Source organism: Gobio gobio, assembly GCF_949357685.1.
Source record: "Gobio gobio genome assembly, chromosome: 5".
Lineage (NCBI taxonomy): Eukaryota > Metazoa > Chordata > Actinopteri > Cypriniformes > Gobionidae > Gobio > Gobio gobio.
The window spans coordinates 50,769,334-50,841,422 of NC_137101.1; the positions used below are offsets into that span (position 1 = coordinate 50,769,334).

General features: G+C 39.8%; 1 protein-coding gene across 1 annotated transcript; it reads right to left on the reverse strand.

The window, feature by feature from the left end:
* Positions 1–11,406: 11,406 nt before the first annotated feature.
* LOC307126563 (protein NLRC3-like) lies at positions 11,407–46,059 on the reverse strand (the record flags this gene model as incomplete). Its single annotated transcript, XM_079817160.1, has 6 exons — positions 46,000–46,059; positions 45,053–45,492; positions 15,269–18,765; positions 15,098–15,160; positions 11,878–13,684; positions 11,407–11,584 (listed from the first exon to the last, which is right to left on the reverse strand). The coding sequence occupies exons 3-6, from the start codon at positions 15,525–15,527 to the stop codon at positions 11,407–11,409; spliced, it is 2,307 nt and encodes a 768-aa protein (XP_079673286.1). The 5' UTR covers positions 15,528–18,765; positions 45,053–45,492; positions 46,000–46,059.
* Positions 46,060–72,089: the final 26,030 nt, after the last annotated feature.

Below are 72,089 nucleotides of genomic sequence, written 5' to 3' on the forward strand. Positions count from 1 at the left end.
ATATGTAACCAACATGTATGTACATGCTTGTATTTTTGAGAGAATAATGTCTATGCATGATTTTTGAAAAAACAAAAACAATTGTTTTAAAATTAAGGCTTCAAAACACACAATAGATACGTGTTCACAAGCCCTTTGATTATTGGGTGTTTTTTGTTTAGAGTTTTTGCTTTAAACTGATGTGAGAATCATTGAGTCTACTCATTCACATAAAACTAAATATTCATTTACATTTTGTAAAACACTTTTTCTTTACTCAGGCCTTATGCGAGTAGGCGTGAACGAGCAATGAATAATAATGTGATCACTCCCGAGAAACAAAAGACCTGCATAATAATGAGCTGCATAATGAATGAGCTTCAGGTAGGCCTACTAGATTTTAGGTTTACTAGATAAGTACTAGCCTGGATGCCAGCCGAACTTAGCCCCGCCCACAACATTTTTACACGGGCAGTTCGGTCTGGACTTGATCGGTAGAGAAGTAATTATGCCCGAACAGAAACTGTTGTGAAATTAAATGAAATGGAATGAAATTGTCAGGGCGGGCTTTAGGCGATGATGGACAGATGATAAACAGTAACTTAATCATCCACGTCATCAAAGGCACTTGGGTTGAATTTGTTCTAATCCTAAATGGAGAACTTGTTCGTATATGCGTTCACCTTTACTATTTCTCTCAGAAATGATGATCGTGTTGGTAAGTACTCTGTGTATCCTTTTTTTTACAACACCGGCAAAGATCGTTTACACTCATCTTTTTCTTCTAACTTATTCCAGCGTGCGTGCAGACAGGGTTGCCAAGTCTTGACAACAAAACCCGCCCAATTGCTAACATTCCTCAAAACTAGCCAAACACAAGCCCAATAACTTTCCAGGGGGGTTCTCCGGGGAAAAAAGGCATTTGGAGGGTAAAATATGTGTTATTTTGGCAAGGCTGCCTGCTAAAATTCGCATTTCTGGGTCTGTATATCACATAATTGGGGTCGCTTCAAGCCGTGAACATGGCAACACAGTGCAGTTGAGTTCTGTTGACGTTTGACAACCAACGTAATGCGTCGCTCCGTTGCTCTGATTGGTTGTAGGTCTATCCAATTGAGGTCTTTCCTGGTTCGGTTGAAACACGCCCCATAATCACAGCCCAACGGAGCAGTATCAGACTCATATTCTGACTAGATAAGTACAGTAACAGTAAAAAATGTTTTCTGGGGGAAAAATCTAAATGTTTTTTACTTAAAGTTTTTACTTAACGCAAGCTAAATTATCTGCCAAAAAAGAAACAAGATTTCAATCAGAAATGTTTTTGAAAGAAGAGCTACAAAAAACGTAATATTGTGACACTGAACCCAATTCAATATTCAATAAATACAAATAACTGAAAAATTGGTAATGATGAATGTTATAAGTAAAATATTTGCGATTTAAAACAACATATTGCAATGCAATTATGATTTCAAATAGTATCTGGTGACTTTAGGTTGATTGGGACACTTTTTCCCAACTTTTTCTAATTTTCTCATTCATTTCCACTTTTTCTCATTTCAATGGCAAATATTTTCTGAATCATTTGTAAATGATCAAATACACACAATACTCAAATATCATTTCGAGCTTCAGTCAGAAACACATAAAATGCTTGAGCCAGCGCTAAGGCTATTGTCTGCTATATTGGTATCAAATATACTAATATATTTATTATACCAGTCTGTTAAATTATATCAAATATATTAAAACATTGATTAACCCTCTCGAGTCGGCCATCACGCCGGCGTGATTGGCTTGCTTTTTTTCTTATCAGTGTCAAAGAGACTCAAATAACTCTGTCGTTTTTTTATCATTCAGGCAAGTTTTATACATCATTATAATCTGTTAAGTTTCTATTTTTTTTGTACAGTCAAAATAAAAACAAAATGTTTTGCTTTTTGCTAAACAAAGAAAACACACATGATGTGCGATCTGCAGCCTCTCTGTCAAAGACATTCATTCAGATAGTCTTCAGAAAAGGACCTCTAGTTTAGTGAAAACTTGTCTCACAAACATGAGACATATGTCTAAAGAAACGCTGAAATGTCAGGTTTTAAACAATGTAAACCAAATCGAAAACAAATATTCTGTGTTCATGTAATCTGGTTGAAAAGCGATACATGTCGGTCACCCGCGATCCACTTCATTATCCGCTAATGCGGCCACGCCCACGAATCGCACGCTCTATTGAGATTCAAATACTGACGATCCCCGATCAACGCCCACATCAACACATACAAACACATGTGAAGCGCTGTAACGTTACTTCAGATACATCGTTTTGAGAAGCGTTTGAGCAGTAATCCTGGATTTATTCTCCTCATGCAAAGCGGTTATAATTATTTATTATTTATAATAATAATTTATAATTATTATATAATTATTTCAGTTTCGACACAGATTTCTTTCTTCAAATTAGTGGTACGGCAATGGGTTCGATCTTTGCTCTGAATTATGGCAGTTTATTTATGGGTTTTGTAGACCAGTGTTATGTATTTAATAGAGAGAGAAATCCTTTTTGTTCACACATCACTAAGTGGTATAGGTACATTGACGATATATTCTGTATCTTTTTAGGAGACCACAAGGAGGCTCGAGAATTTGTGTTGTCTTTAAACCACTTAGTTGATGATTTAGAATTTACTGGGGAAGTAAATATTTCCAAAGTTCATTTTCTAGATATGTGAGTACATAAAAATGAGGGAAAACTAATTACGACTTTGTTCACAAAAGAAACGGATCGCAACACTTTGTTGCTTGCTACTAGTTTCCATCCAACTTTTTAAAAAAAGGGGTTGCCCAAAAGTCAGTTCTACAGACTGAGGAGAATTTGCCATTCTGATCTTGATTTTACTGAAAAATCGAGAGTAATGAAAAAAGAGATTTTTAGATCGAGGTTATCCTTCGGAATGGATTGATGATGCCTTTTAACACATCTTTTCAAAAGACACGTTCGGAATTGTTAAAGAAGACAAAAAAAAGTAAAAAAAACATTCTTTCACTTTTATTACAACCCATTCACCCAAGTCTTATGTGATAAGATCGATTTTCAAAAAATATTGGCATTTGTTGACTTCTGATCCTGAATTGAGTGCTACTTTTCAGCATCCGCCGTTGATTGTGTACAAACGGGCTAAGAATTTGAAAGATGATTTAGTGAACATAAGAGTTCTATTAGAAGAAACGATGTTAATTATCCGGTTGCGGCTCATTTCTGTGCATTGAATCATGATGTGTCCTCTTTACGGTTTTGTGGTATTGAAAAAGTGAGTGTGCCACCTAGAGGAGGCGATACTGAATTGCTCTTACAGAGACGTGAGTTGTTTTGGATTTTTACCCTTCAGATTTATCACCTATGGGTATGAACGATGAAGCATTATTTAATGTGATGTTATAATATGTAATAAAAATGTTTCTTCATGTGTTTATGGAACCATTTATATGTGTATGTATATATTTAAAATGTGTAAAGTGTATTTATATATGTGTACTTGTGCATGTGATGTATGGGTATGTGGTAGCCTACTAATGATGCTGCTAATGACATATTTAGTCATTGAGTGTGATTTACTAATTAATGGTTCTCTTCAATGATTGGTCATGTTACCATTTTTAAATGTCATGGATTTGAGTAATATGTATATGCCTGATGAAGGTCAGTAGACCGAAATGTTGCTAATAAAAAAGTTTTGTTGCAAGTACTGATAGTGTGCGGGATTTCCCTTGTTTCGTTCAGTTAAATGAATTAAAAATATTTAACAAGCATCAGATCAGCGTCATGTTTGGCAATGGTGGCGATCTTAAAGTGACAGCAGCCTAATAAAACTGATACTGTCATTAATGTTAACCAAAGAACAACGGTAACGAGAACATTGTTGCTTTAATAAGGATCTGTAATTAATCTATATTTAATTTATAATGTATGCAGTTAAGACGGTTAAGTGTTTGATAAATGTATTCAATTTCTGTAAATTGATATGAAGGCCACAGGTAAATATGACACTTATTATAATGGGTTTATGTGAGGATTGTTTTAAGTTCACTTAAACTAAAAGCTGTTATATTTTAAAGACTCATAAATGAATAAATAAATTGATGGTTTACATTCATCTTGAGTGTCTATAATTAATGTTTTAAAAATCAGTTTCACAGAGACATCAGTATCAGTTTTAGTGTCCGTGATACTGGCCTTCATTGATTAAAAACATCTCATTACAACACATATTTAAATATACTGTCTTTAAGTTGTTTCTACATTAATAAAGTAGTTTATATATCAACTTTTTAATAATAGAATTATGTTTTTACTCTAATTTGTTGGTTAAATGTAAACATTTAAATGACTGTAATAACTTGTTTTCATGCCAGATTTATTCAAGCGCACATTAAATAATGAAGACAACACTAACAGGTTGAGTAAACATATAATGAATATGTAATATTTAGCAAAATGCCCCTCTCTATAGTTATTATTTTTCTAGGTAACTAACAAGAAACGAGATCTGGACATTGAGTGTGTTTCTGAAGTGAATAATGTCTGCTGACTCTAGCGACTGGTGTTGGCATAGTTTCATGATGACCACATGTTAACTCTAAAGTGAACGTATACAGTCGAGAGAAAACCGAATGTGTGTCTGTATCTCGATGCGTGCAGGTCTTAAAGTGATCGCAGCCCATAATAAACATGTTCACTCAATTCACCAAAAGAAGTTCTGTCATTACTCACTCTCATTTTGTCCCAATCCTGTATTCATTTCTTTCTTACACACTTTATTGTGTTATACATTGATTCTTATTAAAGCTTCTGTATTACAGCTCTCAGTCAAGAGCACTGAGAGATGTTCAGTGAAAGTGAGTCTGAGTGGGAAGAACACAGAGCCTCTGGAGCTCCAGTGCTGTGATGTCATCAATAGAATGCAGTCCATTATTGTTTTGATTTAAAACTGAAGTGACTGTTTCTATGGTTTCCACTAGAGCAGTGGTTCTCAAACTTTTTATACCAAGTCACAAAATATTTGGCTCTCCAAGTACCACCATAATGACCAACATTAAAATACAGTAGCGTAGTAGGCCTAACTATTCAGCTACAGCTCTGCACAGTTCAAAAACGAGGCAGTTTATTTTTTTATATTATTTATATTTTTTTTGTTGTCAGCCAATTTAACATTGTAAATACACAGATTGTACATTAACAGTGCACTGTGCTTACATACAGGTATGTAAACTAATTAAATAATGATTCAATTAAAATGTGTTGTATCTAAAAGTTAAATTAAAACTGTAGTGTACTTAAATGTAAAAAAACTTTACTCAAATAAAGATGAAATTAAAATGTATTGTTTCAACATTAATTTATATTTAAAGTCAAAATTAAATATTTGTTCTGAGTTTGTCACACCACATAAAAATGTGTAATTAAATGTGTGGCAAATTTAAATTATATATATATATATATATATATATATATATATATATATATATATATATATATATATATATATATATATATATATATATATATATATATATATATATATATATATATATATAAAAGCCAAGTAAAATCTTGAAAAAATAAGCAGCGTTCTCCGCCCTCAAACACTGTCTGCACTGAAACCACGGCCACTAGCGGGAAAGCAGCAGTAAGCACACAAGACAACTGGGCAGTGGCACGTACTGCAGCGATGGCACCAGATGTTGGCGGGACGGGCAGATGAAGTCCTGTGTCGGTCCAGCAGTGGCTTATCAGTGAATCCCAGCTGTGTCCGATGAACGTTTGTAAAACTATCCGGTGTAAAACGATCACTACAGAGGCAGGTGTTGGTGGTGTTCAAGGTAGCTGTTCACAAAATTAATCCACCTCTTCTTGATATCAGCAATTTTGTTTTATAATCTTTTTATACGTTTTACATTTAGGTAATATGCATTTACGTGAGGAAGGCATAACTAGCTAGCTAACTGTAGGCTGTAGTAACTAACGATAGTGACAGCAACGCACGATTGAACGGGCGAACTGATGTGAATGTAGGTTACTCTAATGTTAGTTGTTATAGTGTTAGGGGAGGGGCCAGGCTCAGTGGCTCCAGTGCGTCATCGAGCCACCGTTTAAGTACTACACAGTTCACAGTCTTTGTAACATGTTTCAGCAATACATTTCTAACATTTATAATGTGTTTAGAATAGAAACTAATTTTAGAATAATTTTTACATCGACTTTAATTTAGTGATTCCTCTGCGTACCACTAGAGAGAGCCTGAGTACCACTAGTGGTACACGTACCCCACTTTGAGAACCACTGCACTAGAAGTCCATGAGAGGGTTGTGGATTAGGACACTTGTAGTAATTGTCACGGTTCATGAATTCACCTGATGATCTTTTAACGCCCACACATCAACTCATACAAACACATCTAGTGAAGCGCTGTAACATTACTTTAGATACATTGTTTTGAGACGCGTTTGAGCAGTAATCCTGGATATATTCTCCTCATGCAAAGCTGTACTCCGCCGCTGATTGTAAGGTCAGTTCATTCTGTTAGCATCTGTGAATAATAAATGCAAAAAGACTGTTTAAATATTAATCCTGTTGCAACATTAAATGTCATACACGCAAGACTGTTTAGACAAGATTTATTTGGCTTTTTTTGGACAGATTATAATGTGTTTATTGTAAAAGAGCCTAGTGTCACATCAATAAAGCTTTTATTCTGCTCAGATGCTATAAATATAGTACAAGTCAAACGTATTTTGCTTCATATTGATGTTTAAATATTATAGCCTAATGGTATTTTTTTAATTTAATATCAAAGTTTGTCAGAAATGATTCTGGAGTTTTGTTTTGTAGAAAGTGATTTTTTAGTTCATGCAGTTATAGTTTTAGTTTTTAGTTTAGTTTAGTTTAATAATTGCTTTCTTTAAAGTGAATTTCGTTTTGTATAAATTGTATCTTAATTTTTATTTTTTATTTTTTTATTTTTTTAACATGAGACTACTTTTAAAAACATAACAAAATGTAGAAAAAATGCTCTTCTTAGTAATTTTTGTCTTGTTTCTAGTCTAAATATTTAATCATTCTTAAATCAAGATGCATTTACAAGTACAATTTTCAACTAAATAAGAAGAGCATTTTTTTTAAAGTGTAGTCATATCTTTTGATAATTTAAATTATAACAGGCCTTTGTTGACTACATTCTAAATAAATGATTCTGGAGTTTGGTTTTGTAGAAAGTGAATTGCTTTCTTTAAAGGGAATTTCGTTTTGTATAAATTGTATCTTAATTTTAATTATTATTATTTATTTTTTTAGTATGAGATTACTTTTAAAAACATAAAAAAGTACAAAAGTACACTGCTCTTTTCAGTCATTTTTGTCTTGTTTCTAGTCTAAATATTTAAACATTCTTAAATCAAGATGCATTTACTAGATAAGTACAGTTTTCAACTAAATAAGAAGAGCATTTTTTTGCTCTCTCAGTCGAACACACGAAGCTCATTCATTATGCAGCTCATTAAGCAGGGTCATTATGCGGTCTATTGTTCTCTCAGGTGTTATCTCATCATTATTCATTAGATATCACGCCTCCTCGCATTCTGGCTTTGTGAAGAAAAACTGTCTTACAAATTTTAAATCACTGTATTGTTTTATGTGAATGAGTAGGCTCAATGATTCTCACATCAGTTTGAAGCAAAAACTCAATGAAAATACACCATGGAGTCAAAAGTCTTGTGAACACATATCTATTGTGTGTTTTGATGCCTTAATTTTAAAACAAATTTTTTAGTTCTTTCAAAAATCATGCATACAAATTTTTCTCTCAAAAATTCAAGCATATACATACATGTTGCTTAGATATTATGGTAGCCCAGTTTGTGCTGAATACAGTGTAATTAACCTTTTGCCATTAATATGTTTATAAGCAACTGAAGAAAACACAAATGTAAGAGCATGTCAAAACTTCTAAAGGGCCCCAAAACGGCACAGACTCCAGAGGGTTAAAGACGCATAATCACATTTGAAGTTGCCTTGCCATGATATTCTGTATTAATCTTCATGGATAATGTTATTGTAACATACTGCTCTGAGACTCTGAGGATCCAAATGCAGCTTATTGCATTGATTATTAAAGGGTAATCCACAATCTTAATCAAAAACCGGCAAAAGGTCATACACAGGCAAGCAGTCCAAACAAGGCAGGGAGCACGGGCAAAGAGTAATCCAGAAACAGGCAAGAAATCCAAAACCCAAAAGACATGAAACCGGGAAGACCGCTTAAAATTGCAGTGTTACACTAGACAAGACTTTGCAGTGAATGACAGAGTTGACCAGGCTTTTATAGGGTGAGCTAACAAGGTAAATGAGACACAGGTGGATGTAATCAGGAATGATCAGTCCAGGCAGTATTATGGGAAATGTAGTTTGTGATGGAGTGACAGTCCGGGGTGGAGTGCCCTCTGGTGGTAATCACGGGCACTCACACTGGCGAGTTGTGACCGTTATATTCTGTAATCCAATACTGGATTTTTGCATGGCTCTATATGTTACTATTATTTTAGTAACTGAATGTCTCTTTTTTGATGTTATAAATTTTATATTGAAGTTTATAAACAAAATGTTTATGCTTGAAGTAACATGAAGTTTAAGTAAATTACCCCACAAGTAGTTCTGGGTTTGAATCCGTTTACCATTTCTAACCACTAGGTGGTGGCATAAGATTCTATTGTTGTTTGTATAGTTTAATTCTTTCATAAAATGTAACTTGAGAATTTCTTCAAAGATTATGTAAATTGTTAATGTAAATAATGTCCTTGGAAAATTATGGGAATGGTTTGTGATTTATATCCTGTTGTTTGTTATATTTATTTGTTCGGTCAATGTCTTTGTGAGTTTTGTTTCTTTTGCTGTTGTAAGCTGTCAGGACCTTTGAAATAACTGAAATCATTTTGCAAAGTGATATGGAACTCTAATGCAGTCAAGATCAGCCTGGCACTACTTTAGCTGTACGTTTCCCTGAAAACAACTGCACACCTTAGAACGTTCAACAACCAATCAGAATGAAGCATTTAACAGCCCTGTAGTATAACTACTGTACATTCTCAATGAGAACTTCTGTAAATGTATGAAAGTGTACTGGTTTGTAATAAGTGAAGATTTTAATTGTAAACTCTTCCTGCTTTACATACTTGAGTTTATCCAGTCTGTAGTTTGGATGGTTGAGTTTATCCGTGAGCAGCTTGACTCCTGAATCTCCGGGGTGATTGTAGCTCAGATCCAGCTCTCTCAGGTGTGAGGGGTTTGAACTCAGAGCTGAAGACACATAACCACAGCCTTCCTCAGTCACCATACAGCCAGACACTCTACAAAGATATATAGCAACAATCCACATGACATTAGTTTGGCAATCAGACACACTGACCTGTGCAGTTTGTATTTGGAAGTGTGGCAGAGTAAGAGTATTACTTTTCTAAATGTAGTTAAGTTGTCAGACACATTTATACTCATTCATACCTATTTCAGCCTTTCATTAGGTATTATTTATTTTTAAGGCGAGACACTACAGGTGAATAGGGATTTTTTTTTAATTACAAGATATCACTGTGAAACTTCTCCAGTTTATTACTAGCATAAACATAAGAAAAAAAATGTATTACACGTTTTGTGTAAATTAATGTTATAATATGCAAATGAGGCCTTATATACTTAAATATACGCTCATTTGCATACTTTTCCAAAAACAAAATCTGGAAATTGGAAAGGACCATGTTTAAAATTCTTGGTTCTATTTGTTGACATATTAGATGAGAGGGCTTTTACAGAGAGGATTCTGGATATCTTATTTTGTGCTTTAGTAAATTAGAGAATACTGACAATAGCCTTAAAAAATCAATTTTCGCCATGTTTTTTGGAGTTAAAGGACCTATAACTCAGGATAGGAATGATATATCAACAAATCCCTCTGTAAAAGCCTTCAGAATATAGTTCAGTATAAGGCTGCAAAAGTTGGTGCTTGTAGGTGCTACTGAAGTGGATATATCTGACTCTGAGTGTGAGAAAAAACTCATTTTGAGAAAACGGCCTTTAAAGTTTTATACTGTATAACTGCATACATTTCTATAAAACCCCCAACCTACAAACAAAATATATATTCAGTTAATTAATATCAGTAGTGTATAATATTTAAAACACGTGGAAATTGATAAATGAATAAATAATTAATAGCAATAGTTATTAGAGAACTACCTTAAGAGAACTACCTTAACAAACACCAGTCACAAAAACTGCAGATGAACTGTCCCTGTTTGTTGTATTGGTCCATCTATAACTATTTGAATCTAATTCTGACGGGGTTTCGTCATCTAATCTGTTGTTGTTAATTTTCTTTTTACTAGCTCTTGCCACTTGGTCTTTTCTGAGAGCGTTTATGAGCCGATTTCAGCATTGTCTGCACTTTCTCTGAGGTGGAGAATACACAAGCAATCGGCAGGGCGTGAGAAATTCACATCGACCAATCAGATGTGGTTTTTGGCTGCAAACTTTCGCGGTTGGTTCTACAAAGGAAAGTTCCATATTTGGATTAGACAGCGCTGTCTGTGAGACTGAGAGCTTTATAATGATACCAAGCATGACATGTTTCTGTGAATGGAGACTGCACGAGAGATCGCGCTAGAATAACGTTTGATGATTTCGGGTAGAAATCTAAAGGCGCACGGTGACAAAATATAATGAAATAACCACCTTAATGTGTAATGTTAACATTTTTTTTGAAAGCTTACATGTTAAGGGAGCAAACTGGCCCAAAATCTCAAAATTGACCACTGCATGAAAAAACGATGTTTTCACCTGCCGAGTCTCGCCTTAACGGTTTAAAAAAATGTACTGGCAGTAATTTGAAGTGATTACTGTACTTTTTTCAAATAAAATTTTTGGAATTGAAAAAAATAATTTACATTTAGACAAACATTAACACCGTCATACAAATGAGAGTGAATGTGTGGATTTTTTAAATAAATTGTTAATTGCAAGGATCTCAAATGCATTTGGCCTAAACCCAGAGTTTTATAAATATATATTGTCTGTGGAAGTAGGACCATAAAAATTTTCCTTCAATCATTGCACAGGCAAACAGCTGTTTACATGCGATTTTGTAGTACTGTTACTCTGTACTGTAAAGTTTTCTCACCGGAAAATGATGTTAACCAATTGTTGTCTCTGGTCGTCTTGTTTCTTGTGCCAGTCATGTGTTCATGAGGCATGACTTTGGATGGCGATTTTGCAACGAGGATGGGATTGTACGCTTTCAATGCTTGCCGGCTAAAGTTAGCATTTTCCAGATCACATATTGCACCTTTAAGTTCGCCTCTGATTATAGTTAATTATTTTAAAACCATTCACCTTATTATCTCCAGCTGACAGTTTGGACTCTTCAGTCCATCAGAAAGAAACTTCACTCCAGAATCCTGCAGGTCATTGTCACTCAGATCCAGCTCTCTCAGGAAGGAGTTTGAGGATTGTAAAACTGAAGACAAACGTTCACAGGACTGAGCAGTGAGATTACAGCACTGTAGCCTGTGTAGAGGACAAAACAAACAGTAACAGTAATGCTTATTATGTAACGTTTATAATCTGGAGAATTGATAACCTGGAAAAACCTTTGACTGTAGTGATGTAAGAAAAGCTAAAAACAATTTTCTCTTCATAAAACATCAAACCTGTATTTATATCATCACACACATTACATTTTTTCCCTTTTCTTCTCTTTTTTTCTGAACAGTCTAGACCAACAAGTCACCCATGTAAAATGACGGCCCATTTACAAAATACTAACAGTGCATGTAAATGAATGTAAAGTAGACTCTTACAGTGCTCTTCTGGTGTTTTTGATCACTGGCAGCAGTCTCATCACTGCTTCATCAGATCCTCTGTATTTCTGCAGTTCAAACATCTCTTGAGTCTCTTCTGACATGAGGAGCACAAACACCAGACCTGACCACTGAGCAGAGGAGAGATTCTGTGCTGAAAGATTTCCTGAGCTCAGATTCTTCTGGATTTCCTCCACAAAGTCATCTTTCAGTTCACTCAGACAGTGGAAGAGATTGATGGTCCTCTCTACTGATTTCTCCTTCTCGATTTTCTTTTTGATATAGTCAGCAGTGTTTTTCAAGTTCTCTGTTTTGAGTTCCAGTTCTGGCAGTAGTTCCTTCAGGTCACTCTGATTGGACTCCAGAGAGAGACCCAGGAAGAACCTGAGGAAAAGATCCAGGTGTCCATTCTCGCTTTGTAAAGCCTTGTTGACTGCAGCCTTGTGAAGCTGAAACAGGGGCTTTTTGGACAGTTTCCATGTCAGTTTTTCTCTCCAGGATTGAAGAAATAGGTCAGCTTTCTCATCTTTGCCCATCAAAAACACATAAAGAGCAGCAATGAATTCCTGGACGCTGAGATGTACAAAGCTGTAAACGTTTCTTGCCTTTTCCTCCTGAAACATTCGAGTGCATAACCCAGAGTACACCGACCCTTCGTTGACATCTAGTCCACATTCCTCAAGATCTTCTTTGTAGAAAATCAGGTTTCCTTTCTCTAGCTGTTGAAAGGCCAGTTTCCCAAGCTTCAGAATAATCTCATCAAAAGACCTTGCATTGCCTTTAGTTTCAGGGTCATCACAGTATTTTTCTTCCATCTGTTGCTGCTGAGAAATTAAGAAGTTTGTGTACATCCCTGTGAGAGTTGTGGGAGTTTTGTCATTTTGTTGAGCCAGTAGAGGCTGAAGAACAGTGAGAGAGATCCAGCAGAAGACAGGGATATGGCACATGATGTACAGGCTCCTGAATTTCCTAATGTGACGGATAATCTTTTCAGAAACCTCAGGACTGCTGTTATTTTTGAAGTATTGCTCTTTCTGCTCATCGCTGAATCCTCGCACCTCTGTCACCTGATCAATGTAGTTTCGGTCTATCGGTCCGGCTGCTGCTGGTCTGGACGTGATCCAGATGAGAGCGGAGGGAACCAGGTGGTTCTTGATCAGGTTTATTATTATCTTACTCACTGTTGTTTTTTCTTTTGCATTTGTAAATATGCCATCTTCTTTAAAGTTTAAAGGAAAGCGACATTCATCCAGGCCATCAAAGATGAACATGACTTTACCATCACCTTCAGGAAGAGAGGGCAATTCTTCAGTTCCACTAAATAAGTATTTGTTAAGCAGTCCCATGAGACTGTACTCTTCTTTAATCAGATTCAATCTACGGAATGGAAGTGGGAATATGAAGACTATATCCTGATTTTCTGTTCCTTCAGCCCAGTCAAAGATGAATTTATTGACAGAGACAGTTTTTCCCACTCCTGCGATCCCCATTGTCAGCACTTTTTTGTTTCGTCGACCCGTGTCACACTGGACTTTAAACATGTCATTACACTCAATTGGCTTCTCCTTGGCAGTCAATCGGTTGTGATCTGATTCGATCTGTATCACCTCATGGTCGTTCATTCTTCCTCCAGTCTCATTCTCCACCACATATAAATCAGTGTAGATATCATTCAGGTATTCCCGATGACCCCTCTGTGAATCACCAACCAATATCCGGTTGTAGTCCAGTTTTAATTTGTCCTTCAGTCTGCGGCTGATCTCTGTGTAATAGCGAAGAGTAGCTTGACTGTCGTCTGCAGTTGAGCCTTTAAGAAAGAGGGGCAGCAAAGACTAAGTGATTGTGTTTTTCAAAAATTCGTGCTTCTACTATATTTATATTAATCACACTCCTACTGCAATAGTGTTTACATGCACATCTTACACTGGTTATGCTGAAGTTGATAACATATAATGATGGAACTGCCTTTACTAACGCTGACTTGAATGCAATTGGTTTCAATATTAAAATTTCATAATAACTTTTTCTAATTCCTTCCAGAACATTTATTGGATTGTCACTATTGGACTTAAGCACTGCAAAAAATGCTCTTCTTATTTAGGGGGGGGGGGATCAAAATGAAGGGAGTTTTTGCTTAAAACAAGCAAAATTATCTGCCAAGGGGGTGAGAAAAATAATCTTATTTCTGTTTGGGACAGAAACAAGAAACAAGATTTCAATCAGAAACAAGATTTTCTCACCCCATTGGCAGATAATTGTACTTGTTTTAAGCAAAAACGCACTTCATTTTGATTTGATTTTCAAGAAAACAAGAAAAAATATCTTATGTTATTTTACTTATCTAGTAAATGCATCTTGATTTAATACATTTTTGATATTTAGACTAGAAACAAGACAAAATTACTAAGTAAGAAGAGCATTTTTTGCAGTGAGGCCATGTTGTCCAAAATTATTAAAAGATTTTTGATCAAACCATTGAAATCTAGCACACCAACCTGGCAAGTATCTTCATTCACCAACTTGCAACACAGACCGCCTTGCTAAAACACACATGTGGGAGATGCGGAATGGATAAAAATAACTCAAAAAAATAAAAGAGGATTTGAATGTACCCGTTAATGGCATGTTTGAGTCATGCTCTTAAGGAACTATGTTTTATTTCCTCTTTCCATATTGTGAATAATAAATGTGTATTTTAATTTGCTTGTTACACAATGGAACCAAACTTATTGTAATAATAATTTGACGTAGCCTACTTTTACACTCAGAATTATTCCTTGGCATCCTTAGTGTATAGCGATCCATTCCACAGACTCTTTTGAATGTCTTTCAGAAATTTTAAAATTAAAAGATCTCAATTCATCCCAAAAGAAAAAATTGCTGCAAAACATTCTCATACTGTTTTGAAGGCAAAATCACTAAATACAAATTTATTGTGAGTAACGGTTCGCACCGCCCACCCCAAGCAGTGCTCGAACCCAGGTCTTTCCGCATGGGAGTTGGATGCTCTATCAAGGAGGCTAAAAGCTACAACATCTAATGTCAGTCACTAGAGCATCTCATTACCTGCACAGCTATCACTAGTACCTACCACTGCTATACACTCGTATTAAATGTACTTGTATAAGATCTGCCACTGTTTTTCTTGGCCCTGTAATGGTTGCTTGCTGTTATATTTGCTCCCATTTCCATGTACAGGTAGGCAGTGATTGTTATTTACCCATTATTTCTTTTGAATGAGCTCCAACAGCAGCAGATGTCTTTATATTGCCTTCAGCCTGACCTGCGTGTGAGAAAGAGAGGATCACACACTGGGAAACATGAATCACACAAACATATCAGCAGAGCAAAAAAAAAAATCACATTACAGTCACAGTGAATTAAACGTTACCTTGCTTGTGATTGTTCTCCAGCTGCTCAGCCAGATTATTCTGGTTCATCTTTCTCAGGACCTCCACCGTGAGCTTCACAGCTTCTTCTGCTCCAAAACATGCTACCATCTTATCCACAGTTTTTAACCTATCTGCATTCTCCATATCAGACTTTGATATACACTCATGATCATTCTTTAATTGCCACTGAAACTTCTTCAGTTCAGCTTCTTCCAGTTCATTCAGTGATTTCTCAAGCAGCTCTTCGACAGACGCCATTGCCCTTCACAGATTCACAACTGCAGGACATAAAGAAAAAGATCTGAAGTAGTTTCACTCTTAACTAATGTTGTAGTCAAGACCCCCTAACCCGAGATCAAGACAAGACCAAGACTTTGAAAGACCGAGACCAAGTCAAGACCAAGACAGGCAGAGTCAAGACCAGTTCAAGTCCCCACACTGCATGACACACTTATGATAAAAAGTGGAATATGCATATGATTGGGTTACGTCATGATTGACAGCTGAGATGCTTCTCTGAGTGAAGTTGTCTCTGCCACAGGATTGGAGCTTTAATTTCTACATTTCCATAACTGTTTATTTCACACCAACATGATAAATTGTTCTGCAACTGCGAGTGTGGGCGGGCTTTTGAAATCGCGGCTCTACATCCTGCTCTCTACTGCGCAGACTCTGTCTCAAATCTGGGCAAGATGTCAGCACCATATTCGAACGTTGGCGGCTTCACTTTTCTTCAGTGGAAGGCATTCAAGACGACGCATCCATATTTTTACGGTCTATGGTGGACAGAAACACCCAACTGACACTGACAGAGGGCCTGTGCTTTCTGCTTGAGTGTTTGTTTTGTGAAAAACGCTTACGCCCATTTTGAAACTTTAAATAAGTTCTGTAAAAATGCTAATTTCGATGAGGTATTAATCTAGACAGAAAATTAAAATAATGTAATTTATTACTCACCCTCGTGCCGTTCCACATCAGTAAGACCTTCGTTCATATTCGGAACACAAATTAAGATATTTGTGTTGAAATCCGGCTCAGTGAGGCCTGCATAGCCAGCGATGACATTTCCTCTCTCAAGATCCATCAATGTACTAAAACATTTTTAAATCAGTTCATGTGAGTACTTAACATTTTTTAATTTGTGTTCCTAAGATGAACGGAAGTCTTACGGGTGTGGAACGGCTAGAGGGAGAGTAAAAAATTACATTATTTTCATTTTTGGGTGAACTAACCCTTTAAATGAATGTGAATAATAGGAGGTGGAATATGTATCATACAGATCCATGCATTAGTAGGCAAATTATTTTATATACGTATTTTTTCATTTACATTTTGGTAACGTTATTGTGCAGCTTTATTGTGCAACGGGGAAGGAAACCCTGCATTTGCATTTTATTTTGATTAACTACAGTTTGTTTGAACAAATATCTAACATGTAGTTTGACTCATGTTTTTGGTTCATATCGCCCAGTACTATGGGGATGGGTGAACATGAGTTTTGGTACAGCAAAATTTCTGAAGAGTAAAATTTTGGTGACGTACAGTAAGCCCGTGAGAGTCTGTTATATATTGCTACACAGAGCAAAACTGTGTATGTGTGTGTGCTCTCGATCACTGATCGCTCTGCATTCATGTACAGACACATTTCAGTACATTTGCGTTGTTTCCACACCCACTCAGGAAGGATAATGTTTGATTTGTCATGTGGACGTTGTTGTATTTAGTAATTGTAGGTTTATGCACTCAAAGCGGTTGATTTAGGAGTTTTTTAGCGTCTCCGTGTGGTCCTGTTCGGTATCGCAGCTTGACATCTAAAATGAAAACTCTTGGGCTGCGTTCGAAACCGCATACTTCCCTACTATATAGTATGTAAAAAGCAGTAGGCGAGCGAATAGTATGTCCGAATCCTCAGTATTCATAAAAGAGTAGGCGAGAATTTCCGGGCGGATTAACTAATTCTCGCGAGATTCGGACGCGCGTGTACTTAAATTGCGTCCGAATATGCCTACATACCTAATATATAGTAGGAGAAAACAGTACGTGAATGGAGTAGTATGTCCGAAACCTCAGTATTTATAAAACAGTATAGGCGAGAAATCCCCGGATGGCCTACTGTGTCCGCCCAGATTCTGAAGTGTGCATCCGATGGACACTTTAATATCCCATGAGGCCATGGGGAATCATCATTTTCGAACATGTCGGAGGACGTAGACGCAGCTGTTTTCAAGTGTAAGTACAACAAACTGAACCGCTGTTAATTGTATTTAAATTTCACATATTTAACAACTGACGAGGAAACTGTTGGTTTTAAGACATTAATATATATTAAATATTGATATATTAAAGGTATTAAATAGCTGTAAAACATTTCATTTTCATATAGTTAACGCACCAGGCGTGCTTCATTAAGCACACATACTTCTGAAGATTTGTTAATCATCGTTTTCTTGAAAGCATTACTTTAACTGTATACAAGAACCCGATAAACGTTTGTTTAAAGAAAAGGTGTGAATGCACTCTTAACCATATGCAATATAGACGTTTCCTAAATGTGCGTTTAACATTTGACGGGACATTTTCGATAAGTATTGCAGATGACATCACAGCATGAAATAGACATCTGATCAGAGTGATGTGTGTGTGCTATAATGTAGAGTTCCCTGTTGTCATCACTGCTTACTTTACATGAACGTCAGTAATGTTAATAAATCTACATAAAGTAACTAAACATAAGTTATCTTTTTTATTTGTCCATTAGTACTGTTGATGAATTGAGGAACATTAACACATCAGCAACTACCTCAACATTTAAATGTAGTATTGAGCACATAAACTTTTATGCTTTTATCAAGGTGTTGTTTAAGATCCAGGTAAGATGAATGTTGTCTGATGTTACAGGGGCAGAAGAGCTCATGTGTGTTTATCTGGTGGAGACTGGAGAGAGGCTGATGAAGGAAGGCTGTCATCAAAGGCTTTGAGTATACTACAGAAACGAATAAAACATCAATTTAAATCTTAAGTTGTATTTTATTTTAATTTCAAACAGAGTTATTTCAGCACTTTTCTGATTCTTGATGTCTGTGCATTTGCTGCAGAGCTCCTGTGGATGAGCCTTGCTCAAGGAAACCTTCTGCTTATCAGTTCAGTGTTTAGCCCACAACACCACAAAAGTCATAAAGCTACAATACAAATAGCATGTAATTGTAAAAATATTACATTAAATATGGCAAGAAATGGGATGCTGACAGCATGAATTGTAAAGCGTTTTAAGTAGTCATGCTGGTGGAGAGCAGACACACGGATGTTTGGAGCAGACATCAGCAGTCAGAGATTGTCCCACACATGTTCTCACTCTTGCTTCAGGGTTGTGGGGTTCAGGAGGACATGAGGGACGGCTGGGACAGGAGAAGGTGTTCACGGTGGTCAACTGCTTCATCAATATAAAGCCACAGAAGCACAGCTGTTTTGAGATGGCAGCAGATGTGGGCTTCACCGCCTGTAAATGTGATAGTTTGTTAGAACAATACGTTTGAATAAAGCTTTGTTTCATGTGTTGGTGACTTATTCATTTTTGATGTTTACTTTTATTCATTCTTTTACTCATTAATTCATGTTTCCTATTGTTGTCCGTAAATAAAATATTTTATTAACTCATGCATTTATTAATTGCTTGACTGAAAATTGGTATTCATTTGTCTAGTGTATATTCATGCATCGCTATGTCATATGACAAGTTGCATTTTGCTTGTTTTACTAAAACAATATAATTTTCAGTAAAAAAAATTAAGAAAAAGTAATATAATTAAGTATTGGTCAGCATTTGTCATTCAAGATTCAAGATTCAAGATTCAAGATTCAAGAGTTTTATTTGTCACATACACAGTTATATACACAATATACAACTGGCAGTGAAATGTAAACAGGTCCGCTCCATGGACAGTGCAAATAACAGTTACAAGAAATTAAATAGAAATAGAATAAAGTTAGAATAAAAAGTATTAACATAAGTAGAATTATAAATAAATCAAGTAAAAGATAAAAATAGGAAATAAGATAAAAATAAAAATATAAAAAATATGTGGATGATAAGTGAGATAAACTGTAGACTTAAAAATAAGTGGTTAACATAAAATATATAATATGTATATATAAAGAAGTATAATGTGCAAGGTTTATTACAGGTTGTTACGCAGTAACAATAGGGACGTAAAGTAAAGTGCAGTGCAATTGCAGTATGTGGATGTTAATGTTGAAAGACCGTATGTTTATGCGTGTGCGGGGGTGAAGTGAGTCACGTGACTGAGTTCAGGAGTCTGATGGCCTGGGGGAAGAAACTCCTCCTGAGTCTTTCAGTCTTTGCCATCAGGCTACGGAAGCGCTTACCAGATGGCAGCAGGGTGAAGTGAGAGTTTGCAGGGTGATTAATGTCTCTGATGATTTTAGTAGCTCTACCTCTGCAGCGTTTGGTGAAGATGTCCTGCAGAGACGGGAGAGCTGAGCCTGAGATGCGCTCGGATAAGCGCACCACTCTTTGCAGGGCTTTGCAGTCGTGACTGGTGCTGTTCCCGTACCACGCTGTGATGCACTGAGTCAGGACACTTTCTATCGCCCCTCGATAGAAAGTTTTCAGGATGGCTGGTGAAACCCTGAATTTCCTCAGCTGGCGCAGGTGGTACAGTCTTTGCCTGGCTTTTTTCACCTGTGTCTGGATGTGTGTAGTCCAGGTCAGATCCTCGGAGATGTTCACACCCAGGTATTTGAAGCTGCTCACTCTCTCTACCGGTGTCCCGCTGATCATGAGAGGGGAGTATGACCGATGCTGTCTCTTCCTGAAGTCCACAATCAGTTCTTTGGTCTTGTTAACATTCAGAGAGAGACAGTTGTCCTGGCACCATGATGTCAGTTGCTCCACTTCGTCCAAGTATGCCGTCTCATTGTTGTTGGAGATGAGACCCAGGACAACAGTATCATCAGCAAACTTGATGATCGAGGTGGAGCTGTGTGTGGACAAACAGTCATGGGTGTAGAGAGAGTAGAGCAGGGGACTCAGCACACAGCCCTGTGGAGCTCCAACACTCAGGGTGATGGAGGTGGAGGTGAACTGGCCTACTCTCACCGCCTGGGGTCTGCCAGTGAGGAAATCTTCAATCCAGAGGCAGAGAGAAGAATTCAGGCCTAGATCCAGGAGTTTGTGTGTTAGCTTAATGGGAACTATGGTGTTAAAGGCTGAGCTATAGTCAATAAATAGCAGCCTGACATAGTTCCCACTTTTGCTGTCGATGTGAGTGAGGCAGGAGTGAAGGACGTGAGAAATGGCATCTTCAGTCGATCTATTGGGACGATAGGCAAACTGAAGAGGGTCCAAAGTGTCAGGAATGGAGGAGCAAATGTTGTTTTTAATGAGTCTCTCAAAGACCTTCATGACTAAAGATGTGAGAGCCACTGGACGATAGTCATTTAGGCAAGAGGGTTTACTGATCTTAGGTACAGGGATGATGGAGGATCGTTTGAAGGAGGTGGGGACAACAGATGTAGCAAGGGACTCGTTGAATATGGATGTAAAGAGCCCTGCGAGCTGATCAGCACAGGACCGCAGAACACGACCTGAAATACCATCCGGCCCAGCAGCTTTCCTGACATCCACACGTTTGAGTGCCCTCCGAACCTCGTCCTCCGAGACAGAGATCACGTGACCGTTGCTGCTCTGAGGGACTCTCTCTGACGCGTCACTCGCCGGAGTCGCGCTGCCGCGATTACCATCAAAGCGAGCGTAGAAAGAGTTTAACTCGTTCACCAGTAACGGATCAGCTCTCACCTCTGCAGAGGATTTAGTTCCAAAAGCACAGATGGTTCTCAGTCCCTGCCACATCCGCCGGGAGTCGTTGAGTTGGAAATGAGATTATTGTATTTATTGTATTGTATTTTACATTATTATTGTAAGTGTTTTAGTGGGCTAGCAATGCAATTCATTCTGGGGTAATCTTAATTTTGAATAGTGAACTTACATTTTAAGAGTATAAAATCAACAGTGTTCTCCAAAGGTGAGATCTTCGAGCAGCTGAAAGAGTCTCTGTGCAGACACTGAGGGAAACCGCACAGGTCGGGCTGTGGAGTTACTGATGCTTTGAGCTGTTACTGCACCTGTCACTCATATCTTTTATTTTATAATTACATGGTTGTATCTTTAACAATCATAATGATAAAACAAAACAAATATCATGGGTTTGCATACATTATATACAAAGAAAAAAAACAATAATAAGGTTAGATATCTTTGAATAATTCATCATAATGCAATAAAAAAAAGGAAAATATAAACGAGATTTAGGCCAATTTTGCTTGTGGATGAAATTTTTTGCATATAAAATAAAGAAATGAACAACATATTCAAGAGATCACGGTTTTGGTAAGGATAAAACTGGGTCAGATGGGTTAATATCACAAAATAAATGGGCAGCTGTTTCTTCAACAAGACCACAAAATTAGCAAGTTTAATCAATATTAAGATATTTATAGATCGATTAATTAAACCTGTCACTCGTCTTTCAAGTCGTTGCGCTTGAGATAACGTTGTAGGTCACATGATAACGTCAACATGGCGCATAAAGTGCGGCTCGCATTCATACTTAACGAGATCAGGCAATATAGTACCTACTCTTTTAGAGCTCGTTAAGTAAGTACTTATTGAAAATGAGTACCTACTCAATGAGTATGCGGTTTCGAACGCAGCCCTGGTGTGCTTTTGGAGTCTCCAATGATCCTTGAAGCTTGCAGAAAATACAGTTTTGTGAGAATCACCCTTCAATCTGATTGTTTACTTTGCTTGATATAGCAAATTATGACAGAATTAATGTGTTTAAAAAGATAAATGATGTATGCTTAATTCCACAATAAGTGTGTGATTAATCACGATTAAAAATGTAATCTATTGACAGCCCAATAGCATATACATAATTTAACCCAAGAAAGAAGTTTTAAATAGTGTTTTAAAAAACAGGGCAACCAATTTGATTCAACTCTTTATATCCAGGCGCTAGATATGTTCTTCCTTGAATAGGCTACTTCATAGAAACTCATTAGACAGAAAGATCTCAGAGAGACTAAAAACTGTTGAAATATGACAATAGCATCTGGATATAGTAGCTTTAGCAGTGCTGCTCACGTTATCTAACTCCATTTAGAGTCTAACCATCTATTATACAACAATAAACATGTACTATAACGCGCTTCATAAAATACCACTTCAATCAATATTCCTGAGAGGTCGACTAATGCCATAAAATCTCAAAATATGCAGTAATTTCATCAATTTGCTAAGCTGCGATAATTCCTATCGACCAGCTCACTTAGCACAGCGTTTGTGGCTCGACTTGTCGAAACTGTTTTCCAAGATGACTCCTGTCTGTGTATGTGTAATGTTCTGTCTTTAAAAAGTAACTTCTTATTAAACTGTTTGTACACTTACAAAGTTCTCAATGCTTCGGTTTGCATGTAGGGACCCTCATTATGCTACCGTGTTAGTGTGAGGATATTTTGAGCCTTGTTAGTTGTATTAACTAGCGATTTAATTTTACTTACTCTATGCCCCATAGACTAGCATTATAAGATAATCTGTTTTTAGAGAAAAAACTCTTTACATTCGATTTTCATGAAAACGCATCCCAGAGAACGATCTACTCGGTAACCATGTGTTAATTACCCCTAGGTTCATTTTTCACCAGAGTTGTCCTTTAATTGTTTTGAATATGTGAACTGTTGCAGTTAAGGCTTAACATTGAAACTTCATTGTCTTTTCAAAATAATCCATGACACAAGTTGCGATTTGAGGAGGGTGCACTAATATTTTCAGTTCCATTTGTTTGCCACGCCCACAACAAGGGAAATATCATGAATACTCATGTGTACTCCACCCACTGGTACAGTTTTTCACAAGAACAGAATATTACACAACACCGGCCAAGAAGAGGAAGTAATCACATGAGAGAAACTGATCTTACTCTAAAAACACCCATTAACCTCATAACTGCAAACAACTACATACATTTGTATGTATATTAAATCATTTTAATCTTTGTGGCATTCATTATAAACAACACGTCAAGCCAAAATGAATTTATTTCAAGCAAAAATTAAACGGCATTGGGCTCATCTCTCTCATTCAGCAAGACTCCAGATCCACTCTCATATTCACCATAAACGCTTGGTTGCTAAACTATTGTTCATTATGTAAACAAGGCTTTGTACTTTACTACCACGGAAAACAGCATCTTTCACATGCGCAGAATGTATTGTGTGCCAATACAAGACACACTTGATCTTCTCTTCGATCATGAGATGAGGAAGTTTAAATAAAATCATCAGAATTAATTCACAACTGCATTAAAGTCCCCAATGACACATAATAATGCACACACACACATTAAAAAACAAAAGAAAGATGAAACACTCACCTCAGATTTGTAGAGCTTTACTTTTTCTCTTCTGAACTGTCGTGTTGAACTGAAATTTCGTTGACTTCTGTAAAGGAAGTGAAGCTGCTTTTCAGGAAGAGACATGAGAGACGTCAGCTCTCCTGTCACTGCATTTGCCGAAATTCTTATATATATATATATATATATATATATATATATATATATATATATATATATATATATATATATATATATATATATATATATATATATATATATATATATATATTTGCTATTTGATGCTCCTTATCAGCAGTGTGTTTTCAAACCAGACAGCATTTCCTCCACTTCCTTCACCTGATTTACTGCTGTAATCCACTGAAGGCAGGGCCGTGCACAGACCTTTTGAGGGGCATGTGCTGAAACTGAAACAGGGCATGTCTGTTCACCTACCCCTAACACTTTATCATTCAACACACATTAGACGATTTAGTTCCACTTTTTGAATATTTTCTTCATTTTTATTGAAAAGAAATGCCTTTCCGATGTGATATGTTATGGGAAAAGGGAGTAGAACGAGTTCGGCAAAAGGCGGATTCGAACCTCCGGTCGATTTGCGTCAAAACTTTAAACCATGTACTTTACCCCTATTCTATTGTCACTATAAGTAATTCAGTGTCTTCCGTAAACTTTAGTGAAAAAAGGCAGCTTATTTGCACTTAATGTGAAGACAAGCGGAGAGTATAGAATACAAGATTCAGAAATTAGCTAGCTAGCGAATACGTGCATATTAACAGCATAAACATGAATTAAACATGCGACCATAATATCATTAAATGTTAATAAATTAAGTGTATCGCAATAATAAATAAAATAAATTTCTTAAAAGTATATTTTACCTAGATGACGAGGATCACTCAGGGCACACCTGTGCTTATTTATGATTTTCCGATGGTAAAAACAAATTATATGTTGTTGTATTACTTATTAATTAGGGGTTCAAGCACGAAGTGCTGAACACCTATTGTATTTGTGCTGATTTTTATTAGGGGTTCAAGCACGAAGTGCTGAAACCCTATTGTAATTGTAAGGGTTTTTATTATTATTATTCTCCGCTAAAACGCATCGTGCAGCCCAAACCGTAAAGGCTGGAGCATTGAAACTTTGTCAGATGGTAGCCCAAAAATCGAGGAGAGGTTATCAAATTATGAGCCAAATTGGCCTATAGGTGGCGCTATAGCAATCAATTGCGCGAAACTGCTCATAACTCCTAAACCGTAAGTCATAGACTCAAGTGTCTTATATCATTGGAAAGCTGAATACCTGACGTAAATAATGTATATCTCCGATTTCATTTCCGGTAGGCAAATTTTTCCGTCATTTTGAATTTTGTTGAAAAACTACTTTTGCGAACTAGTCCCTGGATTTTAACCCGATCGGAACCAAACCAGTGCAGAAATGTTCTCTGGAGTCTGAATATCAATAATTATCGAAAAAAAGTTGAAATTTCGATTCACGGTTGCTAAGGTGCGGAAAACGAATGTTGTGGGAGGAGCCTATTTTACTAAAATGGCTATAACTCAAGAACAAAATGAGATATCTTTACCAAACTTGGTACACATGTGTATGGGCTGAGTCTTTGGTCACGATAAAACAATCGCGACGATTGAACACTTGGTGGCGCTATAACACAAAAAAAACATGAAAATGGCTATAACCACCCGACCGCTAGTCCAATTGACTTGAAAATTGGTATGCAGTGTCTTGGTCCAAGGTACCATATATGTCTATGAGGACATTGGCGTATCTCAAAAAACATGGCCGCTATCGGCTAATGAAGTTTGAGCACCTCTAAGACAAGGTTAACGGAGGCCGATCGGAATGAAACTCGGTGGGCATGTTTGACTCATGGCCCTAGAGGTCTGTAAGAATTTTGAAAGAAATCGGCCTCTAGTTGGCGCTAACGAGTTTTATGGCCCTGTAATCACGTGGTGTTGCACACATAAACCAAATATACATATCATATGATAGGTCTCCTCATGCTGAATAACTTTGCCTCTAGAAGCATTGCTGTCAATCAAAGCGTTCATTAAATATTTGCAATTATGTTTAAAACCTACTTTTGCGAACTAGTCCCTGGATTTTTGCCTGATCGGAACCAAACCAGTCTAGGACAATTCTCTGGACTCTCTAGATTAATAATTATTGAAAAAAAATTGAACTTTTGCATTTGGATGGCTATAACAGGGTCATTTAGAAGAGGGGCGTAGCAAAATACACTATACAGCTTATAAATCCTAAAGGAAAACTCAAAACTTCACGAAAATTGTTATGTATATGTGACATAACATGCTGAAGAAGCATGCAAAGTTTTATGGAGATCGGACCATAGGTTGCGCTATAACTGTTAAAAAGCTTTGAAAACCATGTATTCCCTATGGTGAATTGCCTGTATTGGCTGTAAATGGTATTTTCTATCTCTGTAATCAGGTGGGGTAAAAAACATCCACATAATGTGCAGAAATTATGATAGATCTCTTCATACTGAACAACTTTGCCTCAAGAACCAATACTGTCAATCAAATTGTTATTTATTTATTCACAATTATGTTAAAAACGTATTACCTAAAATTGCCACCAGATGGCAGCAGAAGACCACTCATTGGTTCATTCTGCTTACTAAGCATATTTAAACTTTATAAAATCATTATAATAAATGTTGCAAATGACATTTTGTCAATGTTTATCAATTAATTTGTTCATTTGATTAATGTTTTTACAATAATTATTAAATTACAATTAAAATAATGCCTGAAAATATGTTTTAAAGGGGAAAACCTGGAATAAGCTATTTGTTACCCATCATTTATTTCAAATATCTATATCTCCAACAAAATGTGCATGTGAGTTAAGCACGTCTGAAGACATTAACTTGGAAAATGTGCCAATTAAATGAAAAACAGACATTTAAAATGAAAATGAGCCAATGAGTGGTTCTCTGCTGCCACCTGCTGGGCTTAAATGGTCATTTTGTCATTCTATTTACTTATCATGTTCTATAATTCCTATTTAGACATTATAAAGTCACTATTACAATATTTACAATTACATTTTGTCAAATTAATTTATTTCAAATATATTATGGCGTATTACCTAAAATTGCCACCAGATGGCAGCAGAAGACCACTCATTGGCTTATCCTCTAAACTAATATTGTTCAATCATATTTAAACTGTGATCGTGCAGACCAAAGCGTAAATGCTAGAGACTTGAAACTTTATCAGATGGTAGTACAAAAATCGAGGCTAATGTTGTCAGAGTATGAACTTGATTGGCCAATAGGTGGCGCTACAGCAATCAAAAGGGCGAAATGGCTCATAACTCCTAAACCGTATGTCGTAGACTCAAGTGTCTTATATCATTGGAAAGGTGAGTCCATGACGAATAAAACGTATATCTCCGATTTCATTTCCGCCATGATAGATTTTCCGCCATTTTGCATTTTGTCAAACAACTACTTTTGCAAACTAGTCCTAGGTTTTTTGCCGGATCGGAACCAAACCAGTGTCAAAATGTTCTCTGGAGTCAGATTATCAATAATTATCAAAAAAAGTCGAAATTTATATTCACGGTTGTTAAGGAGCGTAAAAATAATCGTTCAGGGGGGAGCCTATTTACTAAAAGGGCTATAACTCAGGAACAAAATGAGATATCTTCACCAAACTTGGTACACATGTGTATAGGCTGAGTCTTTGGTCACGATAAAAAAATCGCGACGATTTAACACTTGGTGGCACAATAACGTGAAAAAACATCAAAATGGCTTTAACCACCTGACCGCTGGTCCGATTGACTTGAAAATTGGTATGCAGTGTCTTGGTCCAAGGTACCAAGTATGTCTATGAGGACATTGGCGTATCTTAAAAAACATGGCTGCCACAGCCAATTAAATTTGAGCACCTATTAGACAAGTCTCATGGCCCTAGAGGTCTGTAAGAATTTTGAAAGAAATCGGCCACTAGTTGGCGCTAACGAGTTTTACGGCTCTGTAATCACGTGGTGTTGCACACATCCACGAAATATGCATATCATTTGATAGATCTCCTCATACCAAACAACTTTTTCTCTAGAACTGTTGCTGTCAATTAATATGTTCATTAAATATTCCTGAGTATGTTCAAAACCTACTTTTGCGAACTAGTCCCTGGTTTTTTGCCCGATTGGAACCAAACTAGTCTAGGATAATTCTCTGGACTCTCTAGATCAATAATTATTGAAAAAAAGTTGAACTTTTGCATTTGAATGGCTATTACAGGGTCATTTAGAAAAGAGGTGTGGCAACATACACTCAAAAGCCTATAAATTCTAAGGGAAAACTCAAAACTTCACGAAAATTGTTTTTGCATATGTAAGATAACATCTTTAACAAGCATGCAAAGTTTTATGGAAATCGGACCATAGGTGACGCTATAACTGTTAAAAGCCTTTTAAAACCACGTATTTCCTATTGTAAATTGCCTGTATTGACTGTAAATGGTATTTTCCATCTATTATTTCAGTGTTTAAAATCTTGCTAAATAAAAATTAATGTCTTTTGATGTTTGTGTGCTTAAAGGCCTTAAAGGCTTGAACCCCGCTAAATGCTGCTTGCAGCTTTAATTATTATTATTATTATTATTATTATTATTATTATTCTGCCGTAAAACGCATCGTGCAGCCCAAACCGTAAGTGCTGGAGCTTTGAAACTTTGTCAGATGGTAGTACAAAAATCGAGGAGAGGTTATCAAATTATGAGCCAGATTGGCCTATAGGTGGCGCTATAGCAATCAATTGCGCGAAACTGCTCATAACTCCTAAACCGTATGTCGTAGACTCAAGTGTCTTATATCATTGGAAAGGTGAGTCCCTGACGAACAAAACGTATATCTCCGATTTCATTTCCGTCATAATAGATTTTCCGCCATTTTGAATTTTGTCAAAAAACTACTTTTGCGAACTAGTCCCTGGATTTTTGCCCGATCGGAACCAAACCAGTGCAGAAATGTTCTCTGGAGTCTGAATATCTATAATTATCGAAAAAAAGTATAAATTTCGCTTCAAGGTCGCAAAGGGGCGGAAAACGAATGTTGTGGGAGGAGCCTATTTTACTAAAATGGCTATAACTCAAGAACAAAATGAGATATCTTTACCAAGCTTGGTACACGTGTGTATGGGCTAAGTCTTTGGTCACGATAAAACAATCGCGACGATTGACCACTTGGTGGCGCTATAACACGAAAAAAACATGAAAATGGCTATAACCACCCGACCGCTAGTCCGATTGACTTGAAAATTGGTATGCAGTGTTTTGGTCCAAGGTACCATATATGTCTATGAGGACATTGGCGTATCTCAAAAAACATGGCTGCTATCGGCTAATGAAGTTTGAGCACCTCTAAGACAAGGTTAACGGAGGCCGATCGGAATGAAACTTGGTGGGCATCTTTGACTCATGGCCCTAGAGGTCTGTAAGAATTTTGAAAGAAATCGGCCACTAGTTGGCGCTAACGAGTTTTATGGCTCTGTAATCACGTGGTGTTGCACACATCAAACAAATATACACATCATATGATAGGTCTCCTCATGTTGAACAACTTTGCCTCTAGAAGCATTGCTGTCAATCCAACAGTTCATTAAATATCCGCAATTATGTTTAAAACCTACTTTTGCAAACTAGTCCCTGGATTTTTGCCCGATGGGAACCAAACCAGTCTAGAACAATTCTCTGGACTCTCTAGATCAATAATTATCAAAAAAAAGTTGAACTTTTGCATTTGTATGGCTATAACAGGGTCATTTATAAGAGGAGCTTAGCAAAATACACTCAAAAGGCTATAAATCCTAAAGGAAAACTCAAAACTTCACGAAAAATGTTATGTGTATGTATCATAACATGTTGAAGAATCCTGCAAAGTTTCATGGAGATCGGACCATAGGTGGCGCTATAACTGTTAAAAAGCTTGGAAAACCATGTATTCCCTATGGTGAATTGCCTGTATTGGCTGTAAATGGTATTTTCCATCTCTGTAATCAGGTGGGGTAAAAAACATCCACATAATATGCAGAAATTATGATAGATCTCCTCATACTGAACAACTTTGCCTCAAGAACCAATACTGTCAATCAAATTGTTATTTATTTATTCACAATTATGTTAAAAACTTATTACCTAAAATTGCCACCAGATAGCAGCAGAAGACCACTCATTGGTTCATTCTGCTTACTAAGCATATTTAAACTTTATAAAATCATTATAATAAATGTTGCAAATGACATTTTGTCAATGTTTATCAATTAATTTGTTCATTTGATTAATGTTTTTACAATAATTATTAAATTACAATTAAAATAATGCCTGAAAATATATTTTAAAGGGGAAAACCTGGAATAAGCTATTTGTTACCCATCATTTATTTCAAATATCTATATCTCCAACAAAATGTACATTTGAGCTAAGCATGTTTGAAGACATTAACTTGGAAATGTGCCCATTAAATGAAAAACAGACATTTAAAATGAAAATGAGCCAATGAGTGGTTCTCTGCTGCCACCTGCTGGGCTTAAATGGTCATTTTGTCATACTATTTACTTATCATGTTCTATAATTCCTATTTAGACATTATAAAGTCACTATTACAATATTTACAATTATATTTTGTCAAATTAATTTATTTCAAATATATTATGGCGTATTACCTAAAATTGCCACCAGATGGCAGCAGAAGACCACTCATTGGCTTATCCTCTAAACTAATATTGTTCAATCATATTTAAACTGTGATCGTGCAGACCAAAGCGTAAATGCTAGAGACTTGAAACTTTATCAGATGGTGGTACAAAAATCGAGGCTAATGTTGTCAGAGAATGAACCCGATTGGCCAATAGGTGGCGCTACAGCAATCAAAAGCGCGAAATGGCTCATAACTCCTAAACCCTATGTCGTAGACTCAAGTGTCTTATATCATTGGAAAGGTGAGTCTATGACGAACACAACGTATATCTCCGATTTCATTTCCGCCATGATAGATTTTCCGCCATTTTGAATTTTGTCAAAAAACTACTTTTTCAAACTAGTCCTAGGTTTTTTGATTGATCGGAACCAAACCAGTGCAGAAATGTTCTCTGGAGTCTGATTATCAATAATTATTGAAAAAAAGTTGAAATTTCTATTCACGGTCGCTAAGGGGCGGAAAACGATTGTTGTGGGAGGAGCCTATTTTACTAAAATGGCTATAACTCAAGAACAAAATGAGATATCATCATCAAACTTGGTACACATGTGTAAGACCTCAATTTGTGGTCATGATAAAAAAATCGCGACGATTGAACACTTGGTGGCGCTATAACACGAAAAAAACATGAAAATGGCTATAACCACCCGACCGCTAGTCCGATTGACTTGAAAATGGGTATGCAGTGTCTTGGTCCAAGGTACCATCTATGTCTATGAGGACATTGGCGTATCTCAAAAAACATGGCCGCCACAGCCAATTAAATATGAGCACCTATTAGACAAGGTTAACGGAGGCCGATCAGAACGAAACTCAATGGGTATGTTTGACTCATGGCCCTAGAGGTATGTAAGAATTTTGAAAGAAATCGGCCACTAGTTGGCGCTAACGAGTTTTATGGCTCTGTAATCACGTGGTGTTGCACACATCCACAAAATATGCATATCAATTGATAGATCTCCTCATATTGAACAACTTTGCCTCTAGAACCATTGCTGTCAATCAAATTGTTCATTAAATATTTGCAATAATGTTAAAAACCTACTTTTGCAAACTAGTCCCTGGTTTTTTGCCCGATCGGAACCAAACCAGTCTAGGACAATTCTCTGGACTCTCTAGATCAATAATTATCAAAAAAAAGTTCAACTTTTACATTTAGATGACTATAACAGGGTGATTTAGAAGAGGGACGTAGCAAAACACACTCAATAGCCTATAAATTCTAAGGGAAAACTCAAAACTTCCCGAAAATTGGTGGGCATGTGTGACATTAGATCCTTAACAAGCATACAAAGCTTTATAGAGATCGGACCATAGATGGCGCTATAATTGTTAAAAACCATATGTTTCCTATGGTAAATTGCCTATATTGCCTGTAATTTGAGTTTTCCATCTATTATTTCAGTGTTTAAAATCTTGCTAAATAAAACTTAATGTCTTTTGATGCTTGTGTGCTTAAAGGCCTTAAAGGCTTGAACCCCGCTAAATGCTGCTCGCAGCTTTAATATATTATTAACATTTTACAAAAGTAAGATTCAAATGCAGTTACGGGGGTTTCGGCCAGCGAATGTGTGAAAATTGTCATTTTGTCAGTCATTATTAAAACGGAGGTATCACATTAACCTTACGTTTTCATCAACAGTTACAAAGTTTGTTGTAGATTTATGGGCGCTCCGTTTTTCCTGTTGTAAAATACATTTGACCAAAATCTAATTTTTTAAAAGATGAAATGCTACTGTATACACAGGCTATTTATGTCAGGACTTCTGAAATGGAGGACCCAGATGCAGAGTGAACAAAAGATAGTTTATTGACAGGACAGTACAACAAGGCACAAGAGGGTAGTGGATGAGCGAGTCCAAACAGCAGGGCCAACGGGGAACAATGACTGGACAGATGAGGGTGACTGCTGGAACAAGCTCCAAGAAACAGCAGGTTGAAGAACCTCTGAGGACTGACCAGGACAGGTAGATGGTATCGGTGAAGACAGGGCAGGACACAATGAAGCAGAGATCCGTACTGGCTGCTCACGCACTCAGAGCCAGTCCAGCTACCAGGCAGAAGGAACCAGCAGGCAGGGAATCCAGGAAGGAGGCAGGAACTAACACAAGACAACACTCAAGACAACAAAAGAAAACCAAGCAAATATAACTTGAGCTAGTAAAAGGGGAAAAACAAAAGAGAAACCAAAATAAAGCCTGGAGAAAACTAGAGCAAAATAAAGATAGAAACTTGACTAAAAACTCAGGAACAAAGAAAAAAATGAAAATAAAATCAATTCAGAGCCAGAAATATAGGAGACAAAATCTAGAACTGACTTGGCAAGATGAGCAAGCTAACACTGAAAACATTCATACAACGAACCAGCAAAGACAAGAGGGAAAGGAGCTCAATATAAAGGGAACAGCACATGAGGATCAGGTGAGCACAATTAGTGAAACAAGGACTAGACAAGGACTAAACAAGGGGGTGTGGTAACAGGAAACAAGGAGGCGGAACAAGAGGAACACACGGCAGACACAAACAAAGACAGAGCCATGTGCTTAGACACAACACAAACATAGAAACATTAAACAAGGACATCACAGACAAGGCTGCCAGGGCAGAACCCTGACAGTACCCTCCCCCCAACGGACACCTCCTGGCGTCCAAACAGGGCAAAGGAAACAGAGGCGGCAACAAATGGGAGGGTGGGCAGTGAACAAAACTGGGAGTTCCAGGAGAGCCAGGAAACATGGGGGGTGGAAATGGGAGGGAGGAAAATCCAGAAGAGGAGTAGTTAGGGGCTGACCAGGGAGGTGCTGACTTTGGGAACCCACAAGGACCAGGTGACAGGGAGGGCGGGAATGGAGGGGTAGTGACCAAATTAGGGATCTTCCTGAGAACATGGATTTGCTCCAATGATGGGGGCTTGAAAATGGCCTTGGTGGTGTCAGGAATAGTCTTGGGGATGAATTTTTGATTGGGGAAGGACTTGGGAATGAACTCAGGGGACATGGCCATACTGGCAGGAAGGATGTGTGTCAGGGGAATGGGTTCGGGAGAGACATGGATAGTCTCAGGCACTGACTCAGAACCATGCTCCGTAGTTGCAGAGATAGACACTGGCCATAACTCTGGGGTGCCCTTGGGGGTTGCTGAGATGCCCTCAAAGGCTTCATGAACAGATATTGGGCTTGACTCTGGAGCACCCTCCTGGGCGGCACTGGCGTGCTCAGGGACTGACTCGGGAGCGCCCTCCTGGGCGGCACTGGCGTGCTCGGGGACTGACTCGGGAGCACCCTCCTGGGCGGCACTGGCGTGCTCGGGGACTGACTCGGGAGCGCCCTCCTGAGCGGCACTGGCGTGCTCGGGGACTGACTCGGGAGCGCCCTCCTGGGCGGCACTGGCGTGCTCGGGGACTGACTCGGGAGCGCCCTCCTGGGCGGCACTGGCGTGCTCGGGAGTGCCCTCCTGGGCTGCATTGGCGTGCTCGGGAGCTGTAGCGCCCTCCTGGGCTGCACTGGCAGGCTTGTGGGCTGGAGCCCGCACTGGACTGCGCTCAGGGGGCTGGAGCCTCTTGATTCAGGCTCTCCAGGACCAACGGCCTAGGGGCCTCTTGAAGGGCATCTGATTTGACAATATGAGCCCTCTTCTTCCTCAGTTTCCGAGGGCATGACAATTGGTGCTCGACCGGCTCTGGACTGGCAGGAGCGCACTCGACCGGCTCTGGGATGACTGCAGCGGGCTCTGGGATGACTGTAGTAGAGCACTCGGCGGGCTCTGGGATGACTGCAGTAGAGCACTCGACGTGCTCTGGGATGACTGCAGCGGGCTCTGGGATGACTGCAGTAGAGCACTCTGCGGGCTCTGGGATGACTGCAGTAGAGCACTCGACGGGCTCTGGGATGACTGCAGCGGGCTCTGGGATGACTGCAGCAGGCTCCGGGCCAAGGGCTGGAGCCGACACTGGACTTGGCACAGGGGCTGGAGCCGACACTGGACTTGGCACAGGGGCTGGAGCCGACACGGGACTTGGCACAGGGGCTGGAGCCGACACGGGACTTGGCACAGGGGCTGGAGCCGACACGGTACTTGGCACAGGGGCTGGAGCCGACACGGGATTTGGCACAGGGGCTGGAGCCGACACGGGACTTGGCACAGGGGCTGGAGCCGACACGGGACTTGGCACAGGGGCTGGAGCCGACACGGGACTTGGCACAGGGGCTGGAGCCGACACGGGACTTGGCACAGGGGCTGGAGCCGACACGGGACTGGTCTCTGGGGCTGGAGCCGACACGGGACTGGTCTCTGGGGCTGGAGCCGACACGGGACTGGTCTCTGGGGCTGGAACTGTTTTGGTGGAAACAGAGACTGATGCAGCAGTCCGAGCCGCCCTCCTCCTTCTCAACCTTCGTTTCTCAGTAGGATTTAACAGAGGTTCAATAGCTTTGTAAGAGTCGGTTTTGGTGCTAAGACAAAAGCTGAGATACATACCTCAGCAATTGAACAATAAAAGTCACTAATCTTGAGGAAAAGATCTCACAGAAACTGTGACAACACCCTGACAAACATTCCTCCCCCCTCCCCATTTTGCCCTCTCCTTGTCCTGGTTTCAAGTCACCAAATGCAGATATATCAGTGATGATGTTATTTGTAAATGTATTGTTTTATCCTTTTCATGTTTGATGTCTTTTTAAAGGTCTCAGTGCGAATGGTAAAATGGTCTCAGTTTCACTGCAGTCACTGGTAGTATTAGAAAGATTGGAAAACTAATGAGAATTCAGTTCTCCTTTGAGTAGTCTCTTCAAAGATATCTGATCCACTCCCCCAAAACCAGGTGGGGGTGTTGCAAGTATTTACAGCCCTTTTGTTCTAGTTGGAGTATTTAAGGTTGGATGTTCTAACTCTCTGGGGGAATATTCTGCAATCAGACCCCCCGTGCAAACTGCATGTAGATGTGCCAGACATGATGACTCTTTTAAATTATTTTCATATTGCTTTGCAATTGTGTTTTATGTTTTTACGCTGATCAGTTGTGTACCATGGATTCTTGTTTACGTATTTTCTTTTCCTGTCTGGCTAAAATAAATGTTAATCTTGATTTATTCTGTATCTTTCTGAAATCATTATTTTATTCATGTCCATGCGGGGTTTTGTAGGGGTTACCGCAGATCTCTCTGCCAGGGCAGGCCATACTGGGAACTCCATAGCGGGAGCATTGAGCCATGCATGAGGGAAAACCTGATTTCTGACCTGCCACTGTTATTATAAGTTGCAGTTTCCGTGACTATCACTAAAATTACATGTTTCACATGTGTGACTCACTTAGAGGTAAGATAGTTCACCCTGCAATCCTCTGTAATATCAGAACTGACTAATCTGTGACCGTTAGAGCAAGCGAAATCCGGACGCTTAGCCTATTTGAGATTCCGTGCCCCATGGAGGATATTAATATTTGAAAATAAGTGATACTACGAAAAATCATTGATCTAAATTAAATCGCAACTAATCTTCAAATCAGCTGATAAACTCTAAATGTAACACACTTTATGGAGTCAGATAGAATTGGAGTCAGATAAAATTATTAATGGAGTCAGATTTAAAATGAGATATCAATAAATTAAAAGAACTTCACCGAAAGGCTGAAAAGGCTTACACGCAGAATTCCTTTTGACCACGTCATTAGTTTTCGGTTTTTGGGCTAATGGATGGAAATTTACAGCTTGACTCGGTGAAGGAGGAGGAGTGAGCTCGTCACTACAGACAGGCTCTGATGGTGTCAGGATCTGCCAATCCCCACGGTGATGCAGGTAATTGGAGAAGTTCCGGAAGTCCAGGACCCAAAATTGTTCCATTTCCCACTGTGGTAGAGGGTCATCCAGAGAGATGTTAAAGCCTCCTTGAGGGCTGCATCATTGTACTCAAGGCCCTTAGCCATAGTCCAGAAGAACTGGGCGAAGGACCGCACCTCCCTGCCCTGTTGGCGAAGAGATGCCACTCCCCGCTGGAGCGCCACACTCTCCTGAGCAGTCGCTGGAGGAACAATACGGAAGCTCATTCTGCTGGGTCCAAACTTGGCTGGTTCGTTCTGTCAGGACTTCTGAAATGGAGGACCCAGATGCAGAGTGAACAAAAGATAGTTTCTGGGACAGTACAACAAGGCACAAGAGGGTAGTGGATGAGCGAGTCCAAACAGCAGGGCCAACGGGGAACAATGACTGGACAGATGAGGGTGACTGCTGGAACCAGCTCCAAGAAACAGCAGGTTGAAGAACCTCTGAGAACTGACCAGGACAGGTAGATGGTAGTGGTGAAGACAGGGCAGGACACAATGAAGCAGAGATCCGTACTGGCTGCTCACGCACTCAGAGCCAGTCTAGCTACCAGGCAGAAGGAACCAGCAGGCAGGGAATCCAGGAAGGAGGCAGGAATTAACACAAGACAACACTCAAGACAACAAAAGAAAACCAAGCAAATAAAAACTGGCGAAACTAGAACACCAGAAACAGCTAGAAAATCATGAATAATCATTTTTCTTGAGCTAGAAAAAGGGGAAAACAATAGAGAAACCAAAATAAAGCCTGGAGAAAACTAGAGCAAAATAAAGATAGAAACTTGACTAAAAACTCAGGAACAAAGAAAAAACTGAAAATAAAATCAATTCAAAGCCAGAAATATAGGAGACAAAATCTAGAACTGACTTGGCAAGATGAGCAAGCTAACACTGAAAACATTCATACAACGAACCAGCAAAGACAAGAGGGAAAGGAGCTCAATATAAAGGGAACAGCACATGAGGATCAGGTGAGCACAATTAGTGAAACAAGGACTAGACAAGGACTAAACAAGGGGGTGTGGTAACAGGAAACAAGGAGGCGGAACAAGAGGAACACACGGCAGACACAAACAAAGACAGCCATGTGCTTAGACACAACACATACATAGAAACATTAAACAAGGACAACACAGACAAGGCTGCCAGGGTAGAACCCTGACAATTTAAGTGTAGGCTATTGGCTATGACTAGATGGCAAATGCTAGCCCTCTCTCTCTGGTCCCACATGTCTCAGACCTCAAATACATAAAATATGAGCCTTTATAGATAAAAGCTGTGTCCCAAAGTGAAGGCAGCGCGCTTCGAAGGCCTACACGAAGGCTGAACCGAGGGACAGGGTTGCCAGGACTGCACAACAAAACCTCTACAATTGCTAATCAAAAGTAGCGGAATCACGGCCAAAACGCAGGGGGTGGGCGGTAGAAATATAGCTAAAGTAAATACAACTTAAACCTGTGGACTATAGGCTACAAACAACTCAGAGCAACGGTGTAAAAGTAGCCCATTTCCAGACTTGGCAACACTGAACCGAGCGTCGTTAAATGGCCTATAGCAGGTGTGTGACAACTTACAGCGCACGTTTGTGAGGGATTTAAAAAAAAAAAAGAAATGGAGCAGAAAAGTAGTCTTTTTATTGTGTTGCTTTTTATGAGTTTTTATTGGATTTTGACATGCTTCAAAGCCTGCGACGATGGGAGACCGGATCATAACAGGTAAAAATGTAGCCTATGGTTAAATATTTAATCGTTCGCAACTATTAGTTAACAGTTTATGTATTATGTTAAATGTAACCATTACAATATATTTTCACATTTATATATTTACGTCCAAGTCTTTATATAAGTACTTATTTTAATTCAACTCACATAATCTATGTATTGTAACTGTACACATTAACCCTAGGAGCTTTAAAACAAAGGATCCAATAGATAAAAAAATGGATAAGGAAAACAAAAAATATAGCCAAATTGGACAGAGAAGGAGAAGTGTATACTTCTTGATGAGTATGGGAAAAGAAAAGCAATTTTAAAAAGCAAACTTAATCCAGTTGTAACTGCTGCCAAAAAGAATAAACAGTGGGAGAAAATAGCGGAGAAAATGAACGCACGGAAATCTAGGTGTAAAGAGGACAGTTTCGGGAGTAATAAATTTGAAAAAAATATGAAAACGGAAAAAATGGAAATAAAAGATCTCCGTGTGTGCGGGGCGTCTGAATTCTGACATGTGTGCCATCAATTACACCACTTATTCGAGGAAACCCCGCTTTCCGAAAAAAAGAGGTTTGAATAACATTCAGTTCAACACGAGATGGAAACGTCACAGTTTGGCTTAAATTACAAAGAGCCAAATAATCTTAAATTAAGAGCCCCTGCAACCCGGTGAATAACTCTACTGACTGAGGACTTATGAACGTGGAAAACATCTCCCACTACAGACTCGAAACTCCCAGTTGCAAAGAACCGAAGTGCTATAAGCAGCTGTAAAACAGAGGGTAACGTTAGTGAGTGGTTGCGCTGGGTAACATGATCAAGGTCACCTTCCAGTTTGTTAGCGATCTCATATATCCCGCGGCGATTAAATCTATACTCTCGTGCACTCGCTTTATCGCGAACGACGACCCCACAGTAAGTGCGTTAAATGTTTGGGGTTTTCACACGCGCGCGAGGTGGTTCAGGGGTTTTCAAAATGCAAATTTTGTGATAATCTCCTTCTCACAACCCTTTGCTCGAGGTTTGCGGTTTTTGAGAGGGAGTCATCCGTTTTTCCCGTCGCACTCCCGAGGCCGCGCTGGCCTCTCTTGGATCCGCGACCTGGAGTTCGGATGTAGAGCTCGAGGATGTGGAGTGCGAGCAGACGGCCTTGCCCTTTCTCTCCCTCTCTCCGCCGAGCACGTGCGCGGGACTCCGCCCGTCGAGTTTTCGCACGACTACTTGTGTCCCAGCCTGGAGGCACGCGACGCGGTTTCCTTTGGACTGGATGATGTTGTGTTTACCGCAGCGTCCGACTCTGAGGATTTCGGGCTTGCCTTTAATGACGACGCTCTCCCGCCTAGCGGCCAGGAAGCGCGCCCTTCAGCGGCATACGCGGAGCTCGACGACGTGCTATCGCGCGCTACGGAGAAGCTCGCTATCGAGTGGCCGGACGAACCCCGCAAAGCTCAATCCTCTCGGCTCGACGAGAGGTTTCTGAATGGCCCTAATTCCAGGCCAACGCGGAGGAAGCTGCCGTTTTTCAGAGATCTGCACAGCGAGATATCCAGATCCTGAAAGCAGCCGTTCTCAGCCCGCCTAACTAACGCGGCAGCCGCTGACTTCACCAACCTTGTGGGTTCTGTGGAGCAGGGCTATTCAGCCATTCCTGCGGTTGAGGATACACTGGCCACTCATCTTGTTCCATCTTCAGCTCCCTCGTGGAAGTCCCGCCCCCTTCTTCCCACTAAACTGTGTAGGAATACTTCCGCCCTTATCGGAAAATCCTACACGGCGGCTGGTCAGGCTGGCATGGCCCTTCATACCATGGCCATCCTCCAAGCCTATCAGGCGGACGTGCTAAAGGAGATGGACGAGGGCGACGGTTTGACACCAGAAGCAGTTACGGAACTGCGCAAAGCCACGGATTTGGCTTTACGAGCCACGAAGCACACAGCTCGCGCCACCTGTGGCTTAACCTCACAGAAATCCATGATAAGGAAAAGGTTTTCCTACTGGACGCTCCGGTTTCACAGTCTGGGTTGTTTGGGGAGGCGGTCAACACGGTGATTGAGAAGTTTAGAGCTACTAAATCTCAGTCTGCCGCTTTTAAGCAGTTCATGCCTAGGAGAGCGAAGGATTCTCCTAGCCCCTCCCCCACTCAGTCCAGAGAACGCCCTTCTTATAGAAGGGAGTTTACCAGTAGGAGGAGCGACCAAAGCCATCCCCCACCCACCACGGTCCGGGGAGCTCGTGGTCGCCCGTTTCCCCGCCAACGTCCTCACAGACGCATCGACCCAAAGCGGCCCAGCAAACCTTCTGCTCCGGCCACTTCGAGTCGCTCCTGACCCTCCAGTCAGAAAAAGGAGAGCTTCAGCACACGTCCGAGGCTGGGTCAGACCGCGCAAGCGTTTCTGCCCGCCTCTCACCAGCTCTCCTTATTCAGCTCTGTTACTTTCGCCATCCAGCGCGCTTCGAAATACAGAACTGGCCCGACCCACGCCTTTTCCGGCACTGAAGGAAAGAGACGCCTTTTGCTTTCTCCCCTCACATCTGATTGGCTCACCATCCGCCGCTCGTTCAAACGGAGACATTCGGTCTTCTCCAGGAATCAGAGCGACCCAGTCTTCCCACTCTGGCTGTGACATCTCCCACTCCGCGCCAGGACGCCACGTGTTCTCCTTCGCGGATGGCCACGCCTTCCTTCGAGGTTCAGCTCGACACCCTATCTCAGGTATGGCCACCGCACCTCAACACCCCACTCCCTCTGTCACATTTCTCCCACGAGTGGAAGCTTCTGCCAGGGATATCATCCTGGGTCCTCCGCACAATTCAGTCCGGTTACACACTCCAGTTCTGTCGCAACCCCCCTCGCTTCGACGGGGGTCATTCAAACTGTAGTAAACAGCGCCTCAAAGGCTTCTGTTCTACAACAGGAACTTACTTCTCTCCTCCTCAATGAGGCGATAGCGGAGGTTCCGTTAGCAGAAGAGAAATGTGGCTTCTTCAGCCGCTATTTCCTGGTTCCGAAGAAGGACGGCAGATTGCGTCCCATTTTGGACCTTCGTTGTCTGAACTTCGCCCTCTACAGAGGGAAGTTCAAGATGCTAACACTATTTTGTCACAGATACGTGCGGAGGACTGGTTCGTTACGATAGACCTGAAAGATGCATACTTCCATATTCAGGTCGTCAGACGACACAGGAAGTTTCTCAGATTCGCCTTCAAGGGGAGGGCTTATCAATACAAAGTCCTTCCCTTCGGCCTCGCCCTGGCACAGAGGACGTTCACGAAGTGTATGGATGCTGCTCTGGCCCCGCTGAGGCTCCAGGGCATCCGTATTCTCAATTACCTGGACGATTGGCTCATTCTGGCCCACTCCAGGGAGTTGGTGACTCACCACAGAGATGTCGTTCTTCGGCACGTTCAGTCTCTTGGTTTGAGAGTGAACACCCCCAAGAGTGTTCTCACCCCAGCTCAGTCTTGAACCTCGCAGCGGACTACCTGTCGAGGCAGAAGCTCAGGTCAGGAGAATGGATGCTGAACCCTCAAACTGTATCTCAGATTTCGGAAGTGTTCGGCAAAGCGGAGGTGGACCCAGTTAACTGCCTGGTGGGTCCAGTTCTAGAGTTCATGAGGGAAAAGTTTGCCGCTGGAGCAGCGGCTACCACCCTTAGGGTTTATGTTGCCGTGATCGCTGCTCATAGGGAGTTGGATGAAGTTCCTCTAGGCAAGCATAGATTAGTTTCGTCTTTTATGCGAGGGGTTAGGCGCCTGAGGCCAGCACGCCCCCCTGGTATTCCTACTTGGGACCTCTCAGTTGTCCTTGAGGGTCTAATAAAAGCTCCCTTTGAGCCCTTGGAGTCAGCCCCAGAGCGGATTCTGACTCTCAAGGTTGCTCTTTTGCTAGCATTATCCTCCCTGAAGCGAGTGGGCGACCTACTCTCTGTTAATGGGACCTGTATGGATTTTGCTCCTGGCCTAGTCAAGGTTACCTTGAGACCTAGGCCAGGTTATGTGCCCAAGGTTTTGTCCACTTCCTTCCACTCTCAGGTTATCACCCTTCACTCTTTTCACCCCCCTCCTTTCGACTTGGAGGAGGACGAGAAGCTTAATTTGCCCTGTTCCAGCATTGAAGTGCTATGTAGGTGTTGGAGGAAATGATGTGTTGGAGGAAATCTAACCAGCTCTTGGTGTGCTTCAGTGCTGGCCGCCGCGGGCTTGCCGCGTCGAAGCAAAGGATTTCCCATTGGGTGACGGAGGCTATTTCGCTGGCGTATGAGGTGCGTGGTATACCTTCACCTCTTAGCATTAGGGCGGATTCTACCAGAAGTGGGGCTTCCTCTCAAGCGCTTTTTAGAGGGGTTCTTCTGGAGGATATTTGTGTAGCGGCAGGTTGGTCCTCCCCGCACACTTTTGTGAGGTTCTATAGCTTGGATCTCGACATGGCTCCGGGTTTGCATGTTCTATCTGCTTAACCTGGCCATGCAGGTTATCTGGTATTCTTTGAGCCAGATATGGCAGCACTTTAGCTTGGCGTGTGTGGTATATCGTTCCCATTACGTCATAAAGTGACGCAGTGTTGAGTGAACCTATGAAAGAGAACGTCTCAGGTTACTTGCGTAACCTATGTTCTCTGAGTAGGGAACGAGACGCTGCGTCCGCTGCCAAGCTCCTCGCGTTGCTGACAGGCCTTCCTTTTTGGCAGAGAAATCTGAGGAGCAGATGGCGCGCGCGCCAGTATAATGTGGCAACGTCAGAGTGTCGCCCCCGCGCCATCAGCCAATGAATTGGCGTGATTCTATAAAGGCTTCAGACAATCGGCACACCCAGAGGGCGTTCCCATTACGTCATAAAGTGACGCAGCGTCTCGTTCCCTACTCAGAGAACATAGGTTACGCAAGAAACCTGAGACGTTTTTCATCGCTAAGATGGTCCAGAGGGTTCTCCCTATCGCAAAAAATTCACCTTGGCACATCTATATCTTCAACAGGATTCATAAACTCAGCCATTCGTTTTCTCTTTTATGTTCGCAAACTCTTAAGGTAAAGTTTTCCTAACCTTAAACTGTACTTAGGAAAATGACAGTTAAGGGGCTTTATGCAACACTTAACGTTTTTTAAGGGATTACTTAAGTGAAAAATAGACGTTTCAGTTTAATAAGTTTAAGTGACACTTAAGGGTTATTTTCTGCAACACCCTTAAGTTTAAGGGAAACCTAAGGGTGATCTTAAGGGAAAATTTCACTTAAGGTGTTTTATGCAACCGGGCACTGATTCTGTAGCCCCACCCACCGATTTGTGCATGACATGTAATAGATAAATAACATAGGCCTACGTGGAGCTAAACCGGATCGAACTTCCAAGCAATAAACATTCTGCATAAGATTAATTCGGATTCCAATATTAGGAATACATGGTTGAACTTTACTTTTATTGATGATCCATACATTGTGCGTTTGCTCGATTCATTTCACTGTGGATTAGTTTGTAAAAAAGACACCGGTCGAGACTGGATTTGCAGACGGGATGAGATTAAAAACGATCCTCTGCCTTTTGGATCCAACAGGAATGATGCAACACACTTATGTGAGTAAAAATATTTGAAAAAGATTGTTTGATATCTACTGAATATGTGTCTAACTAAGCATAACTGTGGTGGAAAAATTTTATCATAGAAGAAAATTAATTTAAGCTGTCATTCTGTCATGTTACAATGTACCCCACCACATTTCACTTCCATTCTTTCAGGGTAAATCAAGAAAAAAGTATACACTGTAATAACAAAACAAAACCACATAATTGTACTAGACATGTGAAATTAATGTGGGGGAAAATAAATACTCTGAACCTCAAGTGGATTTACACAAACTGAGAAAGTCAAAAAGTGTTAGGTGGTGCCCCGCTCTCCCTCGTGTATATTTACACCGATCATAACATTATGACCACTGACAGGTGAAGTGAACATCACTGCACCTGTTAGTGGGTAGGAAATATTAGGAAGCAAGTGAACACTTTGTCCTCAGAGTTGGCCAAATTGTGATGGCTAGATGACGGGCCACTGCAGACCGGGAAAACCCTACAAGAGCTGCAGTTTTGGAGATGCTCTGACCCAGTCGTCTAGCCATCACAATTTGGCCCTTGTCAAACTCGTTCAAATCCTTAAGCTTGCCCATTTTTCCTGCTTCTAACACATCAACTTTGAGGACAAAATGTTCACTTGCTCCCTTATATATCTCACACACTAACAAGTGTCATGATGAAGAGATAATCAGTGTTATATAAATGATTAAATACCTGATTATCATACTAAATACCCACTAGATGTATTTCTAAAGTCTTTAAAGCATTTTATACGTGTTTCCATAGTTGGATAAATCCCACTTTTAGAACGGTCACATCACACCGTAACATTGATTTCTCCTTCGAAATGTGAAAACTGAAATAAAATAGATGTTTTAAGTTCTGTGGAGCCAACCCTTCTCCATTCGGTTGATATTGTTGCTTGTCTACACAACATTTTGTCATCTGTAACACGTGTATTTTCCTCATCTAAAATATAAAACATGTTTATGAACTGATATTTTTTCTGAAGTCATGACTCTACTCAACTAATGAATGTAAAAGGACATAAAATGACTAGCCAATGCCGATTCTATTGCCAAGGTGTGTGTAGAGGGTTGAACATGGCCATTTCAGGAGCAACTCGCAGGAGCAAATTCACTCAATTAAAAGCATTTGTCATTCCTGGAAATTTGCAGAATACATGGACGTTGGTCCTCCTGAGAAGCATGAAAACTTTTCTTCAAATTGGGAACGTCGTTTAAACGACAGAAAGCAGGCAGAGCAGCCGTTATAGTGTGATCGACAGAAACTCCCTCTATAATCAATGAATCTAACAGCACAACAAATCTCTTATTTACATCGTGCATAAGCTTTGCTTGTTATGAGAGGATCTGCGAACATGTAGACTTGACAAATTTTACACCAACCAGCACATTCACAAGACATTCTTTAAAAATATCATTAATTTCTATAGAGCTGGATATTTAATAATGATCAAATGACTGAGTTCAGCTTTGAGAATGAAACCAACCTGTTTGTTCCTCAGTTTCTTCATGTTTCACTCTGAATGTTTCCTCAATTTTCACGTCTTTGTTTGTTTGTTCCTCAGTTTCTTCATGTTTCACTCTGAATGTTTCCTCAATCTTCACGTCTTTGTTTGTTTGTTCCTCAGTTTCTTCATGTTTCACTCTGAATGTTTCCTCAATCTTCACGTCTTTGTTTGTTTGTTCCTCAGTTTCTTCATGTTTCACTCTGAATGTTTCCTCAATCTTCACGTCTTTGTTTGTTTGTTCCTCAGTTTCTTCATGTTTCAAACTGAATACATTTTCAATCTTCAGTTCTTTACTCTCTTCTTTCTTTGTTTGTTCCTCAGTTTCTTCATGATTCAAACTGAATACATTTTCAATCTTCATGTCTTCACTCTCCTCTTTAATGAAAGCCATCTTTATAATAGTGTGTCATGTGGATCTCCTGTTTAAGATGAGAATAATTAGCAGAAAGAAAAATAAATCTCTGAGTGAGTCTCAACCAGCTCTAGTTCAGTATCAGTGCAGTCTCAGTAACACTCAAAACTAGCACTACAAACTAATAAAAGAAAACAGACACTTCATATTTTTGTATTTATTTAATGATGGTAGAAATAGAGATATAAATATAAATAGAGTGCTTTGAATCACTGAATCATTTTCCAAAGCAATTGACTCATAAAGCTGCGGTTCTATCATCTCTACTAGCCAGAGACTTAACTCATGTTTGAAATGATTCACGATAAAGAGAGAAGTGAGCCGCTCTGTTACTCATGAGTTTATTCTGTTACTCATGAGTTTATTCTGTTACTTTACTCACACAACGTTAATAAATGTTAGATAAAGCAATGCAATGTTACATTTAATAATAAATAATTTATTCTGCGTCGCCTGTAAAACTTTGAAGGTGGTTTCTATAGTTTTAAACACTTTAAACACTCAAAACACAAACCTTTCTTCAGCCGAATCACAACACATGCAGGAGCTCGGCGCAGCCTTATGACATCACACCACACACCAAAATAAAAGTCCCGTTTACACTACAATCTACAATCACAGAAGTACACATATACAAATAATAAAAGGACATTTTAGTAAAGACTGTTAGACTTTGTCTAAAAGCTAAAACTGCATTGTTTAGGGGAATAGATTATTTATATAACATAAATACATAAAGTTAATTTGAATCTAAAAATACCTGAAAATAAGTGTACTAATGATGACTGGTGATTTTTAGATGTAGACTGTAAGATTCTACATCTAAATACCTAGATATATAGATCTACATCTAGATATATTCTCAATGATAAATATATTATTAAATAATAAATATGTAAACTAAAATCTCAATAATTTTTGAGTGACAGGAAAGAGAAGACATATTGAATCAAGTTATAATTTTAGTTTATTTGTTTGCGCATGAAAAGTATTCTCGTTGCTTCATAACATTAAGGTTAAACCACTGGAGTCACATGGACTATTTTAACAACTTTTTTACTACCTTTCTGGGAAATTAAAGTGTTCATTAAATTGCTGTCTATGGAGGCGTCAGAGAGCTCTCGGATTCCATCAAAAATATCATAATTTGTGTTCCGAAGATGAACTGTAAAGAAAACCTGATCTTCAATAAGTCTCGGTAGGTTTGTTATTAACTTTAATATCAGCGAACAACAGTATAATGCTACCTACTGTAGTTCAATTCATTTGTTTATAGAACCATGTCTTTTGTACCATAATTTACGTTTATATATAGCATCGGCCCCAATATATTGTCTGTCATACATTAAAGTTAATCAAAGAACAAAAGAAAAAAAATCACCCACTGATCTTGACTGAATAACTTTTTTAGCTAGTTTTAACATGCATTAATCTATATTTAATTTATACAGTGAAGATTAGGCTATGCAATGTTATTACGTTTGATTATTCAATTTCTGTACCTGAATTACTGTTAGACCTGAAACTTCAAGCACTTAATTATTAGCACTGTTCTTATTTTATTGCTAACTGTTCACTTTTATTCAATAATGTTTTAAATTTATAATATTGGGCTTGTAGTTTTTCCAGTGGAATATCAGTTGGAATTGAGAATTGTAAAATTTCACTGGTATCTACAATTGTGGTTGTTTAATTATTAGAATAAGTTATATCGGTCAAAACAATGAAAACAAATAAGTATTACACATGATATTCTTTCACGGTCTATGGACCCCCTAAAGTCACCTTGGCCACCCCATGTATAAAAGTATAGCTCTGCCACTTGGCATGGACACAATGAATTACCCTCAACTACCCGGACTCTTTAGCACACTCCCCGGCAAATTGTCGCACGCACGGAATGGAATACCTTTAGTTGCCACTAAAACAGAAATTACAAGAAAAATTAGAAAATGACCCACTTGATGAAGTAGTTAAACTCCATTGTGTTGATTTACCATGTAACATTGATGGATTACCACAGTACAAGAGCTCCAAAACATGTGTGTGGCCAGTCCTTTGCGCAGTCATGTTAGATCCCGTCACCATTTTCGCCACGGCTCTGACACGTGATGCAAGTCGACCAACAGATCTCGGCTTTTTGGAGGACACCGTAAAGGAACTGGGCCGTCTGATGAATGATGGGATTAACTTCATGGGACTGTAGCGTCTTAGGGTTACATATATTATTAAATTAAATTAGCTCAATAGGGAATTATCGATATTAAAGGTCCCATGGCATGGCATTTTTCTATTATTTTATAATGTTTCCTGAGGTGTACTTATATTGTTAGTATGATTTTTACATCATAAAATGTCATAATTTAGAAATAAAAGGCATTTTTTCAATAATGCTGTTTGCTCTGTGGCTGAATGCCCTGTTTCAAGAGGCGTGTGAGACTTCAGTAAAAACGCCCACTGTTGTGATTGGCTGACATCTTTGCATTCGAAATGAGTGGAGGGGGCGTGGTTTAACAAGGTCTACGAGGCACGAGCTGCTGCCAGAGAGACGGATGGACCTGTGTTCACTTCACATCAGTTCTGTCAGTCTCAGTTCAGTGAACTGTTGTAGTTACAGCATATACTTCAGGTTATTAGTTTATTTCTAGTCGGAGGGGCTGTCACTCATGTCAGAAAGTTAGTAACTTTAGTAAATTATGGATCAACGCTGACTCGAGAGGCGAACCATTTAGAACGATTCAGTCCGATTTGGTGAACTGATTCGGTTCACTAAAAAGAACCGGTTCAAAAGAAAGATCGTTCGCGAACCGGACATCACTAATGTACCAGAGACGGAGCTCAGCGATTGCTAACAAAGTTATTTATAGTAACTACTGAGTTATGAGAGCGCTGTCAGTCAGCGCGAGTTTATTGTGTTTGTATCTGAGAGTTCTGAATAAACACGAGTCCCAGTCACGCCGAGTCCGTCTTCATCATTATTACCAACTTTGTAACACATGCAAAGTACCATTACAGCTGTCGAGATGAACGAGTTAAAAGTAAGTGTTGATAATAGCATTATTTTTAGATATGTTCCTATCATATGAAAAGTGTCAGTGACGCGCATTGAGTACACAGCGCAAACAAAGACACAACAGCAGTAATCGAATGTAATCCAGTTTATTGTGGGGAAAGCTGGCTAGCCCGGATACCCTCACGCTTACCCCCCTTCTGCTTAATCTCGCGCCGCATTTGGTGCCTCCGCTGTGGGCAAGATGCAGTACTGGGGGTCGGGGATGTTGAAGGCAGACCGGTCAGTGCAGCCCGAGCCTCGGCGTGTGTGAGGTTTATCTCTAAAGATGTGACTCTGCTGATGTTGAGCAGAAACGACTGTATGCTCATTTTAGAACAGATAGACGCGACGAGGACGTACAAAAACACTGACTCACAAGATAGAAAGCACCGTTCTGCCGGGAGAGAGAGAAGCCGCAGTGTGTGCACGAATAATAAATAATTAGCTACACATAAGAAATCACTGATCACAGATCAGAAGGAACTGAAAAAAGACTTCTGTTTTCATTTGTACATCCAAACACTGAGAAACTGCCAGCGTTCACAAGCCATGATCTCTCGAGCGTTTGCATGGGCGTGCCAGATTCTCTGGGCGGAGGAAAGGGAGGAAACCGTTCCTGCTTGGACGTCAAACCAGGAGACTTCAGGATTGGCTAGTCCGGCCTGTCATTTTCTCAAAGGCAGAGAAAGACAGCCAGAACTCGGGTTTACACCGATCAACATTTCTATCCACTTGGGGACAATATTCAGGCTAGGGGAACTCATATTAATGTTGAAAAACCTCATAAAATGAAAATTTCATGCCATGGGACCTTTAAATAAAAGCGTTGAGCTTTGAGAATGAAACCAACCTGTTTGTTCCTCAGTTTCTTCATCTTTCAAACTGAATACATTTTCAATCTTCAGGTCTTCAATCTCTTCTTTAATAAACACCATTTTTGTTTGCTCCTCAGTTTCATCATGTTTCACTCCCAATGTTTCTTCAAACTTCCTGTCTTCTATCTCCACTTTAATAAACGCCACCTTTAAGATGAGAATAATCACAGAAATAAACGTCAACTAAATCTCCGGAAGCGTCTCAATCAGCTCTAGTTCAGTAGTTCAGACACTGGTAAGTGAGTCAGAGAGAGTTAATGGACTTTAAATCATCTGATTAGACTAAAAACACTCAAAACTAAATCTCTGAGAGTCTCAATCAGCCATAGTTCAGTAGTTCAGTCTCTGGTCAGAGAGAGAGTTGTTAGTGTTTGTTCACCTTCATTTACACTGTTTGAGCTGCACAAGTCGCGATTTGAATCAATTAATCATTTCACAAAGTATTTAATTCAATTGGAATTATGACAATCATCAAAGTATATATATATATATATATATATATATATATATATATATATATATATATATATATATATATATATATATATACACATATACTGTATATATATATATATATATATATATATATATATATATATATATATATATATATATATATATATATATATATATATATATATCTCGCAAGAGCAGAGGAAATTAAAAATTCCGTATTTTTATTTAGTTGTATTTCATTGTTTATTTCATTATCTTTTAAATTAAGTTATAACACTTTGTTTAAACTGTAGTTTTAAAATATTAATGTTCAAAGCATTGTATCCCTTGATTTTAATTCCTGTTTAACTGCATATATTATTTTGTTGTTTAAATAATATATATAAATGTATTGGTGTGTGATAAAAAGGTGACCTTGAAATTGTGGCGTTAAAGGCAAAGCGAGCCGAGGGAAATTTTTGTTTGTGTGAACCTAATTAAAAAGTTAGGCGCACCAGGGCAAAAAGTGCAAAAAGTTAGTTTGGAGCCCAGTAAAACATTTGAACGTTCTGTGTTCTAATTTGGGCAAACTGATGACATTGTATTTTGATTCACTATGAACCATAATAATATTTCAAGAGTAGATTTGCCCCCCCTTTTTTATTATAATTTTTTAAAACTTTGATAATCAACGTTGGGTAATAGGCAGCAGCGCTCGTCACTGTCACTTTTTACCAAGCCATCCAATCACAATGGAGGAAGGGCTGGACAAAAACTACACCGACCAATCATCCCACTGGTACACGGACTGAACAACAATAATGGAGAAGTTAATACTGATTTTTACGGCATTTTTTATATTCAGTAATATTCTTCAAAATGAGATACTAGTAACACATTACTGCCATGGATATTCTGTATCATAGCAACCAAAGTATCTCAGCTGGATAAACACTGCCCCTGCAAATCGCATTCAAGCGCCACCAGCTGGCCGTTTTCAGAAGAGCACCAGGTGTTTTTTATCTGGCTAAAAATGCTTTGGTGGACACAATCATTTAATATTTATTGCTAGGCATATGGTCAGTTAGTCTCTTTAGCATTTATGCAAAATATTGAAGCCAAACCAGAGAAAGAATTCCAGAGACTCCACAGCGTTCCTGCAGGTCATTTGCAGTTGTAACTCATGGGCGGGCACGCGCGTCCTATTAACGAATTCATTAATATACACACCTTTAACTACCGAATCCATGGTATACGAAGCGTTTGTGAATCTGGAGGAGTTTTCGTAAAGGTCCACTTTACGCTCAAATTACTTAGAATTTGCTCATATATTTACGAACGTTTCATGAATGAAGCCCATTGTGTGCAAACAGACAACTACATTTTAGCCAGCTACAGATATAGCTACCAGCAAATATCACTCACATTATAATGCTATTTATTTTCCTTTAGCAACAGTAAAAGCTGCATTATAATGATGTTGGTTTAAAAGATGTTTAGGAAATAAAGAAGAATGAACATGTACACAAACTGTAATTTGATATCCAGAGAAGTGGAAAATCATGTGTAATCTCCTGAACATTGTTAATCGCTTGATTTTACAACTGTTTTATTTATTTATTTACCTCAGAATGAACAAGAACTCTGTTGGTTTTAACAATGACATATGATTTATATTAATAGGTTTTGAAAGCATGGGCCGACTGCTCCAAAGCAAGTTGGAACATCTTGTCTGGACCCTACAGAACATGTTACAGCCCATGTCTTGCTGATTTATTCACCTCTGATTTTCTGGTTTTAAGTCATATAAAGACTTGCAGAAAAGAAGAACAGTGTAACCTTGTTTTCAGGTATTAAAAAAAATACCTAAATTATCATTGATGTTTTCCTATTGTATGACATCTTTGTTTAACATAAAAAATCTCACGATATCACAGTTCATATGCATTGATTGATGTTTACAGTCCTGCACAAGTATCTCTGTCCATGGCACTGAATCCATCCGATTATTGACAAGAACTCAGAAAGCATGACAGCAAACAGAATGTGTATTTTTGGTCAACACTTAAAAAACTAGTAGCAAATCTTTCTTCAAGATGGTTTATAAAGTATGTGTGCCTCACATATGCATTCAATGTATACCATCCAATCTTCTATGTTGTTCTTCATTGACACACCATCCAGTTCAATAGCTTTTGAAAGGAGAGTCACACTGCTTTAAAACAAAATATTTATCTCATCCTAAAAGACAAACTACAAGTCTTTAATGCAGTAGTATTTACTCTAGATGTTTAATTTTTACTCTATCTGTATTCTATAAGGTTCTTCATTGAGACATCTTCCAGTTCAATAGCTTTGGAAGGAGGGTCACAACACTTAAAAACAAGTTGCAAAATATTTATTTGACCCTAAAGAACATACTTAAAGTCTTAAATGTAGTAGTATTTACTCTAAATGTTTATACTTTACCAAAGAAAAGAGACTGAACTCGTGTTTATGAGGGAGAGAAATGAGAAGCAGCTTTTCTGTTACTGGTGTGAATGAGATTTACTCACACAAAATATCCATCATTAAAGTTAGATAAAGCATTACAGCGTTATATTCAACAGTAAATAAACGAATTTCACGTTGCTTGTAAAAACTGTGAAACATTGAACGATTTCTAATGATTTAAACAGATTAAATTCTTAAAACAAACCTTTCTTCAGCAGAATCACAACAGATGCAGGAGCGCGGCGCAGCCTTGTAACGTTACATCACACCAAAGTAAAAGTCCTGTTCACACTCTGCTGTCTTATAATCATAGAGCTGCAGAGAAATTAACTATCTGTCTAGTATTTCTTTTAACCAGATAATCCCTATATTAAAATTAAAACAGTGAAAAACAAACATGTTAAGAAAGTTCACAAAGCAGAGTTCATACATGTGTCCAAATTGAAACGCATTCAGTCAGTGTGTTACCAATATTAAAAATTAAAAATGTGGACAAATAAAGTTAATTTGAGTCTGAAAAATGTGTAAAATAATAATAATAATAATAATAGATTTTTTTAAATCTATTTCAAGAATCAGTATAAGTAAAAGAAGCAATATTCATTTTCAAATGTACATCATTTACATCATGTGTATCATTTATTAAATACCAACTATTATTGCTACAGTGTAGTCCAAATACACAATGTAATATCTCATAGAATTTTAATGAAATCAAAAGTCAAGTCTTCAATGTCAAGGGTCATTTGTGTGAGTTGCTGTCAGTTGTTGGTATTCTCAACTCCGGTGACTATTCTCAAGTAGCCGCTGAAGCACTCGCCTGACGTGCTGGACATGGTCGCGCTCGTTCTGGGAGAAGATCAGGATGTCATCGAGGTAAACAAATACAAACCGGTCAACCATGTCTCGGAGCACGTCGTTAACGAGTGCTTGGAAGACCGCCGGGGAGTTAGAGAGGCCAAAAGGCATAACCAAATACTCAAAGTGCCCCGTGTGGGTGTTAAAGGCGGTCTTCCACTCATCCCCCTCCCTAATCCGAACTAGGTGATAAGCATTGCGAAGATCCAACTTCGTAAAGATGGTCGCCCCCTGCAAGAGTTCAAAAGCCGATGACATCAACGGCAAAGGATAGCGATTCTTTACCGTGATGTCATTCAAGCCCCGATAATCAATACAGGGACGGAGCGACCCATCTTTCCTCCCCACGAAGAAGAATCCCGCCCCAGCCGGAGAGGAAGAGGGTCGGATGATGCCAGCTACCTGAGAATCATTAATGTACTTCTCCATGGCCTCCCTCTCAGGCCTGGAAAGAGAGTTAAGGCGCCCTCTAGGTGGAGAAGTACCAGGCAAAAGGTCTATCGCACAGTCGTACGGGCGGTGCGGAGGAAGAGATGAAGCTCGGGACTTACTAAACACCGCTCTCAAATCATGGTAAGCCTCCGGTACATTCGCCAGGTTCACCGGCTCCTCCTGTAACACAGAACAAGACGTAACAGGAGAAAATGCAGAACCCAAACACTGAGATAAACAAAAAGGGCTCCATGCCAGAACAGAATTAAGGGCCCAGTCAATGTGCGGGTTATGTTTGACCAACCATGTGTGTCCCAGAACAAGTGGGGCGGAGGGAGAGTGAATGAGGAGAAAACGAATCTCCTCAGAATGATTACCCGAGACAGTAAGTTTAATAAATCTGGTGATGTGGGTAATCTTAGTGAGGTGAGTACCACAGAGAGTCCTGGCTGAAATGGGCTCTGCCAGTGGAACAGATGGAACACCTAATCGGGCAGCCAGCTCAGTGTCCAGGCAATCACCCTCCGCTCCAGAATCAATCAAAGCTGACACCTGGTGGACAGCCCTATTAATCTGTAAGCAAGCCTGAATGACGGAACGACCACCAGAGGGAAACAATGTATTAGTCACGCTCACCGTGCGCCCCTCCTTAGGTGAGAAACGTCGTCCCTTAACCGGGCACGAGGCCGCCACATGCCCCGCCCCTCCACAGTAAAGACACAGGTTGTGTGTGAGTCGATGACGTCGTTCGGTAACCGTCAACCGGGCTCTCCCGATCTGCATAGGCTCCTCCTCAGGCAGAACGAAACGCTGAGAAGTGGCGTCACCCGTCGCCCCGGCGACCAGGTTGGAAAAAGGCTCGTGAGAAGCCACGCCCCTCCGATGCCGGGAACGGAGAGCTATCCGGTTGTCAACCCGAATGGCGAGGTCGATCAATCCGTCGAGATTGGGCGGCAGTTCGAGAGAATAGATCTCGTCCTTGATGTAATCCGCCAGCCCGTGAAGAAAATGATCCCACTGTGCTTTGGCATTCCATCCGCATGGCGCGGCGAGAGTGCGGAACTCAATGGAGTAGTCAGAAACGGATCGACCCTCCTGTTGCAGCAATGATAAAGCCCGTGCCGCCTCCGTCCCAAGCGCGGAGCGATCGAACACTTTGCGGAGCTCCTTAGAAAACTCCTGAAACGAGCTGCAACATGCATGTTCATTGTCCCACATGGCCGTTCCCCACTCTCTCGCCCGTCCGATCAGCAGCGTGATGGTGAATGCCACTTTAGCTTGTTCCGTGGGAAAACAGGAGGGCTGGAGAGAAAAAGTCAGAGAACATTGAGACAAAAAGGAGCCGCATGAGTTGGGCTCACCGGAGTATGGAGCAGGTGGATTCAGGCGAGGTTCGGCTCGACGGGATACAGCGGTCTCAGGTTCAGCTGGAAGGTCTAACACAGGGGCTGCGGCTGGAATGATCTGAGCCCGATCAAGCCGCTCCGTCAGTTGAGTTAGCTGAAGCGATAGTTCCGTAAAAGCCTGACGAGAGGCAGCAATCTCCTCCTGTTGTCGACCCAGCAGTGTGCCTTGCTGTCTAAGGACATTGAGAACGTTGACTTCTTCTGCTGCGTCCATGTTTGGTCAGTAGATTCTGTCACGGCGTGAAGGGAGGACACAAACGCAGAGGATGCGTATAACAGTTTATTAGGACAAACAGAAAGTCAAATAAACATCTGACGTGTGCAGGGACACACACGTAACAAAATAGACTGAAGAACAGAATCCAGAGCCGTCCGTACAACGAACTGCGGACACAGGCTGTGGAAAACACCCCTGGTGCCAGCCCAAACGGGACGCAGAAAATCTCCTCGTCTAGGCGTCCTGAGCACAACAGCGGGAAACAGGTAAGACACGAGACACAGATAACACCGTACAGGACAATAACACTAATCTACTGACAACCAGGGAACGACACAGCTGGGAATATAAGGGAGGAAGGGAATAAGCGACAGGTGAGGGAAAACAGCTCGTGATCAGAACACACCTGCGCTGAATCTCAGCGCTGATTGCCCTGGCCACGAGCTGCCGAAATAGACAGGACAAACACAGACAACAGGAAGGCCGATGACACACCCTGAAACCGTGACAGTCACATGCAGTGATGTAATGATTGAAATCGCTCACTAATGAGTGAACACAGACTCAATTCACACCTGCTCCAGTTTCTATTATGTAATCTATAATTAATCTATAATAATATAATTTCTATTCTTATAAAAATCTGACAGTTCAATAAATATCCCCTTTTTATAAATACGTTGTTGATACATATAACGTTTTATCACGTTACTATGTCGCCTGGCAATGTTACAGAAATATAACTTACCATTGTGTTATTTAATGTATTTCAATAATACATTCAACTATCTATTTTCATTTTTACATTTTTTAAATAGATTTTTTCGGTAACACTTTACAATAAGGTTGTATTAGGTAACATTAGTTAATGCATTAGTTAACATGAACTAACCATGAACAACACCTCTGTTCAGCATTAGTTAATCTGTGTTAACGTTAGTTCATAAAGATCCAGCTGTTTATGGTTTGTTCACGTTAGTTCACAGCTCATTAACTAATGTTAACAAGATTTTAATAATGCATTAGTAAATGTTGAAATTTAAGGATTAGTTCACTTTTAAATAAACTTTTGCTGATAATTTACTCACCCCCATGTCATCCAAGATGTCCATGTCTTTCTTTCTTCAGTCGAAAAGAAATTAAGGTTTTTGATGAAAACATTCCAGGATTTTTCTCCATATAATGGACTTCAATGGGCCCCAAACGGTTCAAGGTCCAAATGACAGTTTCAGTGCAGCTTCAAAGGGCTTTAAACGATACCAGTTCGTTGATACCAGATGCAATTACGTACCGAGTCAGTGTTTACAAGTTGAACGTGCACGTGTACTCACACTAGGCACTGTTGGCTTGTACCATGCCCAAGCGCGATTGAACCAAATCAATCAATCGAGCCCAACCAAACCGCGCTCTGGCCCAACTCTTCCAAGCGGGCCAGGGCTGGCTAAACGAACCGAGCCAGGGCACGGCGAGCATTTGTGCTTATAAAAATTAAACTTTTTTTTTTTAAATGACTGATCGTTTGGCTAGATAAGACCCTTATTCATCGTCTGGTATTGTTTAAAGCCCTTTGAAGCTGCACTGAAACTGTCATTTGGACCTTGAACCGTTTGGTTCCATTGAAGAAAAATCATGGAGTGTTTTCATTTCAATTTTTCTTTTTCAATTTCTTTTCAACTGAAGAAAGAAAGAAAGACATGGACATCTTGGATGACATGGGGGTGAGTAAACTATCAGCAAAAGTTTATTTAAAAGTGAAATAATCCTTTAAGGGAAGCCGGCTACACTGCAGTCACAGGACTTCACGAAATCAACAATGTCACCAGAGATGTGTGTTTTTGGTTGTCAGGGCAAGACAACCCTGTACAGCTTCCCAAACAACAATTTCCCTCTGACAATGGTTTATAAACAAGGCCCAGTTCACTCCGGATTTGTAGTTCGTCTAATGCTGAATGATGGAGCGGTGCCAGCGATTAAGGTTCACGGTCGTATGTTCGAAGCAGGCGGTGAGTAAAACTGAAATAGCTATCAACTCGTTCATTCAAATGCACTAATATTTTATTGTTTTTCTATGTAAACACGCACTAGTCTGACATGCAAAACCGTTCCGCTTGCTACTGCTAAACATTAAATGACATACAGTCCATAAACCAAATTATATCCTCATAAACCACGAGTAAACACACAAATGTGGTAAAACTTGCGCATGACAAGCCACTAAGCAAATATTTAAGTTACAGTTACAGTACATACCATTGGTCCTGCTGTAGTCGTTGTTGCTGCTTCTCCTGTTCAATTTCAGCCTCTAGATCTGATTCTGGATCATATATGAATGGCTAAATCTGATTGATCTCCATGGCTTCTTCAGGATACTTTAGGATTCTTTCTTTCATAAATATAATAAAACTAAAGACTTTTCGGAGATGTGAAGGATGCAACACTACTCTATAGGCACTCAACATTGACATGAGAAAACTATCGTTTTCTTTTAAATTAATAAATACAGAGGTTTTTTTTTTACTCTGAATTTTTTATTATACATTCAATTTTGCAAATTCTCCCTCTACTGCGGACTCTGCCAGCACTGCTGCTTCCTGTGGGGTCCTGACATGCACAGGTGAACCCACTGGGGTACTGTTGGGTAAAGGTGCGTCCAGTGGGGACTGGGTAGACATGGGTGCGACCTGTAAGAAGGAGACTTGAGGCTTCTGCTGCAGCTGCAGAAGAGACCTGCACCCTTTAGAGAAGAGGCAAGAGGCTGCCTCAGTGGCTCAGGGATGTTAAGCTTTTTCTTCTCTGGGATGTTGTTGGGCACAGGTCCTCCATGAAGAGAATAGCCATAAGGCTTCTGCTGCAGCAGCTCCCGCCTCAGCGGCTCAGGAATCTTCAGTTTTTGCCTGCGTTGTCCTGTTGAAGGAACAGACATAATCATTTAACACTGACCAGATTTAATGAGTGATTCTTGAAGAAAATCTAAAGACATATTACTTCTACTATTTCAATATGATAGTTTAAGGAATGGAAAATGATGCATTAATCATCCCAGATTAAATTATTAAAGTGTTTCATTGTTTAAATCTAAGTAAAATTGAAAGACAGCCCACTCCTGTACTCCTTGTACACACATGACTGTGTGGCAACCCACAGCTCCAACACCATCATCAAGTTTGCTGACGATACGACGGTGGTAGGTCTCATCACTGACAATGATGAAACGGCCTACAGAGAGGAGGTGCACACTCTGACACGGTGGTGTCAGGAGCACAACCTCTCCCTCAACGTCAGCAAGACCAAGGAGCTGGTGGTCGACTTCAGGAGGAATGAGAGAGAACACCGCCCCATCACCATCGATGGAGCACCGGTGGAGAGAGTCAGCAGCTTCAAGTTCCTCGGTGTCCACATCACAGAGGAACTCTCATGGTCCGTCCACTCCGAGGCCGTTGTGAAGAAGGCTCATCAGCGCCTTTTCTTTCTGCGACGGCTGAGGAGGTTTGGAATGAGCCGCCACATCCTCACACGGTTCTACAGCAGCACCATAGAGGGCCTGCTGACTGGCTGCATCACCACCTGGTACGGCAACAGTACCGCCCGCAGCCGCAAAGCCCTGCAAAGGGTAGTGCGCACGGCCAGCTGCATCATCGGAGGTGAGCTTCCCTCCCTCCAGGACATTTACGCCAGGCGATGTGTGAAGAGAGCTCAGAGGATCATCAGAGACTCTAGCCACCCGAGCCATGGGCTGCTCTCACTGCTGCCATCAGGCAGACGGTACCGCAGCATCAGAACACGCACCAGCCGACTCCAGAACAGCTTCTTCCCACAAGCAATCAGACTACTTAACTCTTGACCCATCAGGATCATAACACACACTGGACAGAATATCACTCAGCACAACCCACTGTAGATACACACACATTATATACACATTTATATAATTTATTATTTATCATTTATCATATAGCACCTATTGTACATTGTATCTCTACTGTGAATAATAATGGATACTGTACATTGTATATTATTATTATTATAGCTTAATGTATACTGTTTAATGTATGTTTAGTGTATATTGTTTAAAGTATATGTATATTGTAAGTATGTGTATATTGGTTAAAGCTGTGAGAACTACACTCACATTGTGTAATTATTTATTGTAGTGTTTACTGTGCTGTGAGTAATTGTGGGCGCATCAGATGTGTAATCTGATGCTGCTTTAAATGTTGTACATGTCATGACTGCTATGTTGCTCGGAACTGCACCAAGAATTTCACTTCACTTGTGTACATGGCTGTGTGACAATAAAGTGATTTGATTTTGATTTGATTTGACTAACCAATGCTCTCTTCCACGTTTCCTGGGACCTGGGCCCGTATCCCTAAAGAATTTTTGTGCAAAAAGTGGCTCCTAGCGGCCAAATTCTAAGAAAATTCTCAGAGTCATGACGTTTTCTTAGAATTTCCCCTAAAAGTGACACGAAAATCCCAGTTAAAATAAAAGCTATTCCTCAAGATTCCTAGCGATTAAAAGGGCTCCTAAGGTGAGATCTGCTAAGAGCAGGGAAGAGGACTTTTAGTGGCTTAGGAGTTCCCCTAAGCAGCTGCACAAAATGGCCAACAGAGGAGGCAGGAGAGATGTCCTGCAAACACTGGATGACAGGGAATTAGTGAGACGGTACAGATTGGATCGTGCAGGAATCATGTTTGTGGTGGATCTCCTTAGAGATGCAATAACTTCACCAACTCGACGCCACAACGCTATTACACCGAAGAAGAAAGTAATCACAACCCTGAGGTATTTGGCAACAGGGAAGATGCAACAATGCAGCAGTGATGACTTGGGTCTGTCCCAATCCTCCGTCAGCAGAGTCATCACCCAAACACTGACAGCTTTGTCACAACCTAATATTGTGACACAATTTGTTTCATTCCCGCTGGATGCTCGCACTTTACACACACATAAAAGGGCATTTATGGACATTGCAGGATTCCCTGGCGTTGTGGGTGTAATTGATGGAACACATGTGAGAATAATTGCGCCATCAGAGGACGAGGCTGTCTTTGTTAACAGGAAGAATTTCCACAGCATCAATGTGCAAATAGTGTTCAATGCGGCCTGTAAGATTTTGGACATTGTGGCTAAATGGCCAGGCTCCACACATGATGCAAGAATGCTCTCCGAGAGTGGCATCAGACAGCTTTTTGAGAGACGCTATGTGCCAGCTAATTGCCACTTGTTAGGGGACAGTGGCTACCCATGCAAACCATGGCTCCTTACACCTTATCTCCAGCCACGCCAAGGGCCCCAACTAAACTATAACAGGTAAGCCAAACAATACAAAAATCATGGAAATGAAATGCAAGCAATATGTTAGAGCATCCAAGTAGTGCAATATTTCCATCAAATAATGAAAGGTCCTGTATTCTATTGTAGGGCCAACAAGACAACAAGAGCGGTGGTGGAGCGTGGCATAGGCCAGCTTAAGAGGCGCTTTCATGTTCTCCACGGAGAGGTGCGGCTGAGGCCTGAAAAAGTCAGCAAAGTCATCATAGCCTGTGCAATATTACACAATATTTGCAAGGTTAGACAGATTGCAGAACCTCTGGAGGATGGCGATGAGGATGAGGATGAGGACAATGATGAGGATGGTGAAGAAGATATTCACATTCCACAGGGGAACCTAGCCCAGAGTGGACTGCCTTACAGGGCAAACTTCACAAATTTACATTTCAGGCAAGCTGTAGCCCCATGTCATTTGAGAACTTGTGATGGTATTAAGAACTACCACAGTTTTACTGCACATCACCTGCAATTGTTAAATGCAAGACACAGAACACAATCTGTAAATGGTTTATTTTTTAGGTGTTCAATTTTAAGGCGGTAGTACTCCTCCTGAAGGAAAATGACTTTTTTTTTGTTGTTCAAACACATCAATTGTGAGTTGCAATCTTCTCTCCAGCAGGGATGCTGACGGAGTAGGTGCTTTGGATGGGAATGGTGTTTGATCCGCCAGGCTATCCTGAGTAGCAGCTGCAGATGGTTCAGGCGGCAATCTTGTCGTTAAACTTGATGGGCCCGGTCCTTGTGATGGCTCCATGCTACAGAAATACATAGGCCTAGTTTAATTATTGTTTTGATTAAATTAATTTAATACAATGAGCATGGATAACACATGAAATGGCTTCTGCAATGAATAAACACTGTTGATATGAATAACCCTGTGTCCTACCTTTGCTGCATTTCAAGGGCCTGCATCATTGACGTGTCAATGCCTGTTGGCAGCCCGGTGACACTGACCTCAGAGTGTCCCAGGACTTGAAAGACAGTGTCGGCCACCTGGGATAGCCGCTTTGCAGGTGGTCCACCCCCTAGAAAGAAACAGTCAATGAACACAGTACTTAGGCATGTAAATTAACTTTGCCAGCAGGAGCAAGTTGCCAGATTATGTGGTAGGCTATAGTATTTTGCTCACCTGTGAGTGAGGATTCCCGCTTGTGTGCTGCAATCTCATCTTTTGCCTTGGACTGCAGCACATACCACCTTTTCTCACAATCGTCGCCTGTCCGCACCACCAGTGGAAAAGAGGCATTGATTGTTTGGGATATTGTGTCCCAGGCGTGCCTCTTGCCTTGGCTAGTGACAGTTGGGCCAAATTTTCCTCTTAACATACCTTTATGTTCGTTCACCAACTGGGCCAGCAACAAACCTTGCTCTTCAGTCCAGTTTGGCTTGCGATTCCTTTTTTTCTCCATTTTCTGTGTTTGTAGGATATTTGTTAACAAGCCTTCATAAATAGACCAGCCAGCAATCACAGACATTGATAAAAGCTGAGCCGTGTTACCCTCGTTAAGACCACACTGAGATGTAACGTTGTAATTTCTACTTCATTAAGAACAGCCCCTTGAGATAGGCCATCTTGTTTTCAATGGGGTCCATATGGGAGTGAAAGTACAAAATATGCCAGCTAGGATATTAATATGAGCAAATAAGACACAAATCATTATTTGAACAGGGTGTAATGAGCTTAAGTTTTCACATATTCTAATGTTAGGCTATAACCCCTACAGCTTACTATTCATTTTCCAGATATTTTCTTGAATGTGAAATATTATTTACAATTACAGTCTGCATAAGATTAGAGTGTATAATTATGTTTATTGATTTGAGGGTACATCCTTTGCTCATTATCACCAAAAGTTCATTTTCATCAAACTTGTAGGATCAACCAATCACGGCTTTTGAAATGATGAATCATACCTAGCAACGGGATCAACCACACCTCCTCACTAAGATAGGATTTTCCATCCATTCCTTGCTCAGAGTTCACTGAAAATGTTCTGGAATCACTTCTAAGCTAAAACTCCTGGCAAGGAATTTTTAGGTTAAGTTAGGAGCTCTCTGAGAGGATTCTCAGAATCTTTAGGGATACGGGCCCTGGACTGAAGGCTCTAGAGTAGAGGCTAGAGGCTTCTGCAGCAACATCTCCTGACTCAGTGGCTCAGGGATGTTAAGTCTTTTCTTCTCTGTGATGTTGTTGGGCACAGGCAGTGCCGGCCCGAGCCTCTTTGGCGCCCTAGGCAAGAATTTTTTTGCGCCCCCTTATATTGCGATTTATATCACCAAGTATTTAGCCAAAATAATTTAAAAAAAAAAACAAACACTTGTATAGCACTTTTCTAGATACCCAAAGTCGCTATATGAGAAAACATGAGCCTAAATTATTTTGTCATTGACGTTTTCATTTATTTTGTAAAAAAGGGTTTCGAACTCACATTGTGTACTTAAATAGTGTAAATAAAAGTGCAACACTTTTGGTAAAAAAATTAATAAAACAACAACACAATAAAATAAACAAAAGCCACTTTAAAAATAAATCCAAATATTTGATTTATGGATATGGATATTTGATAAATAAATCCAAATATCCATAATTTACTCAAATATAAAAACAAATCAAACAACAATGATTGAAATAATACAGTAAAAGTATGATACAGCACTAAAATTAACAAGACTAATATAAAATTCTTCAATTGCCTAAATAAGAAAACTAACAAAACAAATCACAAATTAAACTTAAATAGCTGGGCCCGTATTCATAAAGACTCTAAGAGTCCTCTCAGAAAACTCCTAATTTAGCTTAAAAACTTCTACGTAGGAGTCTTAGCTTAAGAGCTATTCGGGACCGATCTGAGAGCAACTCTGAGCAAGGAAAATACAAAAACTTTTATCTTAGTGAAGAGGCGGGGCTGACCCCGTTGCTACATATGACACACTCTTTTGAAGACTGTGATTGGTTGGTTGTCCAAAAAGGGAAAAAAAGGAGCGCTTTTAAGTATAGGATCTATTCTAAGCCTTCACTTTGAAATTACAAGCGCAAATTGTCCTTTTTTACCGTTCTCTCTCACTCACAGTGCAGACATTTATTTTTTTATTTAGTTTACTCAGTTATGCTAACTGCTCTAAAAACGTGAAACCAATGTATAACGTAAATAAATATAAAGTTAATAAGTTAAATTATTGCCCTGCCATGAACCCTGCCTCCACAACAAACAGAACCGAACCGAAGATCTGTTTTAATTATTTTCTAAGTGATACATTTTGCTTAAGGAATGTGTAAAATTGTATGAGAAAAGCTGTAAATCAAATTATCCAGTAATATCTGCCAACATAAATCATAATACTTACGTGATCATTATTTTTGCGGACAAAGTCCACAAAGTCAGACACCTCCACATCACTCTGTATAAAAAGTTGGTCAAGTAATCCCCTTTTCTCTGTGCTATTGAGGAACACATTCAGAATGCACATTAAAACATCATTCAAAGTTAAGAAAATCACTTTACAGTTTTTCTCAGTCGCTTTGGTACATTTCTCAGATCAGAATTGAAATTCTCAAAACTACCTGTTCAATCTTCACATCATTGTGTCACTTGTGCACATCGAAAAAGCAGTTTCTCATTTCTTTGAACAAGTTGCAAATGCATTTGTACATCCATGCAAATGATTATGTACAATTCTCTGCTGTTTCCTACATTATCAATTGCTTATATCATGTTGATCAAAATGTATTATAATGGGTCTCTGTTGAATAGTCTCACCCCCCACAACATTTAGGTATTAGTTCATAGCATAAGTTGTCATAATATGTCAAGCATATTTTTATAAATTTCCATTAGACGTTCACATTTCTACTTTTGTTTTGTTTTTCTTTGTGCTATGCAGTGCTGTCTTTTCCTTTCTGTATCGCAATAACATGGTCTGTCAACAAATTACAGTACAAACAGTAAAAGTGTAAATGTGAATCTTGTCCAGTCTCTTGCAATCAAACTCCCACATACACTAAGGTGTAACCAACAATTTACAATTGTCATCTCTCCAGTGTACACTGTTATATTGACAACATGACTAAGCAATTTGACTGTCTTATCCGTACACAATGACATGTTCATTGACACAGATATTTACTTTTGAGAGATGAACTAAGGATTTTGAGCAAGAGACTGGCTTTTGCAGGTAATCATGGTGTTTTGCTATTTGTATGACTTGAGAAATGCACTTACTGTTTTGCAAATGTCGAGGGTGATTCGAGAAATGTACCAAAGCAACTGAGAAAAACTGTAAATTAAAAAAGGAAAAGTACCTTACTGTGTTTTTAAAACGATAGTGTTTGCGATTTCCATCAACACGTACAGCTAGCATGTCTGGAGTGCATGCTGGACAAGTGAAAAACTCCTCCTGGCACATCTTTTCCACTGCATATCTTGCTGCAACCCATTCATTGAAACTGCAGCTGAAGACATTGGCTGATATTTTTCCACTCTGCAAAATGAAGCACATGTGATCCTGCTGTTTTCATATAGAGAAAGAAACGCTTTTCTAGGTTATATAGCTGAATTGAGAAGCATATTGTAAAAAATATTCTTTGTATAAAATATCTTAGTAGTTAAATCTATATATAAATAAAAAATAGTAATTTTCCTTGGCATTGGTTAATTATAAAACAACTTTAAAAACATAAAAAAAACATATAAAATACTTACTCTACCAAAGAGAATTGTTTTCTCATCAAGCATTTTAACAAATGCATGAAAAGACATCCCTGGTGATGCCATTTTCATCTCTTGAAATGAGATAAGCACATCTGTTGAGAACAGGATACTTGCAGGAATGGACACCTGTTTGACTGCTTCACATTCAAGCTATCTCTAAATGTAATAACAATGTTCATTATGACACTAATACAGGAGGTCAAAACTCATAGTTGATTTCTCACATGTTGTTTTCCGTATTTCAAATGTTAATTTGGTTCAGTTTGAGTTTTGACCTCCAAAATCTTTAATGACATGTAATGATGATGTTCACAATGACACTAAAATGGCAGCAATACTATAATGCAACAATACAGGGGAAAATGACTAAATAAAATTCATTTTGCAGCATCATCCATTAGACAACAGGGTGAAACGGGGTTACAGGAGCTCATTGTATTTTAAATTATCATTTTATTATCCTTCTCTAAAACATGACATGAAAAATATTCATAAAACCCATTGTTGACCCTGTTTCACAGAATCCTGACTTACCATACCATACCAACTTTATTTGTTAAGCACTTTACAACAACCATAGTTGACCAAAGTGCTGTACAGAAAAAACATATGTACAATTAATAACCACACAATAAAAGCATTCAAAGTAACAAATTAAATCAAGTAAATATAGTCGACATCTTACTAGGTGTCAAAAGCCAAAAAGAAAAGATGGGTTTTAAGAAGGGTTTTAAAAACAGTTAGAGAAGAGGCCTGCTTAACATGCAAAGGCAATTCATTCCATAGTTTTGGGGCAGACACAGCAAAGGCACGGTCCCCTCTGAGCTTACGCTTAGTTGTAGGCACAGTCAGGAGCAGCTGATCATCTGATCTGAGAGAGCGGACGGGTTTATAAGAGTGTAGAAGCTCAGAGAGGTATGGCGGGGCAAGACCATTTAGTGATTTAAAAGCAAATAACAGAATTTTAAAATGGATCCTAAATTGAATAGGCAGCCAGTGCAAAGAAGCTAAAATAGGTGAAATGTGCTCATGTTTACGTGTGCCTGTTAAAAGACGTGCTGCTGCATTTTGTATCATCTGGAGACGGTTGATGGAGGACCCACTAACCCCCACATATAATAAATTACAGTAGTCCAGCCGTGTAGTTACAAAGGCGTGGATTACAGTTTCAAACTGTTGTCTTGACAGAATTGGCTTTATTTTGGCCAGCTGCCTCAAATGAAAGAAGCTTGATTTGACAACAGCTTTGATCTGACTGTCAAATTTAAGCTCTGGGTCCACTTTAAATCCTAGGTTCGTGATACTAGGTTTAATATAAGGTGCCAAGGAGCCCAGATCTACAGGCGGGGTCCCAGTGGTGCCTCCAAAAACCATCACTTCTGTTTTTTTATCATTAAAATTTAAAAAGTTCAGAGCCATCCAGGCCTTTATGTCGTCGAGACAATCGAGTAGTTGTCCAAAAGAAATATCATTTTTCTTTTTAAGAGGTACATAAATCTGACTGTCATCTGCGTAACAGTGGAATGAAATGCCGTACTTTCTAAGTATGGAACCAAGTGGAAGTAAATACAGAGAGAAAAGTAGAGGGCCGAGGACTGAGCCCTGTGGGACCCCACACAAGAGAGGAGCAGAGGAGGATACAGAGTCACCTAAGCTAACACAAAAAGTTCGATCCGTTAAGCATGACCTAAACCACTCCAGAGCTATGCCACTGATGCCCACCCACTGCCTTAAAGGGTTAGTTCACCCAAAAATGAAAATTCTGTCATTAATTACTCACCCTCATGTCGTTGGACACCCGTAAGACCTCCGTTCATATTCGGAACACAAATGAAGATATTTTAGTTGAAAGCTGATGGCTGAGAAAGGCTTCACACAGGCCTCCATTGGCATTCAGTACATTGACACTTCCAAGATCCATGAAAGGCACTTAAAACGTCGTTACAAAGTCTATCTCACCACAGTGGCTCTACAATAATCATACAATGCGACGACAATAGTTTTTGTGCGCAAAAAAAAATCAAAATAACACCTTTATCCAACTTGTTCTCGACTTCCGTGTATGCCTCCACGACGCATGCGCGAGAATATGACGCAGATCCGGCGTTCGGACATATGACCCAGAAGCGATTTGTTTACGAGCAGAGGAAGACGCGCGTGTCTAAGCTGTTGGATTCTACATTGATCGTGCTTTAGGTCTCGGCGTAGTGCTCAAAATGGGGTTAGAGTGTGCATTTCATGGAATCCCGAGCCCCGGCGCTACGTCATATTCTCGCGCATGCGTCGTGGAGACACACGCGGAAGGCAATAACAAGCTGGATAAAGGTGTTCTTTTGATTTTTTTTTGCGCACAAAAACTATTGTCGTCGCATTGTATGATTATTGTAGAGCCACTGTGGTGAGATAGACTTTGTAACGACGTTTTAAGTGCCTTTCATGGATCTTGGAAGTGTCAATGTACTGAATGCCAATGGAGGCCTGTGTGAAGACTTTCTCAGCCATCAGCTTTCAACTAAAATATCTTCATTTGTGTTCCGAATATGAACGGAGGTCTTACGGGTGTCGAACGACATGAGGGTGAGTAATTAATGACAGAGTTTTCATTTTTGGGTGAACTAACCCTTAAAACGTGAAATCAATATTTTATGATCCACTATGTCAAACGCAGCAGTTAGATCTAAAAGCACAAGGATAACATAGTCACCAGAGTCAGTAGCTAAAAAGATATCATTAAAAACTCTTAAAAGAGCAGTTTCGGTGCTGCGCAAGGTTTTAAAGCCAGACTGGAAAACCTCTAGTATATTATGTTCTTCCAAAAAGGCCAATAATTGACTGTACACAATCTTCTCCTGGATTTTTGAAAGGAAAGGCAATTTGGAAATAGGCCTAAAATTAGCAAGAACTGACGGATCTAGAGCAGGTTTTTTAATCAGAGGTTGAACTACTGCATGTTTTAAAATTTCAGGGACCACACCCGAGGTCAGACTACTATTTATAACTGCAACAACAGATGGTCCAATAGTGGGGAAAACCTCCTTAAATAGTCGAGGAGGGACAGCATCATTTGGAGAACCCGAGGGCTTCAGATGACCAACAACCTCCTCTAAAGTGGAAAAAGTCACCTGCTCAAAATGATCAAAGACAGTCGAGCGGGGGACAGAGACTGAAGGGTCTGAAGCTGAGGGTACAATTTGAGACCTAATAGAAGTGACCTTATCAATAAAAAAGCAAAGGAAGTTTTCACACATAGCTGGGGATGCCTCCATATGAGCATTCTGCGGGGCATTTAAAAGTGAGTCAATGGTGTTAAACAAAACACGAGGCTTGTGACAATTTGCCAGAATAATATCTGAGAAATGTTTTCTTTTAGCATCTTTCACAGTTTCCTGGTAATGACGCCAGCAATCCCTTAACATTTGAAGAGACACCTGCAGTTTGTCCTTCTTCCACTTGCGCTCAGCTCTACGGCACTCACGTCTGGCAGCATGAGTAATGTCATTTAGCCAGGGCTCAGATTTAGTTTTAGGCTGCCTAGATTTTAATGGAGCCACAGTGTCTAAAACAGTTTGGCAGGTGGAGTGAAACCATGAGCTAAGCTCATCTGTGTGCAATACAGACTGAGGAGTGATGGAGTTCTGACTGAAAGCAACCGAGAACTGAACAGCAGTGGAAGGGTTAATCATGCGACAGAACCGTGCAATAGCGCGAGGTTTAACTGTATGACAGGCAAGAGTAGTCTCAAATAATACAGGCATGTGGTCAGAAAACACTGCGTCACATATCTCTAGATTAAGAACAGGCAAACCATATGATAAAACAAGATCAAGTGTGTGTCCATGTTCTTGTGTGGGTCCAGACACAGATTGCACAAGATTAAAAGAATCAATGAGGTTTAAAAAAAACCCTTTGCCATTGGCTTATCAGGACAACACACATGGACATTAAAATCCCCAACAATAAGAACACGATCATATTAGGCATGATTTCAGCCAAAAAATCAGAAAAAGCATTTAAAAAGTCCTTATTGTACTTGGGGGGCCGATAGACCACAGCACACAGCAATGTGTGAGAGCGACCCATCTCAAATAAACTCAGTTCAAAGCTGCTGAAAACGGATGACCGCAATATCTACTTGCATTTATAATGACTCTTATATACAATCGCTATTCCTCCTCCTCGGCCAGATTTTCGCGGGGAGTTAAAGTAGCAGCAGTCATGGTGTAAAAATTCACTGAAAGCGCTAGACTCACCATCACTCAGCCATGTCTCAGTTACACAGAGGAAATCCAATCCTCGGGACGTGAAAAAATCCTTTAATACAAAAGTCTTATTAGCTAGGGATCTAGCATTTACCAGCCCAAACCTGGCAGAAACCGGCGGGTCCGTGGCGCTGGATGTTCGCGAAACCCGACACAGAGACCGCAAGTTGCTGTGATTTACTCCGCGCCAGCGAGGACAAGGAGAGCAGGGGCCACGGGGCTGGAACACCTCTTCCGGGCCGACGACAGGTATCAGCCAGCCGACGACAGGGTCCAGCGAGCGTCGAGGAATAACGAGGCTAGGCACGACTCCAAACTCAGTCCAAAAAGGCGTAGCACAACATGCAAGACGGACCTTTAACCTCACCAGCCGGCCGCTGCGTTTTCCCCGACGGCGAGTGCGCTTTCGTCGGCGTTCACGCCGAGAAGATGGAGCCGGGGCGCACCAAAGGTGAGCCGGGAGACTCGCCAGGAGCGGGGGCATAGTTTCACGTCCACCATCATCCCATTTTCCTATATTTTCAGCAGAAAATCGCAGATCAAGCAGTGTTTGGCGATCATACACCAGTAGAGAGTGGACATCCCGGGCAAAAAGCAAAACAAACAGCAAAAACACACACAGCAATGACAGTGACAGACGGCAAGCCACACACAATGGCGCCATCTTCCTAGGTCATATAAAATCTATAGATTTGACTTGACTTAAGCCATGTTGCACTACCCCCCACTACACTCGTAGGCAATTTGCATTTCAATGAAGAGCGGCTTCCTAGGACAGCATGTCACAGTGCCACAGATAATGAGACTTTCACCTTAGACCAAAAGCCATCCTATCTAATTAACTTAATTTACTTAACTTACATGTTAACTTCTTAACCCGCACCGGTTCGTGGACGGGGGGGTTGACGGAAGTGGGGGGGTGTGTACTTTTATCTACTTTTGTTTTATACAAAATATTCAATCAACTATCACAAACTATGCATCATTTGAAAGCTAAAACACTCAAGATTCATGTTCTGAACTTGTTTTTGCAATAAATACACCAGAGAGGAAAGGGTTAAATGAAACACTAAAGGACCGTCCATGTAAACATTAGAAAAATATCAGCGTTACTCATCTTTCATCTCCTGTCGTTCAGATCAGATCGGACGAATCCAATAAACACCCGCATACATCTCTGTGTAAGAGTCCATTCTTCAAAATGCATCCCACTTTTTAATCCAAAACAACGAAAAAATAGGGAAAAAACTAAAAATCCTCCGTTGTTTGCAAGAGAGTTTTGAGTTAGCGTGATCAATCATGTCCATTTTCAATGAAATATCGATTCTATTCCGTGTCTGGCAAACTCCCCCTGCTAGAATGGCTTCTCCCACGTATTTTAAACCCTCCCCCGTCTCTCTCCTTCAATCAGAGACTCTTCTGGGATGCATCATATAGAGGAAGTGCCTTACAGGCTTGGTGAGCTGTCAATCATTGCGCCCATGGTTTTCGTTGGATAAAGGCACTCGGTGCCCAGCCAATGCCTTTTCAACAAAGGTTTGATTGATGGACTTAGTAACCAATCAAAAGGCATTATCTTGCGCAGTTTGCGTAAGTAGGCTTTGGTGAATACTGTTTGCGCGCTGACTGCGCGTTCTCCATGGCGCAACTGCAGTGGAGCGCGCTGTCTCTCACAGACGCTTCCCATCAGCTAAATGAGTTTTTTACACTTTGTAATCTCTGTAAATAGTTGCTTTAGTTTTTCAGTAACTGTTTATCCATTATAATTAGTAGTATATTGCAGTTTATTGCAGATTTATTTGAATGAAAAACTACTCTTTACAATAGCAAATGTTCTGAAATAAATGGCCTTTTTGAAATGACGCCTAGACTTTTCTTGACATAAAAGCTCACAGAAGCTACATTACTGAGAGAATCATCCTCATATTTGAATCATGACATGATTAGACATTCAGTTTTATATTTAAGTTATTTTCAGGCTCTTAACATTAAATTATAATATTTTTTTCCCTAATTGAAAACAAAAAACAAAAAACGTGAGTCACTTACATGTATATTTACATGTATATTTCTCTGTTCCCATATTACTTTGAGTTATTATGACTCTTGGGTAGCAATATTTCAAGTGTCTAGTTTAAAATAAGACCAGGTTTATGAATATAGACCATAGGGTTTAAGAGCTGCAGACATTTTCATTTGGGTATATCGTTTTCAAAAAATTCCACAAAAATGGGGCGCTTGTTAAGAGGTTAAACTTTTTGAGTAATTTAACATGAAACACTGTGTTATGAGGTACAAGTGGTATGAACTTGTATTTTAACTTTTTTCAAATGTGGTATAAAGGTTAAATTAAACCAGCCTGAATAACAATGCCCAAGTTAATGAATAAATAATCTTTCATAATTTTAAATGTTTTTGTGCTCCAAGTAACTGCAGCATTTTGTGGGGGCTGACAGGCGAGGGGTTTTTACATGGGGGTATTAACATGTTTTGTCTGCCATTGTTATAGGTTTGGGATCTGTGCTCTACTTAAA